This window comes from Podarcis melisellensis (genome assembly GCF_964234715.1).
Source record: "Podarcis melisellensis genome assembly, chromosome: 3".
NCBI classification, from domain to species: domain Eukaryota; kingdom Metazoa; phylum Chordata; class Lepidosauria; order Squamata; family Lacertidae; genus Podarcis; species Podarcis melisellensis.
The window spans coordinates 21,056,271-21,128,359 of NC_138530.1; the positions used below are offsets into that span (position 1 = coordinate 21,056,271).

General features: G+C 45.7%; 1 protein-coding gene and 1 long non-coding RNA gene across 2 annotated transcripts in view; one reads left to right on the top strand and one right to left on the bottom strand.

Annotated features, from left to right (window-relative positions):
• SIX3 (SIX homeobox 3) overlaps positions 1-1,531 on the bottom strand; it is a 6,777-nt gene extending 5,246 nt beyond the window's left edge. Inside the window, exon 1 of the mRNA XM_081904699.1 lies at positions 145-1,531. Coding sequence (XP_081760825.1) covers positions 145-971 — 827 coding nt within the window. The 5' untranslated portion in view covers positions 972-1,531. The remainder of the gene's footprint in view (positions 1-144) is intronic.
• A 3,961-nt stretch (positions 1,532-5,492) lies between these two features.
• On the top strand, positions 5,493-42,375 carry LOC309366061. The gene is made up of 3 exons (XR_014166454.1): positions 5,493-5,693; positions 39,210-39,277; positions 41,062-42,375. It is a non-coding gene; the product is annotated as an uncharacterized lncRNA (long non-coding RNA).
• Positions 42,376-72,089: the final 29,714 nt, after the last annotated feature.

The following is a 72,089-nucleotide window of genomic DNA, read 5'->3' on the forward strand; positions in this document are numbered from 1 at the left end:
CGTCCGATCTAGGCAAGGCAGGCCCCGCCTGGGATGGACATAGGTTTGTGTCCTGGCTGTGTGAGCCCCGCACACCCGCTGTCTACCCCCACCTTCAAGCCTCACCCCCCCCCACACGCCCAGCTTCAGCCGGCTGGTACTGACCTGTTCTTGGCGGCGGCCGCCCGGTCTCTCTGCCTGCGGTTCTTGAACCAGTTGCCCACTTGCGTGGGGGTGAGGCCGGTGGCCTGCGCCAGTTCCCTTTTCTTGCTGGGGTTGGGATAGGGGTCCTGGAGGTACCACTCCCTCAGGAGGCTCCGAGTCCTCTCCTTGAAGCAGTGCGTCTTCTGCTCGCCGTCCCAGATGGTCCTGGGCAAGGGGAACTTCTTGCGCACGCGGTACTTGTCGACGGGCCCCAAAGGTCTCCCGCGGAGCTTCTCGGCTTCCTGGTAGTGCGCTTCCAGCCACATAGCCTGCAGCTTGCCGTGCGACTCCTTGGTGAACTTGTGGTTCTCCAGGATGTGGTAAAGGTCTCGAAAGTTGCCCGTGTGGAAGGCCACCACCGCCCGGGCGCGCAGGATGGATTCGTGCTTGTTGATCGCCTCGCATGCCCCCGGCGCTACCGGCAGCGACCACAAGAAGCGGCCCAGCCTCTCGATGTCGCCCGTCTCCTCCAGCGTCTCGCAGACGCTGGCCACTTGCTCCGGGGAGAAGTTGAGTGTGGGCAGCTGGAACATGGACAGTTCTTCCGGGGCTCCTCGAGAGGCGCCTCCTCCTCCGCCGCCGCCACCGGCGGATCCTCCGCTACAACCGGTGGCGGCACTGCCGCTGCCGCCGCTGCCACCGCCGCTGCCTCCTCCTCCTCCTCCAGGTCCGGAGCTGCTGCCACCGCTGGCCAGAAGGAGCGAGCGGTGGTGGTGGTGCGGGTCGCTGGGGAAGTTTGGCAGGAAGAAGTGGGTGGGATAGAGCTCTAGAGGGGACCTGAACACCATGGGACCCAGCCTGGCGGACGGGGAAGGGGGGTCGGAAAACGAGAGAGAGAAAGAGAGAGAGAGAGAAAGGAAAAGAGAGAGAAAGAGAGAGAGAGGAGCTGGATCAAAGCGAAAAGAAAGGAAGACAGGAAGGCGCAGAGAAAGAAGAAGAGGAAGAGGGGAGGGACAGGGGGATCACGCACCCCACGCGCATCCACACCCGCACCCGCACGCGCAGCCACATAGAGACCCTCATCCAAACGCACACACGCACTCAGCCGCGCGCGCGCACTCCCCTCTCTCTCTCATACACGCACACTCACTCACTCCCACCACCTTTCACACACACTCGCACACGGGCAGGCAGGCAGGCACCGGCTCGCTCGCTCACTCACTCACACGCACACGCGTGCCCAGGCGGGCGGGCAGGCAGGCATCCGCGCGCTGCTGCGGGCTCTCTCCACGCACACACACCTCCCGACCCGGGCGCCGCTGCCGCCGCCGCCGCCGAGGCGCAAAGCGATTCAGTGATTCGGCCGCGATCGCCCTAATGACAACAGCCTCATAATATCTCTCCTAAATCCACCGTGAGTGCAGCGCCGAAGCATTTTGTTTCGCTTTTCTATTGGCCCGCCGGGTGTCGTTGTGGCGTCGCCATGGCAGCGCCCTGCCAATCACTGTCAGGCCTGCCAATCATGGGGGACTACGTAAGAAAAAGGGCTCTTACCACGGCGCCCAAAGGCGAAGGGGAGGGGAGTTGGGAAGGAAGAAGCCAGCCAGCCGGGAGGAGGGGCGGGGGGGGGAGGGCGATCGGAGGAAAGCTTGTGTATGTGTGTTAATCTTTGCAACTCCTAATCTTAGCACTTCCACTTCTCTTGCTGCGTCTCCCCCCCCCCTTTTACCACACTCCCCACCATTCCATTCCCTAAATAAAAATGGTTTTTAAATAAATTCTTTGGTGGGAGGCGGGTGCGCAAGGCAGTGCGCAGCGCCTCGTTTGAATGGGATCAGCAATTACACGCGGAATATGACCGCCGCCTTTCAGGAGAACCCCCCTTCGAGCTAAAGGAAGCGAGAGGAAAGTGGAGAAAACGAAGAGACCTGGGCCAACCAGCCCGCCCTCAGCTCGGTCTTCGAGAGAAAGGGCTCCGAACGGAGACCATTTACACATGATTTGCACGTAGTTGCGCTTCATTCTGCCTATCTGAGCACTAATAGCGCCGGGGAAGAAAAGCTAGATGAGATCATTAGGCCCATCCTCAGGCCGCTGACCCTGCCAGGAGCAGCATCTAAATGCAGGGGAGGCGCGGGGAGGGTGGGGTGGAGGGAGAAGGAGGAGAGGGTGAGCTTCCTTTCCTCTCTCCTTCTCCCTCTCTCTCCCCTGCCCTCCACCCCACCCCGCTCTGAGTTTCTGAGAGGCTGGCATCACAAGACAAAACTTTGCCAAACTCGTTTTCTCCCTTGGATCGGCGGGATCTGGTGCTGGGAGAGTCCCAAGAAGGAACCGCGGGAAACTGAGGCCGACGGGACCGAGTTCCAAATCCGGCTGCGAGCTCCCACGCGCCTTTCACCCGGGAGAAAACGCCCCACGCAGCCAGTGGAGCTCTGGCTTCCGAATGTGGCCACCACAGGGCACCCTCCGCAGTCTTGACGCGCGGGGCCACAGGAGGCTCCGATCAAGCCTCCTTTCTTTGTTTATTTGTTTGTTTGTTTGAGGATTGTGGCAGACATAATTACGCTCTGGTGAATTCTTTTTCAGGGGCCGGGTGGGTGGGCTCGGATTGCAGCCCAGAACTTCCCCCAAACTGGTCCTCATTCCCTCCCCCGCGCGCCCCTGGACGCTGCTCACGGATTTTCTTCCCGCAGACCTTTCGCCCTGCCCAAGCGAGTTTCGTAAACCCACCGGGGATATTGCCCTGATATAATATCCTAAGGATTGGTTGCATCTCTTCGGAGGGTTCTCTTTCTTTCTTTTTAAAGGTCGAAGAGTAATCAAAATATTCGGGGAGGGCGGAGTCTGGTGGAACCCCCATATTTACACCTATATCTATAGGTGAAAACAAATCGCTGCATGCTTATCTCTGGCCCTAAAGCTAAGCCGGCCTTTTCCGTCCAGCCGCCTGCCTCCATTTATCCTTTAGGTGCGTTCCTTTTAAGGCGATTTTAATCGGCATCTTGAGCTGGTAACTCCTTTTGTTTGGTAGCTGCGGCTATGGAAGTGTGATTTACAGAGATTTGTACGGGTCATGGATGTCTTTCCAGCCTTACTGTGTATATTTAGACAGGACTTTGGTTGGTGTTAAAAAGTGTATATTTTGAATGGGTTCACACACAGTAGCAAAACAATGCGGACATTGTCAAGGCATGTAGAACGCGTATTGAAACGCAGCATCCAGACTTTTCCTAATCTGCCCTCAATAAAGCTGAAATAATTATCCTAAGCCGTCTTTCTAGAAGAAGAAGGGGGGGGGGAGAATCATTGAGGAATTCAAAACTTAAAAAAAAAACCTAGGGGGGGGGAGAGAGAAACTTTGCTCTGCATTCCGATGCAGATCTAGTAGTACGAGGGGAGGGCTAGGGGGGTGAGACATGGAGCCCAAACTCCTTGCAGACATCAATGGGAGCGGAGAGGGAAGAGGTGGGGGCAGATGTACAATTAAAATGGGGAAACATCGCGTGACTTGGCTTATTCGGGGGGATAATCATCATCATAATTCGCAATGCTGCAATGAGAGAGTGAGAGAGAGAGAGAGTCTTTAACCGGACTCCCAAACTGGTCGGGATCTTTTCACTGCGCAGCCCCCATGAAATAAATGCCAAGTGGCAGATGAATAGGTCCAGTTGGAATAGCTATTGGACTGGAAGATCCTGGCTGGATTATGTATTCATCACTTCTCTAGCAAACTGTCAACGGGGGTGTGCTACGTTGGTTCATATTCCTAATGAAAACAAGTCACCCTCTTAATTTTTAGTGATGTACTTAAACACTTCTGTTAACGTATTTGCCGGGAGGGGTGGGAGCTGAGGAATCCTTCCCTCGCCATCCTCACTCCCTTGCCCCAGCTCAAATTTCAGCCCTACGCGGTCGGTTTTATGAAAGCCAGGAATTGCCCACCATCGTGTTCAGCAAAAAAAGAGGGAGGGAGTAGGGTTATACAGAGCACCTCATCATTACATGCATTCTCTTATAGGTAAAGGATTATAGAAAGGGGGAGAAATGAGGTTAATGATTCGGGAAATGGGAAAGCGGGGCAAGACTTCTTTCTTCGCTCTGTTCGTCTTACACGATTAGGAAGAAAGCAGTTGGGGAGAAAAACTACCACTAGTCTCCAAACTGTTCCTTCTTCCAACCCAGACGTTGCCTGCTCCCAAGAACCTTTCGTGCCCGTCCGTGTCTTTCAGCGGGACAGCTTCGTAACAGCTGGATCCTACACGTGTCTGCTCCGGAGTTAAGGCCCCCCGTTGAGATCCACGGGCCTTCCTTCGGAGTAAACGGGCCTGGGCCGCAGCCGCCCTTCGAATCCGGCCTCTCTCGAGCAAAAGGTCTCCATACACTTTAAACGTGGGGTTCACGGATGGGTTTGACTTCGACGTAAGGCGTTTGGGGTTGCGGGGGGACCCACACAGAAGTTGTATTTCTCTCTCCCGCTAACTTTCACCCAGCCCCTTCAGGCGCTTAATCGACAAACTATGGGTTTATTACACTTCTCAGCTGAGCTCCGATTCTCTCCTAGCGCAGAAACATCCTGAAAAGAATAAATGCCCAGATCTTTCTCTTGAGTCTTCACGAATCGGATGGAACAAGCTTCTGCCCTCCCTAGCTGATGCGTCCCATAAGCAGTGGGGGCTTCCTTTTCCCATACAAGGGACTAAGATGGATAAGGGGCAAAATAGGAAAGGACATCTCAGCAGGTGGAAACAAGCCCGGGTCGTCTTCTTCTTCTGACTAAGACGTGTTGATTCTTAGCTCGGCCGTCCCCAAGGCGACTTTCTGCAGACAGCCCCGGACTTCTGTTTCTAACGCAGCGTCAGCCATCTCCCCAATGCCGACCCCAACCTCGTTTCTGGATACCGGTGCCTTTGTGGCCCCTGCTGAGGTTATCCTCCCCAAACACCCGAGCGCGCACACAAGCGCACGGACAAACTTTGGGCATTGTTACCGGGTATCGGGTGCGGGGGGGGGGGGCGGACAGCGAGGATAGGCTTTGCCCTAAGCAGGGCGACTGGAGCTCTCCATCTCCCCTCGCCTAAGCCTGTTAGGGACACATTCTCCTGTCCTTAAACGTACAAGCAGATAATTGTTGGCGCGCTATCTTTGTACGGAGGAGGCCAGGGTGTAAATGCCTTTTAATGACTGCAGCTGCTGGCTGAAAACTGTCAATGGAATTGGCGAACACAGAGCCCCCGGAAAAGAAAGAAGAGAGAGAGAGAGAGAGAGAGAGAGAGAGAGAGAGAGAGAGAGAGAGAGAGAGAGAGAGAGAGAGAGAGAGAGAGAGGTGCTTTTTTTCCTTTTTTTTTTTTTTTTGCAAGCAAACTGCTGAGCCTGAGAGCCGCTGGAGCCGGAGAGCGAGCGAGCGAGCGAGAGAAAGAGACAGACAGAAAGGAAGGAGGAGGAGGAGGAGGTGAAAAGAGAAAGAGTGATCGGAGGAAAGATCCCAGCAGCCGAGGCGTCCGCTCTTCCGCCTCTTCACCCGGGCCAAAGACAGCAAGCCATGCTGACCTTGAAAATCCTTTCCGGATCCTGTAAGTGGCGGTTTGTTTGGGGGGGGGATGGTTGTGTTTTTGTTTTTGTTTTAATTCATACGTTCAGGTCCCACTGGAAAAGCTGCTGCTTTTTTTGCATGTTCAGGGTTATGTTTTCTTTCTTTTTAAGGATCCATTCCCACCCCCACCTCGCATCTCACTTCCGTGACCCGATGGCTCAAGAACTCGGGGATAGAGTTCGATCCCCATCTTTGCTAAGGAGCCCGGGAGGGGAGGAGAAGGGAGGGAGAGAGAGAGAGAGAGAAAGAGGAGAGGAGAGAGGTCGTAGCGGGTACAACGCCTCTGCTCGCAGCCTGCTTGTCTTTTCTTCGACACGCTTGCTCCTTCCTTGGGGCTCTGCATTTATTTACCCGCCCCCCCCAATCCCTTTCACCAAAGGGCATTTTGCACCCTCATTTTGAACAGGCTAAGAGGAACAGAAGTCAATTCCCCGGGAGAGATCAGTGGGACTTGCTTCCCAAATAACGTGCTTTGGACAGGATGGCGGGGCGCGCTGAGTGGGGGGGAGCCGTCTCTGACCGCTCTTCCACCTCATCACTCGTTTGGAAGGGGTTGCTTCAGCATTTAGATCCCGGAGACGATTTCCCCAGTGCTGGAACTACCTGGAGCACCTAATTTGAGGGAAGCGGGTTCCCAAGTAATTGTCTTCCTCGGAAGTCACTCCCTTTGAATTCAATGGGGCTTCCTTCCCGGTCCTCCAGGGTCTGGGGAGGAGGCGGCGCTCCTCTTGCGCGTGTTTGCTGTAAAATCCAGTCTCTCTTTGGGCAACTCGGTGGATGCCATCCCGCGCCACCGAGAGGCAAATCTCATTTGTGTGAATGGAGCGTGATACCATAAGTGAGGATCCTGAAAGCGTCATCTTAACACTTAGCATCTCCAACGCGCCTTGTCTTGGGACTCCAAGCTCCTTTGGTTCAAATGTAATAACTGAGGGATTGGGGGGGGGTTGTCTCTCCTTGTCTGCGGGATTGCTTTCTTTTGTGCTTCCCAGTTTATCCCTCTTTCCTGCAGCCCCCACCTTTCCTTTAATCCTGATTCTGTCCGGAACGACCTACCAGGCGGGTCAGATTCTCTCCCCTGCTTTTATGTGTGTGTTCAGATTGTGTGCTAAAGTACAATTCTAGGCTTCCTCTGGAAATTAAAAAAGTGTTGGGAAGAATTAAGAAAGGGAAACCGGAATAAAAGGAAAAGGAAAGGAAAACTCAGATCAGTCACAATTACACACACACCCCTAGACACAACAACAACAGGGTTTTCATTGAATTACTTAATAGCAAGCAGTGATTATGTCCTGGTACAATTATATCCTTAAAAAGAAGAAGGCCCCCTTCCCCATTTCAGAATAAATAAGAAACGAATACATATGTTAGACGTCCTCTTAAGTTTGACCCACTCGGCAGCTGTAATTCAATCCGGTTGATGTGAAGGGTGTGTTGTGCACGCGGGTGTAAAAACCGAAGGCAAAGGACTGGGGGGGCTGGGGGGGATAAGTTCGTATTAACTGGCTCAAAGCCACCTCCAAAGGTTCAAGGGGAAACTTTATATATATATATATTTCAGTATTTCTTTTCTGCTGGTAATATCGAGGTTAAGGCTGCAGCCTTAAACTCCTTTATCTAGTGGTTGAATCCAGGGAGGTTTTTCTTCTAAGCAGACAAACGTGTAGGACTGTGCTATTCAGAGTGACAAAGAAACCGAATTGGTTTCGGTTAGGAAGAATGCAAAACGTGTGTGTATGCCTAGTTTTGAAGCCAATAAATTCTGTGCGGAGGAAAAAGTTGTTCTTCTGTTAAAAGGAATAGTCGCGTTTCGAAAGCAGCGCTCTCCAACTCCCTTGCAATGAGTTTGTTGCAGGAATTCAGAGCTCTCGTTTTCAAAAAGGTCTCTCTGGTAGCAAATCCTGTTTCTCTGACTCGAAAACGAACCCTCTCTCCTATAGTTTGTCCGGGTAGTTCTTTTTTCCCCCAGTTCCTGACAAGGGCACTCTAATTCCAGGTGGAATGTCTTTTGCTTCAAGTCTTCCGATTTCTGCACTATTTTCAACCACCCACCCAACTTGGGTTTGCTTGTCTGAAGGTTTGCACTTTTCCCCGGTTACTCGGGATCCCAAACAATTTATGCTTCGCAATAATTCACGCACATTTCAGAGGACTGTATCTCAAGTAACAATACCCCCTGATTAAATGCAGGTACTTAGAAATTCAGTCCCAAGTGACTAACAGTCAGGCGCTCAGACTGATCTTATGCAAACGAAGCTACTCCAAAGTAAGTGTTGATCCTTATTTACTTGTAATTACGCCCAGGTAAGTGTATATAAAATTGTAGACTTATCCGCACCCTATGGCTTCAATTTAGAGTTAGGAGCGGCCCAATTATTTCAGTGGAACTTAAACTGCCTTCAGGCTACAGTCCCATTATACGTGGGGGGGGGGGCAGCAGCATTGGTCTCAGTGGCACTTACTCCCGAGTAAACAATCCTGGGATCGAGCTTCACCAGCCCACTGGGTTATGGCTCCATGTGTTTAGGATCAGAAAGTGGTGCCCAGTCCTGCGGGCAAAATCCTGATTGTGTTAATCCCACTGAGTCCGGTGGAACTGATCTCCTAAGTCACTGTGTTTCAAACTGCAGCCATAACCTGGAAATCGTTTCCCTGCACGGTCTTGAATACCGTTAAATTTTGTTATTGAACACGCGTTTTGTTATTGAACACGCGTGCGTGCATATATCAGTGCAGGCGTAAACTTTAAAGAATAGTTGCAGTTAGTTACTGAAGACAGTACCTATTGCTTACTCCAAAGAAAACGTGCTTTAAGGATGCTATTGTTATACGCATCCTCGGTAGTAAATATCGCCAGGTACAGCGGGGCTCTCTTTCTGAGTGGCTCCGGATCAGGCCGCACCAATCGGTGCAAGGGAGATCCTTAATCTAATTTAGAAGCTGTAATTTAGCTATGTTAAGTAGAAGACACGCTCGGGCTTCTTGGCAAGGGCCAGCCAGGCCGTTGGGACTGATAGCCGCCTCATGATTTAGCCATCAGGGAGGAGGACAAATGTTAAGGTTCCCATGCAAAAACCTAGGGGACGGTGTTAGCCGGATCCTACGCTGGGTTTTAAACAGAAACAAGCCCTTCCGCGCTCAGCAAGCCCAAGGAAAGACGCACAAGGTCTGGCAGCCCAGAGAAGTTTCTTCCGTCCACAGGCCTGAAAAGGAAGACGCCGAGAGAGCGCAGGCAAAGCACAGGCATGGCTGAAGTCCGATTCTCCACTTTCCTCCGGATTTCCAAACAAGAACTAAACAAGAAAAACCAGAGTACTAAGATTTCCATCCAAATTGTTCTCTCTCTTTTAATTCCCAAATTCCTGGCGCGAGGAGGAGAAGGGAGGAGTGGGGGGGGGACCCTGAATATCTTATCAATCTCTGGCAGTGACCCTCATTAGGGGGGCATCCTGCTCGAGGCCCCGCCGTTGGAAGAAGGCTGCCCAATCAGAGCGATTGCACGCCTTGTTAGTGATGGCTGTAATGAAGCTTCGCCATACACTCGAAGAAAAGCTCCCTCAATGCCGATTTACCTAATGTCAACTCGTTACTTCTAATGAATCGCATCAAAACCCGGCCCTGAATGGGAAGCGGGGAGCAGGCGCTGAACCTGCAGCCCCTCCGCCCTCGCCGCCCCGCTCTCGACTACAACCACCCTGGGCTGCCGGCTCCCACCTCATCCAACCAACGCCACCTTCTGCCCCGCCGTCGAAGAGGAACGTTTACGCAGCTCTGGGGTCTCGGGGAGGGAGGTGGGAGACGACGCTCGGTGGCCCCGATCCGTCTAAAGTAATCCGTGACTGGCAGTGCAATTTGGCCCTCACAACGACCCTGTGAGGTAGGCTCAGGCGCAGAGGGTGCCTGCCCCGAAGCGCGTCATCGCTGGGCAGAGATTTGAACCCACCATCTCCGTAGGCAGCGCTTGTCTCTAGCCCCGACGCCACCCCTGGCTTTTCTTTTCAGTGGGAATTCCGACCCAGGCTTATCCACATTAAATCAGAAGTGCGTTTGTTAAGTAGGTACACTGGAGTTTAAGGCAGGGCGGCCTCCAGGCCATATTGCGTCACGGGTGAGACGAGGCAGAAATACCCCACCCTACATTTCGAAGGGACTGATCTCCCCAGCTCCCCCCAAAAAAGATTGAACCCACCTTCCCTGGATTGGGACCAGCACCCTTAGGGGGACGGGGCCGTCGCGTGGCGCCTGCTGCGTCGGCCAAAGAAACGGGACGTGGCCCCTTTAAATCCGGGGCGCCAACATTCCGTAAGGGAACTTTGCAGCAGTTAAAGAGTCTTTGCGCTGCGTTTTCGCTTTTCTCCGAAGGGGCGGGCGCGCCGCCCTTTAAAATCAATTAGTATTTTTTCTATTCTGGAGGTAAATTATTCAAACAAATGTTTGGAAAGACCCCGAGGGGGGAATTTGGCCATGACAAAAGGTTTGATTAGCCTGATTTCCTCCCCCCCCCTCGGCTCCCCCCTTCCTCCAATACACACACCTCCCCAAAAGTAACAAAGCACAGAGGAGCTCCAAGCCACTAGAAGAGGGCAGCGCCAATTAAATGCCAGCCATTCTCTTCCTCGCCCGAAAGTACCCCCAAACTGGGGGTGGGAGCTCGCGGGTCTGGGTGTATGTTTGTTTGGGGGGGGGAGGATTTAGGGCCTTGGATTTGCCAAAGTACAACAAGAATATAAAGCAACTACCACAAATATCAGAAAAGCCGCAAGTGCTAATGGGGTGTGTGAGAGAGAGAGCGGGGAGAGCTCGATTCAAACAATAGCAAGCCCTAAATGCAGATTATTACAGCCACCGATCCTGGTCCGTTATCTGCCCTCCGTACTGTCTATATATTGATTTCCATATCCGCGTTTCATGTCTGTGAAGAGAAAGGGCGGTGGTGGTGGCGAACCAACAGAGTCCAGAGGCTGAACTGCAGTCCCCCTTTGGTCTTTGCAAGCATGCCGAGTGTGGTTTCTTTTTTTTGGGGGGGGGGGGTTGTTCCTTAACTTGTCCACCTGGCTCGCCCTTCCCATTTCACCTAGGCGCAACCAGGCTCTGCAAACAAACCCAAGAGCCCTTTGGCAGGCAAGTTGTCCGTGTTCTATATAAGCGCAGCTTGGCCTCTAAGCCGTCTCCCCAAACCTTTCCAACGCAAGAAAAGTACAATGCTGAAAGACTGGTGGAAGAACTAGACGGATTGGCAAAAAGGTAACATAAACATTTCCCGGGGGGGGGTGGTACCGACAGCGGTTCAATCAAGGCCCAGTACAAGAGTTCAGTGCTTAAACCTCCACACTTGCCCCTCCTGACACCCCGCTTAAAATCAGCTGCTTTTTTTTGTTTCCTCCACCAGAAAGCTTTACGAAAAGAGAACAGTCCCCAGGCAGAGAGAAGAGGGCAAGTGCGGATTTGAGAAGCTTTTGCAAATACGGTTTTGCCCCGACGCCATAAACCCTTACTCCGAAGTAAGTCATGTTGATTTCACTAGGAGGGACACCCCTTAAGCGCACACAGAATGGCGCTGTTATGTCGGAGCACCGGGGAGGCGCCGTACAGTATAAATGCTACTCAATCTGCTTCGGAGTAAGGAGTTTCGGGATCGTGGCAAGTCCCGTAACTGCAAGATATTTCAAAGGAAGGTTCCAAAGTGTGGCTGAAGTTAGTGCTTGTGTGTATGTGAAATTATTCAAGATAGGTCTACACAAGCCAATATAACCGCTCTAGAGTGGGGTGGATTCCGCACTGAACTCCACGCAGACACCACGCTGCAATGTGTGAATTTCTTGGAGGGCGCCGGAATAACGCGATGAGAACGCAGGTGTGTCGCCTCTCTCCGCACCATCCCTGTATTTATTTTAATCAGCAGTGCTGTGGAAGGTCGAAACTAAATGAAAATATCTTCCAAATTGCAAGTAACCCTGCCAGCCAAGATAATGCCTCCATACACCTCTCTCCGGCTACAGCACATTTAAGCTGAGACGGTCACTGTGTTACAGAATCAATTGACATCGGCTGAAGTGAGTTGTGGATGTCACTGCGATCTTTCACAAGCACTGGAGCTTCTGACTCAGCGGGTGAAAGCACGGCTTTGCTATCCCCATATATAAGCTAGTGTTCCCACGAAAATTGAAAATAAACATTTTATTATTATGTTTAAATAATAAAACAACCGCCGCCGCTACCACCACCACAGGTCAGCACTCAGCCAAAGGAAAGCACTTTTCAGTCCCATTGATTTCAAAAGAAAAGGCATGAATATTGGCTAAGTTCTTCCATTGAAGTAAATGGGGATGACTCGTGATTCACTTTGGCTCACTGTCAAGGAGCGTCCAAGGTTCTTCAAAATCTTAACACTCCTAGCACATGCAAGGATTTGGGGAGAAGGAAACTGGGTGACGCATGATCAATTGATGATGATGATTTCTTCCTACAAGTGTTCAAATTCTCGCTGACGACGGCCCAGGAGTAACAGTTCCACCCTGAACAAAATAGGCTGCCCTCTTTATCATGTAAATCGCCATTCACTTGACACCGCACACCCCCGTTTAGCGGATCAAGCTCGGTCCTGGATTACTGGGAAACTTTTGTAAGGCTCTTACTCAGGACTAAACAAATATTTGACAAAACTCCCCAAAGAGAACGCTGATCATCTTCGGCTGTGTCAGGGAAATGACCATTCATGAAACGTAGGGGAAATTTCAGGCATAAAGATACTGCCCTAGGCAGTCTTGCTGGTCAGTAAGTGAGTTCCGTTTTTATAATCAGGAGTCCCTTATGCTTCAAAGTCAATATGTTGAGGATGTGATATTAATATACATGCATTTTAAATTCAGGATCCACATGCCCACACATATTAGTTCAGTCAGGCTAGATTACTGAGAATATTAGGTTAAAATAAAATAGGGGAAAAACAAGAAAAGGCGTGTTTGTGTGCCTGATTTATATCTGTACGATAGAGATAATTGATACATGTGCATGTCTACACACTCCAAACTCCAAAAAACCTGTTCCACAAATATATATATATATAAAATAGCAGGCTCTAAACCGATCTGAGATGCCATTGCTTTTAGTGGTATAATTTTCTCCCGAGAAATCTGTTGAGAGCAAGGGAAGTCACGAGTCTGCTTGTGGATCCGGTGATAATCATAACAATATGACACTGATCGCACCCTGCATGTAGGAAAAGCATTGCTCTCGCTGTGCACACGGTATGCGTCTTTATCAAAGGTCCAAAACAATCACATACACACGCATTCCCAGTTAAAGGCGCATTTCTGTGAAATTTCAATTCTGTCTTCTGAAACCGCTAATTGCTCTGTACTCTATTCGTTTTTTAAAAAGATGTGTACACATCATCAGCAAGGGAGTGAGAGAAAGAGCGCAGGGAAATTGGATATTTTTTCCCTTAAGGAAAGAGAACGGTGGGGAGGGGAATTTCATATATGAAGAGGAAATATCTCCAGGAATTTCTCTCTCCCTCTTACGCCTTCTAAAGCAGTCCAAGGAAAGAAAGGTATTTAAAAGTTGTGAGCCGCTGAAAGGTGCTTCAGAGAATGTTGCATCAAGAGGCGCAGCCCACAATCCCTGTTTAGATTCAACAAATAGGCTTGGGCCGGAAAGTCAGGTGCAATTTTCCCGAGACACTGATCTAGATAAACAGAGGAGGAGGCTCCGATTTCATTACAAATTAGTCGCTATGAATTCAGGGGGGCGGGGGGGGACCGCAACCCTGATAATTCCTATCTGAGAAGAATACACGGGTTGACTGCGAAACAGGTCACGCTCGGAGAAGGACCCATTGAAAGCAATGGAGTTAAGAGAGGCTGGTTTGACGGGACGTTGGTTTCAGAGGGTCTTCTTCTCTGAGCGTGACTGAATCAGCTTCAGCATGTAAATAGGGAGACAAATAGATCATCCGAATGCAGTTAGGCAGCCATAAAATACAGCAATTCGAATCTAGGGAGATGGATTTAATCTATTTATTGGGTAACCCCCTCCAACTTCCTTCCTTCCTTCCCTTCCTTCCCTCCCTTCCTTCCTTCCTTCCTTCCTTCCTTCCTTCCTTCCTTCCTTCCTTCCTTCCTTCCTTCCTTCCTTCCTTCCTTCCTTCCTTCCTTCCTTCCTAAAGAACCACAAAGTACCATGCACGGACCCCTGGGAGGACTGAGTGTCTTTCGTGACGCTCCTGCTCCTCTGCTATAAACTTTTTAAGGCGGGCCTCAGCGGGCTAACAAACAGGCTGGGGGCATGAAAGGCCAGGGGCTGAGAGAATCGCTCTTGACTTCTTAGCAGTCGCCGAGAAAGGAGCCGGAGCGGCTTAATATGAGGGGCTCAGTCAGCAGAGAAGACAAAGTTTGGGGCTGGGGGGGGGGGGCGGGAGAGCCAAACAAAACGCAGAATCGAGGGATGAAGGGGAGCGGGGTGCAGGGGAGAGAGGAGGAGAAGGAGAGGACGAAAGTTGCGTTTCACACGTGCACTTTGGCTTGGCCCGTTTGACTGAGCACTGGATGCTTGGTCAGAGAAACACAATAACAGCTCCACTGCCTTCCATAGGAACCTCCTCCCCCCCCCCATTTTTTCCCTCCAGGGTATCCGGAAATCCATAGGAGCTTTCACCTCCATCTCCATCGATCCACCTTCTTCCTCACCCCAGATCCAAGCCAGGGAAGGGGCAGGTTGAATCTTTCCGAAGCGATCTGGCTGTTTCCTTTCTTTGCAAAAGGCCATTATCCCCCAGGGCGCACCAATAGTTATTTCAGTGTGCCTTTGCCTTGCACACATCGATGGTGGCAGGCAGCTTTTGAGGCAGACAAGAGGCACGGACCCGCGCGCGACAGAGAGATCGTACAGCAGGAGCGTGCGGGTCCATTCAGAAGTTAACAGCCCTAGGGGCCACCAGGGCTGTGCTTCTGAGTAACAGGTGCTGGAAACTGCAGGAGCTGGGGTCCCGCTTCCAGATTTCCCAGAGCAGGGGTACCAACTTGAATAAAATATTGGGGGGGGGAGCCAGATAAGCCCCGCCCCACATAATCAATCATATGACGGTGCACACATACCATTTGAATGGCAATACTCATCAACTTTTGGGGGGTGGCCCCCTTGGAGTTGGCTCCTAAATCCAAGAGGCACCCAGCTGGCTACTGTAGGAACAGGATGCTGAGCCTCATCTAACAAGCTCCTCTGATCTCCAGGGACTTTTAATTTCCAGGGAAGGATGCTCAAGGCTGGAGGGTGAAGCTGGGAACCTGGGGAGATTCAGTCTCATCCAACTCATTCAGAGGGCTTATCTCCTTCCTGTCTAAGTAGGTGTATGTGGGAGACTATAGACAAATTGACAAGAGCAAACAGCATTTTTTGACCACTTTCATATGTGGTCTCTTCTCCTGTCTTGGTGTTCACTGTTCGCAAAATATGCAGGGATCCTTTAAGCGATTTCCCACACACTTCTAGATGTTTCAGTCCCAATGGATTTGACTGGAGTTACTCTCACGTAAAAGTGCAACCCTATGAGTTTGCTACCCTGAGGAGAAGTTCCATTGAAGTCAGCACAGGTTACTTCTGAGTTGGCATGCATGTTAAGTATGCTTAGACTCACACCCATGTAGTCTAATATAATGTAACAATTTCCATAAACTGGCCGTGCTTATGCCCAAAATTTAATTTTACAGGTATTTGCACAGGTGTATGATGTAACATGCCCCTACATGCACACACAATTCTTCCTGCCTGTACACATATCTATAGATTGCCTGCATGACATACCCTTACACGTAGCTATTTAAGTAAATGTAAAATTGGAGTTTGGAAGTACAGCTGTGTAGATTTTGTATACAGAGGAACCCATATTATGTCTGGTATCACACAAGACTAGATATCAGAAATCGATATCCAGAGAAGACAGCTTGAAATAAGGAAGCTTTGCTAGACTAGTTTTAGCCTTTTAGTTTAAGTAATCCAGGATGCTCTAACGCATAGTAGATTCTCCTGGTATTTCCCCCTTTAAAGCAATAACCACACAAAGTCTTGCAAAAGCTAAAAACAACATTTACTCACTCAGAATACTTGTTGAAGAGCAACAGACACAGCAGCTGGGACTTCAAGAAAAGAAATAAGATGTTCCAGGTCTGAAGGCATTGTGTCTTGGAACCTTTCAGATTAGAGTTAGGTTCCTGCGACTCTATACACCCTTACTTGGGGGAAAACCCTGTTAAGGACTTGTTAATAACTTCCTTACTTCTGAGTACCTAGGATTGGGCTGTTGAACACTATTCAAGCAGGCCTATGGTGAATGACATTTAGTTCTAAGTAACATAGGATGCACTTACACAGAAAATAGTCCCATTCAGAACAAGAACCAAGACTGATTATTTCACCCATATGGTACTCCACATGTACTTGGAGGCCGGCTCCCAATAGCCCCAGCCATTACTGCAGATGGTTATGGACAATGGGAGTTGTAGTACAACAACAATACCTAGAGATTACCAGGTTAGCCATCCCTGGCCTAGCCCCTTATTAAACACATATTCAGCAGGATCTGCTCCCAGCTTTTCAGCCATTAATTTTCCAACATAATTTATTTCTGCTTACTGCATTTAGGTTCAAGAAGCACACCGATACCACATTTTTTTTACTGAAAGCAGCAGCACTAACTTCATAATGAGCAGCATCTTTTTGTCCAGCAGCTGAAATCCATGCAGACCACCTTCTTAATCTATCTCCCCTTAATGGGAAAGCCCTATTCAGGTAGGGTTGAGCTGCTTGCACAAGGAGAATCAAGGAGGGACTATCAGGGATTTTAATGAAACAGCTGGATCCAGTATCCAGTTAAATCCTACAATGGGGTTCAATGGAGCTTACTCCCAGAAAAAATGGAACAGGATTGTGGTCTTAATTTGTAAAGTGCCCCAGAGCAAGGTGTTTTTGTTGGGAAGGGTCTTTGGCCCTCATAGAATACACTATAGAAGTCAGTTTAATACTTTTGCCAGTAGATGAATGAGATACAAGATACAAGAATAAGAAATGACAACATTCCCATGAACGCAATGCCTTTATTCAGTAGTGGCTGGTGCCCACTGAGAATGCAGTGGGGCCAAATGCAGGGAGCCCAAATAGTAGGCAGAGCCAAACCAACTAATTCTAGTTCCCACCCCTTCCTCCTCCCTGTTGATGTCTACAAGGGCAACTGAGCCTAAGGAAGAGGAACCTGACAGGTAGTGCCAGCCCCCTCTGGACTGCTTTTAAGAAGGTAGATAGGTGGGAGATGGATGAGGGAAGGCAGAGGTGGTTGGGACAGTGCCTCACATGCCCTAATCGACAATAGACAATCATTGCCTCTCTTAGATCAGCCAAAATACCACAAAACATTAGTCATGTTTTTGAGTTCTCCAGACCTCTTCATCAGACTGGATGATAAGCAAAGCAGTGGGACAGGATGCACAATCTGTATCTGGTAAGGCTGGCCAGGGAAGTGTCTTAAGCCACAAAATGGTAAGAGATAACAACAACAACAACAACAACAATTCCCTGCCTTTTTCACTTATGGGTTTCAGCTGTCTTTTAGGTATTATGCAGGTATTAGGCTCATCAATGATGGAGATTGATTGAAGATTAAATCTGTAAATTTAAATTGCCTGTCCCTGTGTGTGTGAGAAATTTGAGAGTAAACAGACTGTGAACTGCTTTATAGCAGAATAAAAATACTTCTGCGCTTTGGCAATTTACTGGAAGATAGGCAATTATTGGTGGTCAGCTGATCTTTCACTTCTCTGTCCCCTTTACTAAGAATGAACCACTTTTTAGTAAAAACAAACAAACAAAAAGATTTACTTACATTTCAATGTAGGCAGCAAATATGCAGGTAAAAATACTGATTGGTTACAAAATTAGTTTCCAAAATAGAGCCTGAGCTCTAAGCAGAGCCCAGGCATGTACGTCTGCTCACATTACTGGCTTGAAAGGAAGAGAGAGACTGAGGCAAGGAGGAAGGAGAAAAGATTAAGATCCCCTGTCCTATTTCCCACCACAGGAAGTAGGGGATATGACATCACACAGACCTGTCTTCTCTAGGAATACAGGAGTTCTGTGAGTCTTAACCTTTGCACTTATCCAGCCGGGCTCTTCCTACAGGTGGCACTTCACTCTACTGTTCTCCAAATCCCAGTCCAAGAGGGTCAATTTGCAACTACCAAATATTTGGAATGTTTTACGACTTCCATTTCACTTGTTTGTTGGGATCAGATCATAAACGTGCAACACAGGAAGGCAAATTATATGGCATATGAACATAATGTTGAGCAGAACTTTTGTCCAAAACTGGCAGTGATTTTGACTGCAGATACCTGGGATTGAAACTGGGAGCTTTTGCTCTCAAAGCATGTGCTCTGCTACTGAGCTAAGGACCCCACACACTTCTGTTGGGTAGGCCGTGTTTCTCCTCCTACCAGCTTTATTCACATAGAGAGGCCCAAGTAACTTTCCCCTCTTGTTCAGCTTTTATTCTGCCAGTATCCTCCCCATCTATAATGGGATAGCTGAAGAGATCAATGCCTACTAACCAAGCTAACAATGTTCTACCTTCGCTGTTGGAGAAAGGACACTTCTGCAAGCCAATTACTGCGAGTCAAAAGTGAGGAGAGCACTGTTGCAATTAGGTCTTCCTGAAGGCATCTGGTTGGTCACTGTACTAGATGAGCCTTTGGTTTGATCCACAGGGCTCTTCTTATTTATTCTATTTAATTTATTTTTTGCACTTACATCCCAACATTCCTGCTAGGAAATCAAGGTGGCATACATAGCTCTCCTCCTGCCCATTTTTTTCATCACCACAACCCTGTGCGGTAGGTTAGACTGAGAAATAGTGACTGGCCCACGTTCACACAGAGTGAGCTTCATGGTCACCTAGGTTCTTGTCTGTCACTTTAACCACTAAAGGTAAAAAGGCAAAAGACCCCTGGACGGTTAAGTCCAGTCAAAGGCGACTATGGGCTTGTGGCGCTCATCTCGCTTTCAGGCTTAGGAAGCCGGCGTTTGTCCACAGACAGCTTTCCGGGTCATGTGGCCAGTAGGACTAAACCACTTCTGGCGCAACGGAACACCGTGACAGAAACCCGAGCGCACAGAAATGCTGTTTACCTTCCTGCCGCAGTGGTACCTATTTATCTACTTGCACTGGCATGCTTTCGAACTGCTAGGTTGGCAGGAGCTGGGACAGAGCAACGGGAGCTCACCCTGTTGCAGGAATTCTAACCGCCAACCTTCCAATCGACAAGCCCAAGTTGCTCAGTGGACTTTAACCACTACACTATACTGACTCTCAGTCATTTAGGTGCAAAACATTCAGTTTTCATAACACTTATTGAACTAGGACACTTAATAAGCACAGACAGAGTGCTAAATGTTGTGCAGGGCAGCAGCAATAATACATCATCTGTCCAGGCTTACCAATTGCAAGAGAAGAGGATTAAAGGAAAGAATCCTGGCCAGGAAGAAACAGATACAGAGAGAAATGTATTCGACTGACTCAGCACCTAGCAAAACCAATCACTCCTTGCCTGCCAGTGAAGACAGAGCAATAATCTAGAGTAAGCTATGCCCTGGAAATGCTGGCCTAATTGCACCATTGAAGAGGTACTACTCCAACATAACAGTTAGGACAGAAAGTCTCGGTGTTGTTGTTTTTAAATTTGGATAGTGGCAGAGTTAGGACATTCCCTTTCAGAGTGAGGCATGCCCTCCCCTGGCCTGTGAGCAGGTTCACCCCTCCTCTCCCCAGCTGGTTCCCAAGCCCTTTGGACATGCAATACTCTGAGGAGAGGCAGGGAATCTGTGCATGACTTTGAGGTAGTGGGTCCATTTCTTGGCAGCTTCCAGGAAAGTGGGGAGAATAATTTTCAGGATGAAGGGTAGGCAGTAGAGAACAGTTGTGGGGAAGACACTACTACTGTGATTTGATAGCTGAATGGACTTTACCCGATCTTTTCAGACTAACGGCACAATCCCTTACTGGGAAAAGGAGCAGTTTTTTTCTTACAACACCTGTCTAATCAGAAGGAAGCCCCATGGAGTTCAGTGATGCTTGCTCCCAGCTAAGAGAGTATAGGATTGTTGCTGCAATTCACTTATCTGGGAGCCAGCTTCATTGAACTCAGTGGGACTTCCTTCTGAGTAGGCACATAAAGGATTGCATTGTATTTCCACTGTCTCCATGAAACCTGACTTTCAGCACCATATTTTTCATGCTTGCTTAGAACAAAGTCTCATTACATGTCCAATGGGGGCTTAGTCCCTAGCAAGTATGCTTGGGGCAGAAGCCCTACCCTCACAATTTCTCTCCCTTTCCCCACCATTCAGTAACTCTTTCGCCTTCAAACTGTCATCTTTACCACACTGATCACTTTTCTTATGTAGTTTGGGGAACCTGTGGCCTTCCAGATGGATAGCTCAGTTGCTGAGAACATGGAGCTGATGATGCCAAAGTTTCAGGCTTGATCCCCTTCAGGGAAAGCTACATATTCCTGCATCACAGGGGGCTGGACTAGATGATCCTCAAGGTCCCTTCCAACTCTATGATTCTATGCTTCTATGTTAAAGGTAAAGGGACCCCTGACCATTAGGTCCAGTCGTGGCCGACTCTTGGGTTGTGGGGCTCATCTCGCTTTATTGGCCGAGGGAGCCGGTGTACAGCTTCCAGGTCACATGGCCAGCATGACTAAGCCGCTTCTGGTGAACCAGAGCAGCGCACGGAAATGCCGTTTACCTTTGCCGCCGGAGTGGTACCTATTTATCTACTTGCACTTTCACGTGCTTTTGAACTGCTAAGTGGGCAGGAGCAGGGACCGAGCAACGGGAGCTCACCCCGTCATGGGGATTCGACCTGCCGACCTTCTGATCGGCAAGTCCTAGGCTCTGTGGTTTAACCCACAGCGCCACCCGCGTCCCTATGCTTCTATGTTACTGGACTCCAATTCCCAGCAGCTCCATACAGCAATGTCAATATCCAAGGATAGTGGGTGTATTCATCCATCAAAATGATGGATGATAGTATCCAAATATAGACGAAAATTTCCCTTTTAATCTCAAGATTGGTAAGAGCTATTTGACATTGGTGGACTCTCTTTCATTGGAGGTTTTTTAACAGAGGTCCGATGGTCATCTGCCATGGATGCTTTAGTTGAGATTCCTGCATTTTGGGGGGGTGGATTAGATGATCCTTGGGGTCCCTTCTAACTCTACCATTCTAGGACTCTATAAGGTCACCCAATGAGCTTCATGACAAAGTTGGGCTTTGATCCCTGGCTCTCAAGATCCCCAGATCAGTTCTGTTTCAGCTGGGGATGAGGACAAGGGAGCTGAGACAAAGACTTTGATGGAAAGGGTGGGTTTTCTGGTGGGGTATAAAGGAAGAGAGACCATCAAAGCAGCCAAATAGATAACAGCATAGGACATCGGTTTCTACCTGTCTAGACAGTCAAGAGATTTCATTGTTAGTAAATAGATACTGTATGACCTAGTGATTGTCTTTAGAGATCACACCACTTGGAAGCTTAACTGAGCACTGAATCATTGTTGGAGGAGCACACTTTACCCTGGATATAATCACACTGAGACTCTGAGTTTAGGAATAGTAAGAAATCTAAGTTCATTAAAGGAAATGCATACTTGATAAGGAAGTTCCTGAGGTGGAGATACAAAGATCCATGCTTGCTCCTCTCTCTCAGCAGGAGACACACACAAAGTTGTCTCCTCCAAAGTGAAGGAAGAGAAGGAGGAAATGAAGGGTATCTGTTTAACACCTGAGATAAGGCGTTACACAGGACAGTGCAGGAAACTTGGAACTTCCTCTATTTATTATTTCCCATGCAGACTCCAATGCAAGTTGAGTTGCATCCCAACACTTTGAGCATAAAAGGTTTAACTCATTGTGAATACGCTGCCAGGGATTTTCATAACAAAATGCATCTCAGCTATTATGAGGTCTGTGATGGGCTTCAGCAGCAGGGTACCGACTGATCCATTTGCCTATACTATTTGTCTACAGATATCATCAACCACAATGTCTCAGTCGATGTTACTTTGAACAAGCCTTCCATCCTGTCCCTAACACCCACTGAACCCTTTTAGACTTCCTTCCAAAGAGATGCTTTCAGAATTTTGATGCCAAGCTGCACAAGATCCACACTAAGCTCATTGGACTCACATGTGAGTCAAAAGTGCTGGGAAATGCAGCTAATGGAATAAAAGAGTGTAGAACTGGTTTGTAATCCACTCATTAATCTCTACCCAAAAGCTCACCAACAGTACAATCCTACCCAAGTCTGCTCAGAAGGAAGTTTAATGGAGGAATGCAGCCTAGTGCTCATACCCTCCTAAACACGTTGTTTCTTGGAACTTTGAAAGTATATCAGCTGGAAATCACATTAACTTTCCAGTGAATGTTCAGAAATAGAGTTGACCAGATAGATCTTTCTTCAATGAAGAAAAATGACCATTTTAGGCAAGCAGCCTGCTCCCACCAGTATATTTCTTGTGTACAATTTAAGGGTTATTAAAATATTGACCTCCTTCCCTTACCCACCCACCCCGCCAGTTCATAGCAAGTAGCAATATTAAGCCCTGTAAATCTCCATAGCCCTGCCTTTTGCAACATACTTGGAAGTATAAAACCCATTCATTTGAATGAACCTTGCTCTCACCAAGACACATTTAGAATGGAAGGCTTTAAAGACCCTGATCCATGCACCCTCAACTTTAGCCGACACATTTGCATTTCCATCTACAAAGTCTAAAGGGGATAATCTTTTTAACCATACAATTTGGTAACTTGAAAGGTGGAAGGAAAAGTGCTAATGCTATACAATACATGTATATATAATCATTTAACAAACTGATCCCATAAACCTCAACCATAAAAGAGAGCAAATATGTTCTAGAACTGAAACACACACACTTTCACTGTCCTTCTGGACTTCCTTTGGTTGTGGGAAGTGGTAAATAAACTCAACTGAGTAAATTAAAACTCAGATCAACTTAAATCCGTGTAGCCCAGTAGCTGAAAGGGGTTGCGTCTAGGAAAACCAATTTGTGTCCACTGGCTCCCAACCCAGTTAAGCTGTGGTAGTCCTTCAGTACTCACTCATGGGATCAGCTCCTTGTGTAGTGAGTGGGCTTGCATGTTCCTATGATCCTTGTGAGCAAAGCCGTCAAGGGTCTTGTACTCCCAGTAGGGTCACCCAAGACAGTATGGTCAAAGGGGAGGATCTGGACAAAGAATGATCCAAGAAGTCCTCAGCAGCAGAACAGGTGGAAGATAACAAGTGGTGTGTTACAATGGCTGTGAAGGTGGATGAAGCCTGCAGCAGATAAGAAACTATCAATCGTAGAGATACTCATGCCATCGGAATAGAACCTTATTGAGAAGACTGTGTGTTGATCAGCATGCACTGATCTCCACACAGGTGTCTTCCAAAAAGAAAAGTCCTTCGGTCACACAGTCTTTTAAAATGTAAAAAATAACATTTACTCACTCAGAATACTTGTTGAAGAGTAGCAGATACAGCAGCTTTGTCCAGGCAGGCTTAAAATGGTAATCCAGTTACAAAAACATACTTTAGTCTAGTTTAAAATGGAGTCTGAGCAATGGAGCTCAGACATGCAGATGTTCTACATTGCTGAAATGAAGTGCAGAGGGAAAAGGGAAAAGGGCAAAGAGGAAGTGCCTAGCCAGGTGAGATTTTATGTATGTATAGTCCCTCCCCTTAACAGGGCACAGTGGGTGTGTCGCTCAGAGCCCTCTCTAGGAAACTTACAGGAAAACTCTGTGAGCTTCAGCTCCTATCATGTGCCTATCTAGCAAGCATGCATTGTTGGTTTGACTGCGCTGTAAATAACCCACAGTAAGCCCCATTGAATTCAATGTGACTTACTTCTGAGTAGACATGGTTAGGGTTGCAGCAGGTCAGTTTGAACCAAAGGAGATTTAAATAACAACAACATGCTGAGGATCGCATCATTGCAAGTGGAAATTGACTTTCAAGGAAGGAAGCGGGGCATAGGCCCCCTCCCACAGCCTCCCTGTCATTGCTGCCCTTGTATCCAGAGTGCAGTTGCTGAAGGTCAACTGGAAAGGGTCATAGCTGTGCTTCCCCCTCTCGAAAGATTTTGCTATTTAGACAGCTACTGCTACTCAATACTAACTTACAGGATAATGGCGAGAGCCAGCACAAGCACTGAACCTGTTATTCACGAGTGAACAGCGTCTGTCCAATACAATTCTCATCTCTTCTCCCTGTTTGGATAGAGCGCAATCAATAGGGAGAAGGAAGGATGGACGACTCAGCTCAGAGAGATGGTGTGTGTGTGTGTGTGTGTGTGAGAGAGAGAGAGAGAGAGAGAGAGAGAGAGAGATGCATTTAACACTCTGGAGTTAATGTGCTTGTGCTCCCCTCCCCTCTTTAGATACTAATATATATTACTGCTGAGTTGGGTCCTGGACTTCTGTCCGAAACATAGCTGTCAACCTTTCACCTTTTTAAAGGGAAATTCCCTTATTCCGAATAGGATTCCTCGCAAGAAAAGGGAAAAGTTGACAGCTATGGTCCGAAAGTCCTGCTCTGATGCCACCATCGGAGGTGGGGCGGGACCTCAATTGCTCTGCCGCAGAACAACAGATCCAGGCAAGGGCGTAGCCAGGATTGGGGGGGGGGGGCACAGAACCTCAGTTAGCTAAGTATTTTTATTGATTTACTTGATTGGGTGGGGGCAGCTGCCCCCCCCCCCCTGGCTATGCCCATGGATCTAAGGCTGCAGCTATAACGAACTTTAATTCATGCCCGGAACGGAAGACATCCCCATAGCACAAAGGGTTAAACGGGACAAGGCCCGTAGTATAGCAGGTCCCACCACTTAAGGAACATCGGAAGTTGCTTTACATCGGTTTAGACCGGTTGTCTATCGAGACCAATATCGTCTACTCTGACTGGTAGCAACCCTGTGATGGTCTCAGGCTCAGGTCCTCCTGCCCATCTCCTGATCCTGTTTAATTGGAGATGCTGAGAACTGGACCTGAGACGACCTTCAGCATGCAAGTTCTTCTGCGCTCCAGCAGTGAACCATCATCTCTTCCGAAGGCTTCAAAGATCCTGCCTATTCGTCGTCTTCAACCGAGTCAAACCAGCCCAGAACCGTCTGTCTATCAACATTTGACATTTTCTAACTGGAGCCGTGTCAAAGGTGGAACCTGGGACTATGCAAAGCACCACCGAGCTAGGACCCTACTGTAAGAAAATCGGCATATATATGTGTACGTGTTTATTCATACGATCAAATAGCCCCAGTTCGGCGGTGGTCACTTGTGGAGAAAGCGACCCAAATCCAGTTCACCGTCCAAAGTCTTGGCCACGTGGGAAGAATCTTGTGTCTTCTTAAAGACCTACAGCAGCGCGATCCTAAGCCGGGAGGAGATGTATACTAACTTGAGTTCGTTGGAGGAAAGGTGGAATAGAAATAATAATAGGCGGGATATAAATAATAATAAGCAATAGACAAACCACCCAGATAAGTGGGGGGTTGCTTTTATTTTGGACACGAGTTCCATCGAGCTCAATGGTCCTTTCTTCCGAGCGGATAGGTGTAGAATTGCACTTTAAATTCCATAGGAATGAATTATATTCACTTCCGGGTATGCAAGGATAGCACCTTCGGCGGATTTATACGGGATAAGCGCTCTGAATTCTTTGCGCCAGATAAAGGGCGCTCTCGCTCTAGGCTACACACTGCAATCAAGACACGCGTCCTAAACACACACGCGCTTACAAGGGAGTAAGCCCATTAAACACAACCAGACATACTTCCAAGGAAACATGCTTAGGATGGCAGAGCAAATCCACACCTCTGTTGAAGTCCCCGCAAGACTTTTAAATGGAGAGGGAGGGACCATCCCTTCTCGAGGGACTACGGATCCTGGAACCTTTCCTCCGCCGCTGCGCTCTCCGCTCTGAAATCGAGGATACACTTCTTTTTTGCAAGCAGGCAGGGGAGGCGCGAACAACCGGACCTTTTAAGGGTTGCGAATCTTCTAAAAGCCCCAGCGGGAGTTCTGCCGAAATCCGAGGAGATTTAAGGCTGCAATCCTACACCCAATTACATGGGAACTTGAGCAGGATTGCAGAGTGTAGGATTACAGTGCAATCCTATACACATTTGGGCAGGAGGGTGGGAGGCAGGAAACTGACTCCTGGGTGACAGGCACTCCTGTCTTCCACTGCCTCCCGCAGTTTGGTCAAACTCCAACCATCTCATCCTCTGTCGTCCCCTTCTCCTTGTGCCCTCCATCTTTCCCAACATCAGGGTCTTTTCCAGGGAGTCTTCTCTTCTCATGAGGTGGCCAAAGTATTGGAGCCTCAGCTTCAGGATCTGTCCTTCCAGTGAGCACTCAGGGCTGATTTCCTTAAGAATGGAGAGGTTTGATCTTCTTGCAGTCCATGGGACTCTCAAGAGTCTCCTCCAGCACCATAATTCAAAAGCATCAATTCTTTGGCGATCAGCCTTCTTTATGGTCCAGCTCTCACTTCCATACATCACTACTGGGAAAACCATAGTTTTTACTATACGAACCTTTGTTGGCAAGTTGATGTCTCTGCTTTTTAAGATGCTGTTATTTACTTTGGAGTAAATGCACTTTTGAGACTGCAATCATAACCCCACTGAACTGGAAGTGAGAGCCATTGAATTCAATAGGACTTACTTCTGAGTAGGCACTGAGGACCCAGGGGCACAGGGATCGCCCTGCAAACTGGCTAGCCCTCAGCTGACTTTCAAAGGCGTTCGTTGCAAAAACCACTTCAAGAACGTCAGAATTCGCCGTGTTATTTCCTTCAGGGCATTGCGACGTCGAGCTCAAAACCCACCCTCTACACTACACCTAAACTCACCATGTGGGGGTGCTTCCTTCTGCCTTAAACCGAGGGAACGCGCCTCAAAATAGCGAGCCTGCCATTTGGTTGGGGAAGCAGAAGCAACTCTTTCGACCACAGGCACAAACGGATAGCTGAATTTTGTTATTCTTTAACGTGTCCCCCAAATCTTGTTTTTGCTGCAACAAGCTAATGTATGGTGGCCACACCTCCCGTATTCTTGTGAGTATGGCTTTCCTCGCCATCTGACTGTCCCTGTCCCTACGCGAGTGATTCAGTTTATACGCCGCCATTCTGCATGTTGGGCGCAAGGCGGCCAACAACAGTTGGAATAACCAGAACATATATGGGGTGCTGACTTAGACCAAGTCAGGGCAGTCTTGTCTAGACTAGCAGAGGCTCCCCAGGGTTTCAGACGTACGTCTAGCCCAAGGTGCCAGATATATAACTAATAAATTCATACGCAGCCAATCCTACAAGTTTCTTCTGGAAAGGAAATGCGGCCGAGCTCACTAGAGCTTATTCCTAAATTTTTACACGGAAGATTGTCGTTTCATTTGAAAGTAAACTCCATTCACTAACCATAGAGGGGTTAACGTCGAAGTATGTTCTTAGACGGAGTGGGGGCTGTATTTAGGTGGGGGTCGTTTTCCTCTCCTATTTTAGAACGCAAAAGAACTTGAACAAAGAACGCTGATTTTCTAAGTTTGAGTCTAACAGAGGAGTACGGTGCAGTAGTTAGAGGGTCGGGTGTCTGTCTGAAGGGGCGCAGGTTCGAATCACCTAGAGATCTTGGGCCAGTCACCTGTCTCTCAGCCTAACCTGTCTCCCAGGTTTGTTGTGAGGATAATGAGGGTTAGGATGGAGAACTAAGAATGCCACCCTGCGCTCCTTTGAGGAGAGGTGATATATAAGTGTGATCAATCAACAGAGTGGCCATGATCCACTTCAACTTCCAGGAAGAGGATACCCTATGCAGCCCAGTCCTTGTGCCTGATTAGGCTTGAGGTCCCAGATGCCCGATTTACCAAACGGGAAGCTACGGACCATAGCAGACAATTGAGTCCGTTTGGGAGGAAATTGTAAGGGGCGGGTTACTGGTTTCAGTCAAAGTGCTTGGCCTTAGCTGGGTTAGGGGCTGGCTGCTAGCTGACTCCCAAATCCTCCAGTTTAACGTATGCGGATGGAGATGTTCACCATATCTATGCCTCCTATACAAGCTGTCACTTAATCCGCTTTAAAACAATTGAGAGCCAATCCTCCTACTTAAATGACTTGTGGATAGGGCTGCTCCCCTTGTTAATTGTCTTCTGACTTTATAGGGTGATTATTTTGACCACCCTGTGACCAAACCTGTTTAGAGAAAACGCGTGGTTTCTTGGCAATATATAACTCTTCCTGTTCACCAACCAATTGTTCCGCGAGGAGTTCACCTTTCACATCCGTTTAACCAATGCGGTGCGGTGGGCAGAGTGTAGGACCTGGGAAACCCGGACACCAATCCCACTTGGCCACGAATGAAGCTCACTGGGTGATATTGGTCACTGCCTCTCAGCCCCTCACAGAGTGGTTGTGGGGATTAGATGAGGAAGGGGAAGCAATGTGCATCATCTTGAGCCCCTTGGAGAAAAAGGTTGGAAATAAACGCATTTTTAAAATCCCTCCTGATCTTAAATGCGTAATTCCGAAGCGCTTCAAAGAAAGATTAGAAGGTGTGAGAATGTGATGACATCAAAAAGCCACCTGGGTTGGACCGAGGGTCCATCTGGAAGAGGGTTAGCCAACGGGGCGCCCTCCAGAGATCAGACAGATTCCAACCAGTCTAGCCAATGGTCTCGGATGTTGGGAGTTATCGTCCAGCAAAATCTGGAGGGCACCAGGTTGGCTACTCTTGATCTAGATTCTAGACCATTTCCAGCAGCAGCCGGCCAGAGGCCCCTAGGAAGGCAACAAGCAGGCCATGGATAATACTTTTGAAAACTCACGCTTTTCCTTGCTCCCCGTAGGCGATTAGTATTCAAAGACAGACTTGGGTAGAGTCCATCCCGCTAATAGCCGCGAGAGATTTGTATTGCATACCCGTTAAAGGCTATCTGTGCCAAAAGCTGTTACCGCCTCTTGTGGCAGGGAGTTCCGTAGAATAATTATGAGTGAGGCTAACTTTGGTTCCACTTAAATCTAACTACCCGTCCATTTCACAAATCCCCCCCCCCCAGTTCTAGTATTAGGATATATTATTAGATTCTCTCTATCTACTTTCTCCACACCCTCCTTAATTTTAATAAACTTCCACAGCGATGTCCCTTCTTCCTAAAGCAAGAAGGAAAAGAACTTCCTCGCTTATCTATTTGGGTTGACTCACTGAAAGCTAAAGACAAACGTTTGTACAGGAGGAGGGGAAGCCTTTTTTTCCATTCAGGATTTACATTTTCCAAATGAATAGAACCGTGAAACGGATCTTCCCCACTCGCATGAAAAAAACAAAACAATACCACACACACCATGTATTTAAATCCGCGCAGGCGCAATACACAGGGCACGTGAGAACGTTAGTGGGAGGCTTCGAGTGATTGACAGACAACCGGGGGTCAAGATTCAAGATGCTTTTTGCAGTTTAGGGTAATCGGGTATAGTGTTGGGCTGAAATGAATGATTGAAAGTAGGAGCGGACAAAGGAGAGGCCCGTTTAAAACAGGGAGATTCTGTTTTGCAAATTCCCGTTAGCGAATATTAATGTGGTCACAGAGATTCGCGACAACTTACAGATCAATTCTGTCTGCTCGCAAATAAACCCCATTGAACTCAATAGGGTTTGCTCTCAGATTAACGTGCATATAGAAAGACTGCTGCCGGGAATCATTATTGACAAGTTCTTTTACAGCAACTTTCTCTGTCCTCTTGAAGAAAAACGTATATTTACGCACTTTAAGCAAACCCATCTCTGCGTGGGCTTATTTTCAATATAAAACTCTGGTAGATCCGACAAAGAACATAATTTCAAAGCAAGCCAAACCACACTCGGGACCTGGAGTTGTGGAGAAAAGTCTGCTACCGTCTGCGTATTATTTATGTAGAAATACCAAGGGGCAGGATCTAGTTCAAATCAATGTCCTTTCCAGGCTGCAACCCTAAATAACACTTATTAGGGAATAAACCCTGTGAAAATCAGTGGGTAAATTGGTTTCGAACGAAGCTCTGAACCTCCGGCCGACTTTGATCCGGAAGATTTAATGCATTGAAAACCATAGAATATTGAATTATTTTTATTATTATTATGGCAAGGCCGGGCCGAGTCTTGACTGAAACTAGGAGGTCTTGCTTCCAACCAGATGTGCAGGGAACTAAGGGTTTGCCTTCCCAGATGTGCAAACAGGGATTCTAGAAGTGTAAAAACCCCCACCTCTGGATATAAACGTGAGGGTTTAGCAAGGAAATACCCCCCCTAATGTGTCGATTTTGCCGTCTTTTTTATTATTAAAAAATGTCTTCTAAAGCTTTTTTTAAAAAAAACAAAACGCAAACCCCCATTTTACTGGCAAGGTATTTCCTCTCCATCTAACTGTAATTAAATTCTTTTGAGGACGTCGGGGAAAAAAGAAAAGGAAAAGGAACCAGGAGCAAAGTATTTCTAAGAAGGAGAACAAAATGAGCTAGTAAACCTGAGCTGGGCAGGTTGGACTGAAAGACGTACTTTTCCAGCAAGTTTCTCCCGCCCTAGATAAAAATGTAGGGGACGGGTTTAGGGTGCAGGCGCTGAAAGGTTTATTTAAGAAGCAGGAAAGCTCAGGGAGAGCTTGAAAGTTATTCCCCATCCCCCCTTTTCTACCTTCATCCTGCATTTGACTTGCTCGCTTTATGGAGAATGGGCAACAGCTGTTACTTTAGGAAAAGTTTTCTTTAAAAAAAAAACAAGAAAAGGGATTAAGGACAGGAAATAGTGACACAAAAGAGTTTCGTTTTAGCGGCGAAAGGCACGGCGCCCCTTTCCTGAATGAAGGTATCGAAATACGTTGGGAAGGACCCCGGGCAAAACTACCCCGGGGTAGGCCTTAAGCTTAATCTTCAAGGAGCTTTTATTCGGCACAACAGGTTTGCGGATCGCTGCCCAAATGCCTCTCATTCCATTCTGCATTTGTATTCATGGCCTAAGAAAACAATGCTTTAACAACAAATAATAATAATAATTTTGCTCTGTTTGGCAAGAGGTTTTGAATGAGTTGTTTTGGGAGGGCAAGAGCACCTTGGTTTCACACTGCGAAAGTTCGCCTGTGGAAGCGAAGTTGCTCTTGCCTCTCGCGTTCAGGAACCGCATTATTTATCTCTCTCATTTCAGAGTTCAAGTGGGCGCATTCCGCTGCAAAAGGCTTCGTTTTTGAAGCTCGGAACTGGCAGCCTCTTTTGGCAGCGAGCCGTCCGCAAGTCCAACCCGACATTACGATGATGCCCGCTCACTCGGGAGTAAGCCCCACTGAATCAAGAGGAAAACGTGTCCAGGATCTGATTTCTAGGCCTCACTCAGTCCTATGGCGCACCTTTCATTAAGTGTGCATAGAACTGAGGCCTAGCGGTCCATTCCAGCTGAGCTGGTGGGTAGAACCGGGCTGCCTGTAGGAGGAAACTAAACTGGAATACAAAAATCAGTGGGGATTTTATTTTGAAGTAAGCCTGGAAAGGCGGTGGAACACGCGGCTTTTTTTTTGGATGGCATATCCCTGTGGATCAGAGTAGTCCATCCTGTGTTTTATTAATTCCTTTTAAAAACCTCATTGGCGTTCATTTGGTAGAAAAGGCAGGGTTTTTACTATTATTATTTTAAGCCCAAAATAAACTCCATTCTGTAAAGGAGAGCAAAACGGGGGACCCGAATGTTCCCCAGCCCTAAGCGGCCTTATGGGCAGATCCCTCCGGCACCCCTGCGCACGCCGATCGGGAATTTACTCCCGAGTAAACGTAGCTGGGATTCGGATTGACTGAAACAGCGAGAGCCGACATGCCGGGTAGATGATGAAACTGGTTTTAAGTTCTCGTCCCCGAAGCGTTGACTCGGCTCTAAGCTCCATTGACTCCCAGGGAAACGGGCTTCCCGAGTGTTACCAGGCGCAGCGGGTCACCCGGATCCGAAACATATCCATTGAAATGGATGAATGGGGTATCCTTCGACGTAATGTGTTTTGGATGAGGTGTTAGTCCTGCAGAGGTCAGCTTGGGGGAGGGAAGAGGTCTCTGTCTCCCTCTTTGTGGTTTTCCTCTTTCTTCAGCCTTCTCGGAAGCGCCGGGCTGCATCCAGCTGCCCTTTAGAAAAAGTGGAGAGAGCGATGCAGTTAGAGGATTTCAGACTCCGGACTTAATGGGCCTCATTTTATTTTATTTTTAATTATTTCAGCATTTCTCAGCCACCCGATCCACCGGGTCTCCCGGTCGCTTGGCAATTTAAAATCAATAAAATAAAAATATAATCATCGGTGCTATAAAACAACTAGCCTATAAACAGAAAAGGCAGTCTTTACGTTAAAAAAAAAAGAAAAGCCCTCTCTTTTGATGAGAGCATAGCTGTCAACGTTTCCCTTTTTTTAAGGGAAATTCCCGTATTCCGAATAGGATTCCTCGCAAGAAAAGGGAAAAGTTGACAGCTATGGATGAGAGCCCACGCTTTTTAGGTGGCAATGTGCATTATTACTTCGCGTACTTCGAAATGCGATTATATTTTTTCTGTGTCTTCGCTGTCACGCCGAAGAACGCGTTTTGCTTTATTTATTATAGCTATTAATTAGTGATTACATTTAGTGGTCTCCTCTCCTCCAAGGACCAAATGTCGGAGTGCATAGTTCTCCCCCCCACCCCCAAATTGCATCTTCACAACAACCCTGGGGTGTTGTTAACGCAGAGAAATAGACCGTCCCAGTGGGGATTTGAACCCAAGTCCTAGCCCAGCTCTCTGACCACTGCACCACACACGGTCTCCGTTTTGGTCCGAAATGACTTTAACCTGATTGTAAGCCCGGCTGAATTCAAGAGGCTTTTGCTTCTGTGCGGACATGGCTTAGGATCGCGCTGCGTTACTCCCACGGCGCGCTTAGCCCCACGCAAACTGGGCGTGGACGTGCAGGCTTCCTCCCGGATCCATTCCCTGTTTATTCGGGGTTCAACTCGTTTGGTTTAAGGCCCCCGATTCCATCTGCGTTAAACCGAGTGAACCATCCGAGAAGGGCGCATAGGATTGCAGACCGATGTGTGGTTGAAGTCTCTCCTCTCTCTCTCTCTCTCTCTCTCTCTCTCTCTCTCTCTCTCTCTCTCTCTCTCTCTCTCTCTCACTCACACACACACACACACACACACACACAGGCGCGCGCACTAACACACATACACGTTTTCCATTTATTTTCCCAACTCCCGTGATTACTAAATTAATAGCAGGCACTAAGACAGATGTCAAAACGTCTCGAAAATGTTTATCTGGGAATAATTGAGAAGGTGGTGGGACGCATTATCTGATGGTGTAATGGAATATGTATGAGGAACAGCTGTTTGAAAGAGGCACCTCCCGTGGCTGCATTAAGTTTGGAGCCTCCCTCGCTTAAACAGGCCTTCCTGGAGGAAAGGCGAGCCAGGCGCTCTCCCACCACTTTGGGGACCTCGCCGTCGGACTGGAGACAGACACCGCTTGCCTCCAGCAGGGCTAGCCGAGCAGAAGCGATTCCTCCCTTGCCAACTGGGGGTCAGCGGGTTAAGGCACGGCTTCCCACGTGCACGTCTGGAGCAAAGAACCCGGGAAGACAAGGGGGGGCATAGACCCTCCTGGGAAAACCAGCGGGGTCCCGTTGTCTCGCTAGCGGCCTCAGGTGGGGATGCGCGCTGGGCAAGACTTGGGCAGCTAGGTTCCCGTCCACTGACCCTGACGCGATTCCTTCCACTCGGTCTGCAGCCGGATCCTATCCACAGTCATTTCGGAATTAAGCTCAAGGGGACTTAACGTCCAAGTGTTTCTCCAGCTTGGGACTGGACTACAACTCCCATCAGCCTGACCACTGGTCCTGCTCGCTGGGGATGATGGGAGTTGTAGTCCAACAACAGCTGGGGACCCAAGTTTGAGGTGTTGTGAGACTGCAGCTCCCATGATCGCTGAACAATTGACCATGCTTGCTGAGGCTGATGGGAACTGGAGCCCAACAACATCCCTGGCATGTAGGATGGAATCCTGATTGCTAGGTCAACGTCTGTAAGAAAGGGTTGGGAAGAACTGCCGTCGACCTTCGGTGCGACTGCAACAGAAATGTTGCACTGCCTGGCTGAACCCCGATGATGCTGGATTATTGTTCTTATTATTTATTAAATTTATATACCACCCTATATCAGTGGCGTAGCGTGGGGGGTGCAGGGGGGACGGCCACACCGGGAGCAACATCTGGGGGTTAGGGGGTGCAAATCCACGGGTTAGGGGGTGCAAATTACTTGCCTTGCCCCGGGTGCTGACAACCCACGCTACGCCACTGCCCTATATATACCCAGCGGTTCACAAAATAAAATTAAAGTATAAAAACACAAAACACACAATCAAAATATAAACAGAAACAGCTGAATAATCCCCCCAATGCATAAAAACAATTTTACAAATTAAAAAACACAATTAAAAAACAGTTTTATTTATGAATTATTGTGATTATAAAATTTGAAAATATATTTTTTTAAAAAATAAATAAAAGAACATAAAGTGCACTCTCTTCTGGGCTGCAGCAATCCTTTTGTAGTTCATCAAGCCCTGCCCTAGGCCTGGTGGAAAGAGGCCGGAGCAGGACCCTCAAACTCTCAGCAGGAGCAGACTACAAATGTCTACACATGACACCTTTAAAGCACAGTGGAGGCATAGTTTTCCCCTCAAAGAATCCTGGGCATCGTAGTTTGCTAAGGGCTGCTGGGAATTGCAGCTCTGTAAGGAGTAAACTATAGCGTCCAGAATTCTTTGGAAGAATGTGCTTCAAACAGGCCTGCAAAAGCATTGTGTGTTTGTAACATTTTAATTGGCTACTTTGTTTTTTCCTTATTTGGTTTATCTATAAATTCTTTTTCTTTTTTTAATCAGAGTCTTCAGAATCTCTCTTTTTCCCCTCCTTCCTCAATTTCTTTTGGGATATGCATTTTGTTGTATAAAAAAACCTCTCATCACCGCCTTACTGGCGTCCCATGCTGTCTGGAGCTCTGTTCCTTGATTTACATTTAATTCAAAATAATCTTTCAATATTTTCTCTGCTTTTTGTAATATGTTTTGATTATCTAATAGATCTTCATTTAACCTCCATCTGAAAGTGGAGCTTTTTTTTGCATTTCTAAAATTAATGAATTATGATCCGATAATGTTCTTGGCAAAATAAGTGATTTTAAAAATTCCTATTTCCAATTCTTTAGAGACCCATATCACATTTATTCTTGCAGTACTTTGCAACTCTGTAAGGAGTAAACTACAGTGCCCAGAATTCTTTGAGAGGAAGAATGCATTTCCGCTGGTGTAGGTTAAAGCCCATTCAAAGCACATTCTCCATCGCCCCCAAAAAGAATTCTGGGCACTCCAAGCCACATATAAAGCACGTGCATTTCCCCCAAAGAATCCCTGGAGTCGTGGTTTGTTAAGGATGCTGGGAATTGTAGCTCTGTAATGGGGAAAATTGCAGTTCCCAGGATTTAAATGCACATTGGATGTAGTTTAAAGGTGTGGTGTGGATCTGCCCTAAGTTGTTTGCTTGTTTGTTTGTTTGTTGTTGTCGTTTAGTCATTTAGTCCTGTCGGACTCTTCATGAACCCCTGGACCAGAGCATGCCAGGCACTCCTGTCTTCCACTGCCTCCCGCAGTTTGGTCAAACTCATGCTGGTAGCTTCAAGAACACTGTCCAACCATCTCGTCCTCTGTCGTCCCCTTCTCCTTGTGCCCTCCATCTTTCCCAACATCAGGGTCTTTTTCAGGGAGTCTTCTCATCTCATGAGGTGGCCAACGTATTGGAGCCTCAGCTTCACGATCTGTCCTTCCAGTGAACACTCAGGACTGATTTCCTTAAGAATGGATAAGTTTGATCTTCTCAGGATGTTCGTTCTGGCATTAATGGGCATCAACACCCACTCCACTTGCTTCAAAATGTGACAAGCCATCCTTGCGGGGGGCAGGGAGTGGGGGTTCTGGACTCCTCCCCCAATGCCCTTCCTCAATAACAGCTTTGTTCAGAAGCTGGAATTAGGAGACATGGAGCTTCTGGGTTAGGCAGTTGTTCTTCCATGGGAGCAGATATTCTCCACTCCCACCCATTGAGAAAGGCAGATCGCATTGCTTCCTAGAGCTGAGAGTATTGCAGGGGTTGGTCTAGATGACCCTTGGGATCCCCTTTGAACTCTATGGATAACCCCTTACTGGGTGAATGACCTGTCAGAGGGCTGACAGGATACTTTGTAGGCGGAGGTTACAGAGGTGGATCACAACCACCTTGCAGTGTACTAGCCCTCCTTTCCCATAGGGATCCAGATAGGGTCCAAGGTGCAAATTACACCAGATTCACTGAAAAGGTGACCTTGGGCTGAGATGAGAGTGGCTACTCTTGTTTCTCTGAACAGTTCTATGGTACGCAGAAATCCCACAGGCCATTGCATTTCTGCACATCCGAACTGGGAAAGGATTTGTCTGTTGAACATATGCCTGTTGTCAGCTTTCGAAAGCATAGGAGATAAGGGAGACTGTAGGCCATCAATATGTGTAAAGGGACCCCTGACCATTAGGTCCAGTCGTGACCGACTCTGGGGTTGCAGCGCTCATCTCTCTTTATTGGCCGAGGGAGCCGGCATACAGCTCATGTGGCCAGCAGCTTCTGGTGAACCAGAGGAGTGCACGGAAACGCCGTTTACCTTCCCGCCGGAGTGGTACTTATTTATCTACTTGCACTTTGAAGTGCTTTCGAACTGCTAGGTGGGCAGGAGCAGGGACCGAGCAACTGGAGCTCACCCTGTTGCGGGGATTCGAACCTCTGACCTTCTGATCGGCAAGTCCTAGGCTCTGTGGTTTAACCCACAGCGCCACCCGCATCCCTATCTATACATGTACGGAAAGCGTGGGGGGTGCAGGGGGGGCCGGCCGCACCGGGCGCAACATCTGGGGGTTAGGGTTGGGGGTGCAAATCCACGGGTTAGGGGGCGCAAATCCATGGGTTAGGGGGTGCAAATTACTTGCCTTGCCCCGGGTGCTGACAACCACGCTACGCCACTGTTCAGCGTGCATCCCTGCTCCCCAAAGAATCCTGGGAACTGTAGTTCGCGCTGGGAGTCTTAGCTTGTGAAGAGTGAACTACAGGATGAGTGTGCGCTTTAAAGGTACGGTCTATAAAGCGCATCTAAGACCCCAAACGGCTTCCACCTGCTCCTTCCCTCCAGCTCAACAGAAGATGGAGGAATGAAAAAGATGGACCTCTGGGTCAAAAGGGGCCGATGGCATGAATCCCAAGCCCCCAGCTTTAGAAATTAACCCCCCCCCGTCCGCCCAATTGCGCTTTTCAGTCCAGATGATCGGGGAGTGGCGAGGACGTGCGTAACCCCATCGGGGCATCTAAGAACAAGATCTAAGAACAGGAGGAGCCCAGTCTTGGCTGGCGTCCAAGCAGAGAGCCCAACGCCCGACGGAGACAGTGGGAAGCCCTCCCAGGTCCACGGGGAGGCCGTCGGTTCACCAGGGGGTTAGGCACCTCCTCCTTCCTCCTCGACCTCCTTTGTGTGCTCCCTTTGGGGACCCTGCTTCCTTCCTCCCGGAGGACGTGCCCGGCTCTCTTCCCCTCCCTTGCGCTCCCCGCCCTTCTCACGCCAGCGCGGCCTTGTTTGTTTTTCCAGTTTCCCCCCCGACGGCCCAAAAGGAGAAAACAAGCGCGGTGGTGGCGTCACCGGCCGGCCACCTCCTCCTGCTGCCCTCGGCCCGCTCTGCGAGGGCAGCGAAAGAGAGAGAGCGCCGTCCAGGGATTGTTTGGGGAGGATGGAGGCCACGCTGCCCGCCCAAGTTCATCTAAAAGTAGACGGGCTCGACCTTTGAAGAAGGGGCAAAATAACAAGCAGAGTTCATGACCAAGCCAGGCGGTCATCTCTCACGTCTCCTCCCGGGTCTTGGGTCCTTCTCTGGCTTTCTTTAGATCGGCGGCGCTAAGATGAATTGTTTGGCTCAACCTCCAACTCACCCCCCTCCTGTTCTTAGATGCCCCCACCACCACCACCCCCGACGGAAAGGGACGCCGGCAGCGGGAAAGGACAGCTCAAGAGTTCAGCACGTCAATCTTCAGGAGATCAAACACCAGAGGCAAGACGGCCACTCCCTAGCAAATCTCCCTCCCTCTCCCTTTCCGTCTCCCTCACCCACACCAGCAGGGGTGCCAACTTGAATAAAACAGGGGGGGCTGCTAAGCCCTGCCCTGCACAATCGATCCCATGATGCTGTGCATGCACACCATTTGAATGGCAATGCCCATCAACTTTTTTGGGAGGGTGGCCCCTTCAAATATTTTATTGGGGCAAAATCTAAGCCCCCTAGGGCTGCCAGCCAGGGTGACTATGCTCTACCTCTGCTGTCCATGGCATCATTTACTCATTCATTCATTCCATTTCATTTCATTTCTATCCCCACTCTCCTTTGTTTTTAAGCAGAGGTCGAATGGCTATCTGTCATGTATGATCTAGCATTGCAGGGGGTTGGACTAGATGACCCGCAGAGTCCTCTAGTCCAGCTCTTAGGTTTCTATGATTCCATCAAGAGCTCAAGGTGCTTATCTGACTTCACTTTATGCTATCAACAACCCTGTGAAGCAGGTTAGGCAGATTGTAATTGGCCCAAAGTCACCCAGTAAGATTCATGAGTGGGGGACTGGAAACTGCCCACCTCCAGTCCACCTCCCACATCTTGGGCCAACACTCTAACCATCACAATACACTAGCTTTCAGTGGGCCCCTGAATCACAAGTGGGGACAGCACTGCTGTGCTCAGGTCCTCCTTTGGGGCATCTGGTCTGGTTGGCCAATGTGAGAACAGGATTCTGGACAAGAGGTGCCATTGGACTGATTCAGCAGGACCATTTCGTTCCTTTGTTCTTCCTTCCTTCCTTCCTTCCTGATACAAGAAAAATAATAATTATCTCCACCCCATTCAGACACAGTCCTACCATCACCTAGGAGGCAGTCCAGGCCTGAAATAGATTTGCCAGTTACAAAAATATGAACAGTTTTTATTTCGTTTCTTCTTTTTTTGAAAAAAGGGGGGGGATATATTGCCAGAAACAACAAACAGATAGTCCCTCCAGTTCCAGGGCTGCTATCATGTTCATCTTCTCTCTTTATAGCAGCTCCTCTCCACACCCAAAGGATGTTTACCCAGGAATAAATCCCACTGAGTTCAAGGGGACTCCCTTGTAAATGTGGAAGTCTATACAAACTCCCGCAGAAGCAAAGCCTTGTTGGAGACAATGTGACTTCTGAATAAAGGTGTTTAGGGTTGTCGTGCACAAGGCTATATTATATTGTTATTTTATTTCTTCATCTTTCAGGAAGGTGGAACTGGAGTTGTTGTTTTAACATTGCAGCATGGCGAACACTTTTCGTCAACAACCTTTAAGTATCTTTTTGATGTATTTTGAATTTTGCATTGTAAGCTGATTTGAGGCGTTTTATGCCATAAGTGAGGGACGCGGGTGGCACTGTGGGTTAAACCACAGAGCCTAGGGCTTGCTGATCAGAGGATCGGCAGTTCGAATCCCCACGACGGGGTGAGCTCCTGTTACCGGGCCTTCTCCTGCCAACCTAGCAGTTCGAAAGCACGTCAAAGTGCAAGTAGATAAATAGGTATCACTCCAGCGGGAAGATAAACGGTGTTTCCGTGCGCTGCTCTGGTTCGCCAGAAGGGGCTTAGTCATGCTGGCCACATGACCCGGAAGCTGTACACCGGCTTCCTCAGCCAATAAAGCGAGATGAGTGCTGCAACCCCAGAGTCAACCACAGCTGGACCTAATGGTCAGTGGTCCCCTTATCTTTACCTTATGCCATAAGTGACAAATAAATGCAGAAAATAATAAATATTATTTAGGCTTTCTTTAAATAAGAAGGATATTAATAGGATGGCTCTTTGGGGGCAGGGAAAGATAATGCTATTTCATTTTCTCCATTCATAATCCCTTCCTCTTCCTTGACTGTAGGAACTGAGATCTGTTTCCCCAGCCCTTAGTCCCCTTTACACATAGCTCTTTGAGGTTTGGTGATGGTCAAGCTTCATTCCATGTGCTTCTGGTATGTCCCTGCCCTTAATCCACGGAGATAATAATTTCTTAAAAAAAAATAATTCAAAATTAAAACAAGACATATTATCCAAAAACATATCATCCTTGTTTCCCCCCCCCCATTTTTCCTCCCTCCCCCTCTCCCACACAACCCCCCCCCGCCCCCACCCCCCACTTCCCTCAGTTCCAGTCTTTGGTTTCTCTGAGACTGCTGTTTTCTGCATGTGTTGTATAGATCCTCAAACTATTTAGCTGATTATTATCAATAAAAAGTTTGTGAATGTTTATTCAAAACCTGCCAAGGAGTCCAGTTCGCTTTGTTGCGTCTTCAGATACTTTGTAAAGGGTTCCCATTCATCCTTAAAGTCACAGTTATCCTTGTCCCTTAGTTTATATGTCAGTTTTGCCAGTTCTGCATAATCCATCAATTTTTCTTGCCATGATTCTTTAGTTGGGGTGTCTTCAGTCTTACATCCTTGTGCTACCAGAACTCTCGCGGCCGTTGTCGCATACATGAAGATGTTCTTCAGCTTTTTTTTTGCAGGTCTTTCCCTACAATCCCTAATAAAAATGCCTCGGGAGATAATAATTTCTAAATGATTCGAGTTTCATCAAGTTTGAGGGCTGAGAAGCAACTGAACCTCTCCTGCCTGGACATTTAGAGGCAGATAGGACCACTTGCCTTTCCTCCATGGAAGCTTCAGATTGCAAATGCTGGTGTTGTTGCCCTCAGGTCTTCCTTGCAAGCTTCCCCAAAGCATCTGATTTACTACGTTGAGAACAGGAAGCTGAACTAGATGGGCCTTTGGCCTGATCCAGCTTGCAGGGTAACATCTTTATTCATTTTTAGGTACCAGGCAAAAACTCGCCTCCCTCAGGCTTTTGACTCTTCATCTGAATACTGTAGTTTCAAGTCCTTGTGGCCCTTTTCAGTAGATCAGGTTCTGTAGGAGCCGCCTTTTATATGTATAGATGTGATTTTAAAGGGCTTTGTCTGTTTGTTTTAATTGGTTTTGTGAATCATGCAAAATGCTGCATAACAAAAATATCTTACTCTGTACACTTGTAATTATGTACTTTTTATCTTTCAATAAGGATAACAACAACAACAACAACAATGGCATAGAGTAGTTTTCTGGAGTTCAGATTCCTCCCCCAAATCTAATTACTGCCAGCAGAGAAGTGTCCATATTTGGACATGGAAAAACACGCACAACCTAAACAAATGAACCAGCCTCAAAGGTAACCTAATCCAATCCCCCGTTGACGCAGAATATCTAGTGCTATAGTATCTGGATAGCTCTGTTCCACCATGAATAGCTCATAATGTCAGGAATTTCTCCCTACTGCATAGGCTAAAACCCTTTCCCTTGTCATTTGAACCCATTGGTTTGGTGTCCTACCCTCGAGAGCAACAGAGAACAAATATGCACTATCATCTATGAGGGAGCATTTCAAACATTTGAAGATGACGGTCATGTCACCTCTTAGTTGTCTCTTCTCCAGGTTAAGCATTTCCAGCTCATTCAGCCTTTATTCAATGGACTTGGTTTTCAGGCACTTCACCATCTTTTGCTCTCTGCATAGCCAGGCTGGGTCAGGTAAGGTTATCTAATCAGCTTCATAATTAGGTGGGCCCTTGAAGCTCAGATGTCCAGATCCAACCCTAGCCATTATACCACACAGGGCATGTCCTTAGTATCAGATGCTGCTGTAACAAGTGGATGGAGATGTTCCTGAAGGCCACGCTGGATCTGCAAGCACTGATATATTCTGTTTTTCCCCACTAAGTGTTGGAATTGTTGGGATTCAACTCAGCTTGCACTGCAAATGAGAAGGGTATCTAGACCTTCAACCTTCCTAGACTGCCATTTTTGTGCTGATGTGTTAGAATGATACTCTAAGGTTGCTGACCTCATTTCCTACTTCCGGCTACTTCATCCTCATCTTGGAAGAGGAGACATCTTTTTCGGGAATCTCGTGCTTCTGACAAAATGCAAGCATGGCTCTTTGTATCTCCACCTCAGGAACTTTCCTATCAAGTATGTATTTCCTTTAATAAACTTAGCTCTCTTATTTTTACTGCGCTCCGAGTCTCAGTGTGATTATCTGAAGGATAAAGTGTGCTCCTCCAGCACAGATTTTCTGTTCCATTAATTTTCCAAGTTAACTCCAAACACTACCACCAAGTCCTGCACAGAGCAGACCCATTGAAATTAATGGGCCTAAGTTCATCATGTCCACTGATTCCAATGGGTCCCTTATGAGCAACACTAACATTGGATACAACCCAGTGTGAGCTGTGAATCAGAAAACTTAGGTTTGAAACCCTTTGTGCATTTATCTGGCGGTAAGCCCCATTGAACAGGGACGTGGGTGGCACTGTGGGTTAAACCACAGAGCCTAGGATTGCTGATCAGATGGTCGGCGGTTCGAATCCCTGCGACGGGGTGAGCTCCCATTGCTCTGTCCCAGCTCCTGTGAACCTGGCAGTTCAAAAGCACATCAAAGTGCAAGACTCACTTTTTCCCTCCTAAAAAGTAAGGGGAAATGTGTGTGCGTCTTATGGAGTGAATGCAGGCTGCGCAGCTATCCCAGAAGCCAGAACAGCAAGAGGGATTGCTGCTTTCACTGCACAGCGATCCCTCTTGCTGTTCTGGCTTCTGAGATTCAGAATATTTTTTTTCTTGTTTTCCTCCTCCAAAAACTAGGTGCGTCTTGTGGTCTGGTGCGTTTTATACAGCAAAAAATACGGTAGATAAATAGGTACCACTCCAGTGGGAAGGTAAATGGCGTTTCTGTGCGCTGCTCTGGTTTGCCAGAAGCGGCTTCGTCATGCTGGCCACATGACCCGGAAGCTGTACGCCGGCTCCCTCGGCCAATAAAGCGAGATGAGCGCCGCAACCCCAGAGTCAGCCACGACTGGATCTAATGGTCAGGGGTTCCTTTACCTTTACCTTTAAGCCCCATTGAACACAGTGGGACTTCAACATCATCCCACCCAACCAACTGCAATAAGGGAATGAGGATTTTGCCCTCTAATTACAAGGAGGATGTTAGAATGTCTGAGATACATGCAACACCTCAAATACCTTGATGTGCCAGATAAACAGCAAGTGCTATAGTTTTCAGTGGAGGTAGTGATGATGATATCCCACATTGCCTTTTTGGAGAGGTACAAATACACGCATTATCCACAGCCCAATTAAGCAAAAGTACTTGGATTAAAGAAGATTAGTATACCCTGATCCCAGGCAGCTTGTTAACTTAGTTTATCCCTTAGGGTTTTCCCAACTTACCTTACGCAATTTTATACAGGTTTTTGGCTGGGGAAAACTCCTGCCACAGTAAAATAGGAGTCTGTATGGCATTTCCCCCTCCTTCTTGCTCCAGATGTCATGCGGCTACACACACCGGAGGAAGTGGAGAGGTGCAAAGGAATGACTTGATGGCCCTACCATTTGACAGAGTAAGGCAACTGCCTATGTACCCCCTAAACTTGTCTGCTGGCCTCAGGTAGGGTGAAAGACATGGCCAGTGGAGGCTGGTTGGCTCTACCTCTCGTTGAAAGTGGCTTCATCTATCGTTGGTCTCCCTGCTTTCCACCCCACCAGTCCCAATAGGCCCCAGCCACCACCAACGCTACCTCATTACCTACCGCCAAGTCAGCCACCTTCTGTGCATGGAACTGGGAAAAGGGGAGCCATCTTGTCCTTTGCCTCAGGTGGCAAAATGCCTTGGCCACCCTCCACAAACCTCCCTTATCGTTGTGCATTATCTGATTGCAGCCGCATCTTAATTTCTATTTTCTTCCCACATTGTTGGAACATATTTTCCTGTCAGCCAGATAACTCCCAAATAGCACACATCACCTGAGGAAAACACTTTAACAACCTCCATTAAGGCCAGCCTTGTTTTAGCTCTTGAAGTTCGCAACAGTTTTTACATGTTACAAGACAGCCCTTTGGAAATGCCCAAGCTTACACACACACACACACACACACACACACACACACACACACACCATGAGCACTAGAAATGTGCCTTTAGCCAATGCCTGCACAATATGTACTGGTTGTATCTGAGTTATTATTAACATTTCCCTCCCTTTGCACCTAATCCCTTATGCCTTTTATTATAATCCCACACATTACAGTTAATCTGTAATGATACTGCTTCAGAGGGACCTGTTGCTCACAGTGATGGTAATTTGTAACCTTGGTAACAATTTAAATAATGAATCTAACAATGATGTCTACCGTATTTCTACAGTAGGAGGAGCCTAAGAATTATTGCTTCTGTAAGAGAATGAATTTAAAGAAAACATCAAAGGCGGATTCGACATTCTGAGTAGCTAGAATTTCATCATTTTTATTGGTTTTTTCCCCAGGATTGACATTGGATTAATGTGTGTTTAGGTGATTGGCTGGCTTCCTTTGAGTAGATTAATATATCCAAGAATATACATATAACCAACTATATATATATACATATATCTATAAATTACAAATTTAATATATTACAAAAGTATTACTGTATATCTATAAAAGTTAGTGAACTACTATATTTCTCTCTATAAGTGTGTGTTATCTATCTATCCAAACATTTACTATTTATCTATTTCATAAACTCTATATACCACTTGATTGCAGAAAAAACTTCAAAGCAATTTTTAAGAAATGATAAAATAATAAATTCACCGCTAAAAAATTACAGCTATAATTTGAAACATACATGAAGAGAAAACCACAACAGACTAAAACAAGTTAAAACCAGTATACCTGAAGGAGCGTCTCCACTCCTATCGTTCTGCCCAGACACTGAGGTCCAGTGCCGAGGGCCTTCTGGCGGTTCCCTCGCTGCGCGAAGCCAGATTACAGGAAACCAGGCAGAGAGGGCCTTCTCAGTAGTGGCACCCGCCCTGTGGAACGCCCTCCCACCAGATGTTAAAGAGAAAAACAACTACCAGACTTTTAGAAGATATCTGAAGGCAGCCCTGTTTAGGGAAGCTTTTACTGTTTAATAGACTCTTGTATTTTAATATTCTGTTGGAAGCCGCCCAGAGTGGCTGGGGAAACCCAGCCAGATGGGCAGGGTATAAATAAATTATTATTATTATTATTATTATTATTATTATTATTATTATTATGAACATCTGGGTAGGCTGGATAGGTATGCAAGTGGCTGGTGCCCCTGCTCACTTCACTCAATAACCCCCCTACCCCCACCTCACAATCCAACTCCTTGCCAAAGCCTCCTCCCCTTACTTTGAGCTGAAGTCCCTTCCCTTTACTCCTTGCCCAAGCCCCCCTCCCATTAACCCCCATCTCCATTCTCCTCGCCACAGTTTGGCAGCTTGCCCATACCATTGTATCACCCTCTCGCTCAACCTGCCCTGTTGCCACAAGCCCAGCTCACTTCCCCGCACTGCCAGCCTCCCTCTCGTTCAACTCAACTGCTGCCATAAGAACAGCTTCACCCCACTTTTGAAGCCTGGCCCACCTTGGAAGGTCACAAGCTAACAGGAAGTCAGACAGGCACCACTGAACTCCATGAGATGTTCACCCATGTGTCCTTTTCCAGTTCTACCGCATTTCAGTATGTGTTGTTCAGGATGACTTCCCAGTGGATGGGACCCAGAGCTGAAAGCACTGATAATTTTTACCAGGAAATATCCCATGGGAAAACCTATCCCAGACTAGTCTTTAAGGTGCTGGTTTTGACCTTTAAAGCCCTATGCGGCCTAGGACCCACGTACCTACGGGACCGCCTCTCCTGGTATGCCCTACGGAGGACCTTAAGGAGCACAAATAATAATACTTTGGAGGTCCCAAGCCGTAAGATGGTTAGATTGGTCTCAACTAGGGCCAGGACCTTTTCAGTACTCGCCCCGACTTGGTGGAACACTCTGTCACAAGAGACTAGGGCCCTGCGGGACTTGACATCTTTCCACAGGGCCTGCAAGACAGAGCTGTTCCGCCTGGCCTTTTAGTTTGGACTCAGTCTGACCCTTATGTTTTCCCTCCCCTTATGGTTTTGATCCATGGGTTACTTTTAAAATGAGGCTGCATTTTAAATTGCATTTTAACCTGTATTATAAATTGTTTCCCCCCCCATTATGTTTTTATTGTAATTTTACTGGTGTTAGCCGCCCTGAGTCCAGCTCTGGCCGGGGAAGGCGGGGTATAAATAAAATTTATTATTATATTTTGCTAGGAAATTACTACTTCTGGGGTTACATACAGGGGCAGCCCATCTCATTTCGCCACCTGAGGCAAACCAGGGTGTTGCTGTCTCCATCGCTCCTTGCTCCCTCGAAGCCTTGTTCACGGGGTTGGCATGGCTATCTCATGCGATTTCATGAGAGTTCTGTGAGATATTGCTGGAAGTTACACTCCCCCAACCCTAGTTGGGTGGGTGGGGTACCTGTGGGGACTTTGTCCCACAGTACTCTGCCGCCTGAGGCAGGCTGCTTTACTCCACCTCATACATGGGCCAGCCCTGGAGAGAGAGATATGTAATACCTTCACACGGCTTCAATGAAAATATGTCTCTGCTTGTGGAGATAACTTTGGGAATCTACACCTGAGCATAAAAGGCACAGGAACAGTACAAAAACAGGCACATACTCCTGAACAACTCCCACAGAAGTACCTAATGCTGCTTACTCTTGTTCCTGTGAATGGAGTCTTTGTTTATCTTTACAAAGCCTGTGCATTATTTTAATCAACGGTAATATTTGCAAACTCCCGAGAAGAATGCCATCAAGTTGCATGTTAGGGGAAATACTGGTAAATGCATTATTGTCCCAGGTTCCCTCCCAGAGAATATTTTACCTTTACTTGGGAAATATCCCAGGCTAAGTACTACTTAGAAACCCTGATGAATGGTGCTAACACCAAATCTACCATTAGCCCTTCTGCATGAGCTTTCTCCATTATTAAAGCTAACAAAAAATTGCTCACAAGCTGAAAGCCAAATTAAATGTAATTGCTTTTATTTATCTATTGCTTTTATATCATTAAAATATTTTTAGTTACATTTTATAAAATAGCATCCACTCTGATTATTACCTGCCATATCTGTTGAGCCACTTCCTGTGTATTCAGAACCACAACATTAGCGATTATGTGGGCTGTTAGAGGGGGAGAGGTGTATTTTCTATATTGTATCTGTCAAGATATGTTACATTCCCCATTAACAAAAACATTATTCCTGTTGAAGCAGCTATGAAGCGTATCTTTCATGAGCACTTTATTAATAATCAATAGTTGTCAAAAAATTAGATATACACAGATTTAAGATGCAAAGGAGTACGAGGGAAAAAAATCCCAAGGAAACAGAACAGTTGAATTGAGGCAGAACTCTTGTCTTCCCCTCTTTTTTAAAAAATAAAACAAATTTATGGAATGAAAAACTGAGCTATTAAGTGTCTTTAAAGATGGCTTTGTTGATTTAATTATACCGTAGTTATTTTATAAATATGTTTCAAAGGAAGTGTGCCATATTGAATGCCAATGAGGCCTAAAAAATGAAAACACAAAAAGGCAATGCATACAAAATTTTAGTCATTAGTATTCCCGTTTTTATTATTATTATTATTATTACAAACCAATGGATGCTATTAACAGACAAGAATGGCTGGTTAGCTAGCATTACAGTGTTTGGCCATTTAAATTAAAAATACACAGTATGGTTTTTGTTCTGCACCCCGTTCATATGACACTTTATTCCTCTATTTGGAAAGTGAAACATACACAATCACCATCCAACAAAGAACACAGCTACCACTGGCCAAGGATCTGGGCACAATCTGCATACAGAGAGTTTTGATGTACAGGAGGAGCTGCCTCGCTAATGTCAGTGGAGGGAGACTCATTCATGCAAAGGCTGTATGCACCCTGCCATTGAAACAAATGACTTTACATTGGTACCTCTGGTTGCGAACAGGATCCATTCCGGAGGCCCGTTCGAAACATGAAAAGAGTGCAACCCGCAGCGGCATGTCTGCGCACACACAGGTTGTTGTTCACCGCTTCTGCGCATGCACATGACATCATTTTGCGCTACTGCACATGAATAAGCAGTGAAACCCGGAAGTAACCCTTTCCGGTACTTCTGGGTCGCCGCGGGACGTAACCTGAAAGAACATAACATGAAGCGGACGTAATATGAGGTATGACTGTATAGCTAGGGAAGCATGTTTTGTGTATGGCAGATCCCATAAAGGTGGCAAATTGATGAATAATGGTGCATGCTCGCCTTGTTAGACAATATAACAACAAGCCAACAAATGTTTTATTTATATAATTTGTATACCTTCGGTATGTATACTCATGCCTTCGGATGAGTCATGCATATTAAAAAACAGCAACCCAGCAAGCATAAAAATAAATGTTAACAAAGTACTTGGATAGCTCAGTTGGTTAGAGCGCTAGTGCTGATAATACCAAGGTTGTAGGTTCAATCCCAATATGGGGCAGCTGCATATTCCTGCATTGCAGGGGGTTGGACTAGATGATCCTCAGGGTCCCTTCCAACTCTACAGTTCTATGATTACAGTGGTACCTCGCAAGACGAAATTAATTCGTTCTGCGAGTTTCTTCGTCTTGCAGATTTTTCGTCTTGCGAAGCACGGACGCACCCTGGTATTAACGGTTTTAAGAAAAAGGAAACAAACTCGCAAGACGTTTCATCTTGCGAAGCAAGCCCATAGGGAAAATCGTCTTGTGAAGCAACTCAAAAAACGAAAAACTCTTTCGTCTTGCGAGTTTTTCGTCTTCCGAGGCATTCATCTTGCGAGGTACCACTGTATAACTCTTGGCCAAATGGTGTGTTGGCACTTTGGCCGCTCCTCTCCCAGTGTCTACTTAGCCTCACGGCCAACTGAAGTCCGCAATTTGCTGCCTTAGAATAATTAAATTCCACTCAGGTTTTGCAACATCAAATGACTGAGACCTGATTAGGATACTTTTTTCATTAGTTTTGTGGAATCTTGTGCTCCACACTAGTTGATCTGGACTAAATGCAATCCCCAGATCCCCAGGTCCTATGCTAGAAAGGAGGAAATTGCTAATCTTTCTTTTTTTTTTTAAATGTAAGTTGTCCCTAAGGTCAGCCATGTCTGAGGAATGGGAAGTGGCCAATGCAAAACACTTTTTATAAGAGAATCCAGACAGATTTTGAAAATTGCAAGGGTGGTTAGCCTAATGTCTGTTCCTGAAAAATTGATGGAAGGAAATATTAAACATAAAATAAGGAAGCATATGGACCACCACTGAACTCATCAATCAATAGCCATGCAGACAAAAATTTGCTCTTACGGAAGAGATGAAAGTGTGGAGGGTGTGGTCGGATAAAAATAAAAGCATAATGATTGGTTTGTTGCACCTCCAACCAGTAGATGGTGCTATACTATTTCCTTCCTGTTCATTTTTTCTGTACGCTGTCGACTTGTTCTGTTCCGAGATAATGTGTGTGCTGCTAGGGTGGCTTAACACAGTGATTTAATAAAGCTATTTCTTTGAGCAAGTAGGAATGAAATGTAATGTTTTAACCCCACAATGCATTGCAAAGAGGTCTCCTATATTCTCTGACGCCTCTTAAGGCTATGGGGCAGGAGAGAGGTTCGAATGAAAAGCTTCATCTATCAAGTTTAACAACTTCTCTGGTGTAACTTCTGAGCACGCTCATTGCTTATTCATGTAGAAACGCGTCCGCCCAGCTTGCTCTGCTTGGTTTCCCTACTCCTCTTTGTTGGTTCATGAGGCTCTTATGGTAGCAGCAAATGGCTTCTCAAGTGACATTTGCTGACATTCAGGGGAGTGTATTTATCAGCTTTCTTCAGCTCACCTCTATACATGCAATCCATTTTATTTGTGTTCTTCATAGCAACCTCCTTTTTTCTATCCATGCCCTGAAAATGATAAATGGCGAGATGGCAAATTTCCCTAGCTACACTAAAATGTCACTGTGAAGGGGGGAAGGAAGACGGGGGGAAAAAACCCTTTAATGGACTAAGTGTAGCGTTTCAGGTTGTAACTTGTCAAGACGCTGAGAAATTCTAGAGTTTCTCCTTAATCCACAGTTCTTTGGAACCACACTAGTGTAGGCAGAGAAGCTAATTACAAGTTACACCAGTCAGAGCTGGACAAGCAATAAACCAAGTGGAAAACATTTCACGGCAGCTAATTTTATATCTCAATCTCTGCATTCTCAACACTCTGCTACTCCATTCCCCAACAGAGCAAATGCCCAGTGTGTTTACCTGTGTTCTAATTATATGTGTTCATATAATTTATTGGATTCTTAATTACTTTGTTTCTAATTATCACCAAACCTTTCCTTTCTTGCTTTCTTTAATTACTGTTATTCTTTCGTCTCACTGTTACGCCTAGAGGCCTCTGCGCAAAATTGGGCCCTTTCGTGAAATGCGTCGAAAAGGCACAGTTGCCCTCAACAATGATCCTGTATTATGAATGGATTAAAGGAGGAAAGAAGACTATTATCTCTATCATACAAACCCTACAAGCACTTTGTTTGCGGAAGAACAGTTCATTTCACTGCTGGGATGAACATTTTGAAAGTTATTGCTATTGATAATTCTGCATGCAGATCCACAGCTGGGTCAACCCAAATGTCACAAAAGAGCGTGCAAGTTTTCACATTCTCCAGAACTCTTTATCTAACTGTGTGCCAAGTTGTTTTCAGCCTGTGACTCTCTTACCTCCCAGCATGCCTGCAAAATAAGTGATCAACACTCCCCATTTTACAGTTGGAGAAACAGAGTGTGAGATTTATTCAATGCCACCCAGTGATTCTTGAGTTGAGACGTGACCTTTTGTCTTCTACCTGCAAGTTAAACATGTCAGCTATCAATCTACACTTTTAAGCTATTATTATTATTATTATTATTTATTATTATTATTATACCACCCTATACCTGGAGGTCTCAGGGCGGTTCACAGAATAAAATCCATTAGCTTTTCTCGATGTAAACATTGCATTTTCACCCACCTCGTACAATTGAAATCAAAGGTAGAGTCACAAAGGTAAAGGTATCCCAGACAGTTAAGTCCAGTCGCGACCGACTTTAGCCAGATTGTTCTCTTCCTACAATTGCAATCACAGATTAAAAATTATAACTTCATCATTGGGTGAATGATCATTATTCCTATAGTAAGTGTTGATTAACACCAAGCATGCTTAAACATGATTCCTAATTCCAACAAGTTGTGCTGACTTTTCTGAATCTGCTTCTGTTGCTTTTTGATATGGCATAGTTAAAGTTACTTATAAAGACCTTTGTTTATTTTAAATTTGTTCACTGTTGCTGGATCCATTTTTATGAGGGAAAGGCATGATATGAAAACTCTAATAAATAAACTTTCTCCAATCTCAGCAGTAGAAATCGTTCTTTCAATCCTAGAACAGCAGACAATATCTCAGATTTACATTTTTTTAAAAACCAGCCTTGGGAACAAGTTCGCAAAAACTACTAGCTCCCAGTTCTTTTGACCAGCCTGTCGTTCTCCCAAACACCTCTGGAACCAATTTGTGACATGTCAAGAAACTGGAAGGCGGGGGGGGGGGGGCAGAGAGAGACAACCAAGTCTCCTCCAGGGTACATTTTGTCTGACTAATTGACTGGAGACAATTCTTACTTGCCACGGGTGAATATGCAAGTGGCTAGTTACAAACCTGCTTTAACCCAAAAGGATTAACAGGAGAGTTGAATGGAAAGATGGTTAATAATAAGAATACAAATACAAATACAAATACGAATAATACGAATACGAATAATATGAATAATACAAATAATACGAATACAAATAATTTATTATTTATGGTATACCCCGCCTATCTGGCTGGGTTTCCCCAGCCACTCTGGGTGGTTTCCAACAAAACACTAAAATACAATAACCTATTAAACATTAAAAGCTTCCCTAAACAGGGCTGCCTTCAGATGTCTTCTAAAAGTTTGGTAGTTATTTTTCTCTTTGACATCTGGTGGGATGGCGTTCCACAGGGCGGGTGCCACTACTGAGAAGGCCCTCTGCCTGGTTCCATGTAACTTGGCTTCTCGCAGCGAGGGAACTGACAGAAGGCCCTCTGCGCTGGACCTCAGTGTCCGGGCAGAACGATGGAGGTGGAGACGCTCCTTCAGGTATACTGGACAGAGGCCGTTTAGGGCTTTAAAGGCCAGCACCAACACTTTGAATTATGCTTGGAAACATACTGGGAGCCAGTGTAGGTCTTTCAAGACCAGTGTTATAGGGTCTCAGCGGCCGCTCCCAGTCACCAGTCTAGCTGCCGCATTCTGGATTAGTTGCAGTTTCCAGGTCACCTTCAAAGATAGCCCCACATAGAGCACATTGCAGTAGTCCAAGTGGGAGATAACCAGAGCATGCACCACTCTGGCGAGACAGTCCGCGGGCAAGTAGGGTCTCAGCCTGCGTACCAGATGGAGCTGGTAGACAGGGCCCTGGACACAGAATTGACCTGTGCCTCCATGGACAGCTGTGAGTCCAGAATGACTCCCAGGCTGCACAATAAGAGGAAGCTGATCTGGTCCAACCTGATGATATCAAAGGATTCCAAGAATGTGTGTCTTAAGGCATTTACCAAAAAAGTAATCTCACTAAAGCAGGGACAGGGAACTTAATGTGTCTCTATGTATTGCTGCTGGACTACATATTCCCTGAGATCTTCACTATGCTTGGGTGACTTGAGGGCGATGGGAGCTGCAGCCCAGGAAAAGCTGGAGGGACAAAAGATCCCCACTTTGGTCAAAGAGACAAGAGAAAAGAGCAGAATAACTGGTTTGAGGATTGCGGCTCCTAGTCTTGCCTGGGGATGTATAAAACTCATAGAATAAATTGCACATTAAAAGAAAATTGTTTAAAGCAATGGATTTCAGCTAGTTTCATTTTCATTTAGAGGCTACCAAGTCATTGGAGGCTACAGTGTCAAGATTCACGTTTCTATCACTGACAGTCACACTGCATCATGGGTCAAATATTTACTTGTTCTCACAATATGTGTTTTACCGATTGGTTGCCCTGCAACACAGTCTTCATAAAATTCCAAAGAGGGTGTTTCTGTGTGTGTGTGAAAGTTCATACGATTGGATCTGACCTTTCTTGAGAAAGCTGGAGAGTCTGGAAGAAAGGCATGTGGTATGAAAAATACTGTAATATGTGGCAAGCTTGTGAGGAAGGCTAAATAGCATAAGAATGAACTTGTCACAAAATGAAGTAATGCTCAATTATGCAACTATTACATTTCTCCCCCCCTTTTAAAAATGCCATTTTTCAAATTCACTGCAATAATTTGTATAGGGATTTCAATACTAGTAGATTCCTCCTCAAAATGCTCTGAAATCTGGTTTTCAAATTTTAGTAGCAAGTCTAGGCTCGCTTAAGGGCAAAATAAAACATAACACTTTACGGTAAGATTGTGCAGAATATTAGCCCATTTTAATTTTCAGTTCACAAGAAGCAAATTCAGGGGGGGGACAGAAATATTTTCCAAAAAATTATCTGTGAGAATATCCATGTTGTGGCCACTTCTTTTTCACCATCATCAGCATTCTGAAAGACAGGTGATCACAAACTATTGGGGATTATATACTGAACAGGAAGACATTGGAACTTTGTGTAAGATATGGCTACATGGTGACATCACTAAGGGGAACTGAAGGCAGTTGAGAGCAAGGGCAATGCTTCCTGGGCTGGACAATAAGTGATCATGTTGTGAATGGGATGACATTCAGCACAAAGCCAGGTAGCTAATCAAATTGGCTTACATGGCAGCATCATGTATAGTGAGTGAACTGAGTTATGAGCAAGAAAGGGGAATTTTAATGAATAACGAAATATTTCAATATTTTAATAAGAAGTGCCATAGCACTGTTGAAGAAAGGAGGCTTGTTCTGACAATGTGAAAAACTTATCAGGGATGGGAAACCTCAGCCTCACAGGTCGAACATGGCCCTCCAGGCCTTTCTATCTGGCCTCCAGAACTCCCCTCAAGCCACACCATTTTACCAACCCTAATCCATCTGCTCCTTCAATGTTTTTGCCTGGCTGCAATGTGTCTTTGAACTCTGGTAATGCTTCTTGGTTGCCTAAATGGAGATTTGAGTGGCTGAGTGTATGTCAAAGCCAGTCTGCTGTAAAGATAAAATTCACATTTGTTGCTTCCTCCACAGTGACCTCCAGTGCTTCTGACATCTGGCATGTGGACCCTGGAAGGTTGACCAGAAGGAGTCTGAACCAGAAAAGGTTCCACACCATGGTTTCAGTTCAGTTCTAATTTACACCAGCAATCAGTTCTACCCAGTGCTTTTTTTCTGGGGCTACGCACACCCCTAAACATTTTGTGAATCTAAGTTTGGCCTCATTGAGGGGCAGTATCTCAATATGGGTAGGAAAATGAGAGTAGCCCTAAACATTTTTAAAGAAAACATCACTGGCTCTCCCACATCTTCAAGTTCATCCTCCCCCCCACCCCCCACCCCACTTATGCATGCTGTTTCACCTCAGAGAACTATTCCATACATTGCCAACAACATAGAAGAAAACAGATTTTGAAACATTTATGTTCATCTGAATTAGGGACGCGGGTGGCGCTGTGGGTAAAACCTCAGCGCCTAGGACTTGCTGATCGCATGGTTGGTGGTTCGAATCCCCATGGCGGGGTGAGCTCCCGTCGTTCGGTCCCAGCTCCTGCCCACCTAGCAGTTCGAAAGCACCCCTAAGTGCAAGTAGATAAATAGCTACCGCTTATAGCGGGAAGGTAAACAGCGTTTCCGTGTGCTGCTCTGGTGCCGGTTCGCCAGAGCAGCTTCGTCACGCTGGCCACGTGACCCGGAGGTGTCTGCAGACAGCGCTGGCTCCCGGCCTTTAGAGTGAGATGAGCGCACAACCCTAGAGTCTGTCAAGACTGGCCCGTACGGGCAGGGGTACCTTTACCTTTATGTTCATCTGAAGAAAAAGAGAGAGAAGACACTAGGTACCATTTTGTACACAGACCACAATAAACACCCTAGAGACATACAAGGCATGGTTTTAAAGAGGCAGTTCTGCCTTTTCCTAATGCGTCTCTCTCCCCCCCCCCTTTTTTTACAAAAGCAAATCCTGGAGCCGTCCATCTCACTCCTCTCACATGCTAAAATGTGCAAAAAGACTCCAGCTCTGAAGACAAGAAAAACAACTGTTTGGGATAAGATGATGGGTCTGTTCCCCCCTGAGCCACTGCTTTTGCTGATGCTCTTGGAATGTGGAAATGAAAAGCATGTAACATATGTACTGTTTTCCCTGCGGACTTTTAAAAAGCCGCTAGAGTCACTTTATTTGATTTCCCCATTAAGTGTCTGCCTATCGGATGATTTGGCTGACTGGAAAGGTCAAAGAACCTCCATCCATCTTGGGTTGTCCCCTTTCTTCCTAGTACCTGTACTGGGCTATTTACCAACTTGTTCATAACTGAAATAGGATTAAAAACTCAAGGTTAAAAATTCATCAAGCTGGAAAGGAGCTTGGAGAAAATCTTAGAGCTGGAAACTCAAGCCCTGTGCAGAACTTTCAACCTTTGAACCCTCCCCTTTCAGAAGCTGGTGTTAGCCTAGCTACAGGGGGCAATATTTGGGCACTTTTCATAACTTCAGGCATGATCAGCCAGAATGAAGAACTGATTTTCCACAGCTGTCCTCTGTTGGTTTCCCTCTGAAATAGAAGGCAGAGAGGAGGAGCAATTTCAGGGTACCTCCACACTGCATGTATCTATGTATTTACTTACTTATTTTTTTAAAAAATCACTTATCTACTACAGTATCGTTAAAATATATCACAGTGGTCCACAACAATATAAAAACATAAAGTCAGAAAATAAAATAAAATCAAGTTTAAAACAAGTTAAGAGCAAACAGAAATCAGAAACAAACATCAACACACCATTGTGGGGGTGTGTGTGCTATTAATTGACTGCTTGGGTCTGGAAGAATAGAAAAATTTTCAGCAGGCATTTAAAAGTTGGCACAGAAGGTGCTGTCTGAATGGTGCTCTGCAGGACTGGGCCAATGACAATACAGGGTCAGTTTCTGCCCACCATAATTCTGCGATCAGGATTCAAGCACTTACCCAGGGCTGGATTTAGGTTTGATGAGGCCCTAGGCTACTAAAGGTAATGGGGCCCTTTATATGTCCAGCTGTCCTTTGTCAACAACTACCGGTAATTGTTTTTTTTTTGTGTGTGTGGAATATATTATAATTTATGGACCTAATAGGTATCTAAAGCCATTTGCACATATTGTCATGCAACCAGTCCATGCAGAATGTAAGCACCCTCTGTATATAGGTAAAGGGACCCCTGACCATTAGGTCCAGTCGTGGCCGACTGTGGGGTTGCGGCGCTCATCTCGCTTTATTGGCCGAGGGAGCCGGCGTACAGCTTCCAGGTCATCCGGCCAGCATGACTAAGCCGCTTCTGGCAAACCAGAGTAGTGGACGTAAATGCCTTTTACCTTCCCACTGGGGTGGTACCTATTTATCTACTTGCACTTTGACGTGCTTTCGAACTGCTAGGTTGGCAGGAGCAGGGACCGAGCAACGGGAACTCACGCTGTCATGGGGATTTGAACCACCGACCTTCTGATCGGCAAGCCCTAGGGTCTGTGGTTTAACCCACAGCGCCACCCGCGTCCCATTTATGGACTTAATAGGTATCTATTTGCATATGTTGCCATGCAACCAGTCCATGCAGAATGTAGGCACCCTATATATAGAAAGGAGCAAACCAGAGATATTTTAGGGAGCAGGCTAGCAGGCGGGACCTATTACTTACATCATAGGAGCCTACACAACACAAAACACTGTTGCTGTATGTAGGTTTTATTTTATTTGTTTTTTGTCTTATATTTTGGAAATGTACATCTTGGTTTTTTCCCTTTAAATTGTTTGGGGGCCCCCAAGAGAGTGGGGCCCTACGCTATAGCTTGTTTAATTTATACATAAATCCAGCACGGCACTTACCAGAAATTTAAGAGCCCTTCAAGACTGGTAGGGTTTTTTGTTTTTTGTTTGGAAGTGGCTTCTGCAAAATGTCAATGAAACAATAATAGTCCACTACTGGGCCATCCACATATTGTGTTATGCTGACCCAGGTTCATCACTGATAGAGGGCTGCTCATACATAAATAAATAATGCAGGCTGGATGGTGTTTGTTATGTACTGAGTTGAATAGGATCCAAACTGCAGCAGTCTGATTGGTCCTAGAACAATAGGATTCAGAATGCAGCAGTCTGATTGGTCTTAGAACAATGCAGCAGTATGATTGGTTGGCAGGAACCACCCAATCATGCTCCAGATAGAAGTGAATCCACAACCTGATTGGCTTACAGTAGAATTCCAGAATTAGCCAATCATGTGCAGCCCATCGTGTAAATAATGTATATAAAGCAGATACTTTGAGGGGACTTTCATTCATTCCTCCTCACCACTATGAGATGAATAAAGAGCATGAAATCACTTTGCGACTCTGAGTATATTTCAGTGTTACTGTTGCATGGATGCACAGCTGATAGAACAACCATACCCATTAATGGCTCTGTGTCAACCTTGGATGGTTGGAGGTCTCAATTGGAGTTCCAACAGGCTTCGTCATGAGCCCCTGAGTGTTGAACATCTTTATCCATGAGTGGGGTAGAGAAATAGAGGGGATGCTTGTCAAATCTACAGATGACACAAAACTGGGAGGGGTAGCTAACACCATAAAAGACAGAAGAAATATTAAAAATGAATCTGACCGGCCGGAAAGCTCAGCCAAAACCAACAGGATGAAATCCAACAGAGACAAAAGCAAAGACCTGTATTTTGGCACCAAGAATGAGAAGCGCAAATTAGGGTTAGGGGAGATCTGGCTTGGCTACCAACCTTGCAGAAGCTAAGCAGGTCTGGGTCTGGTCAGTGCCTGGATGGGAGACCTCTTGGGAACCACATGTGCCACCATCTTGGATTCTATGATGTAAGAAATAATAAATACGAACAAAATAGTAACAGCAAACTATTAGGCTGCATTAACTGAAAGGTGGTGTCTGGATCAAAATAAATTAACAGTTCCACTGTACAGTGGTACCTCAGGTTACATATGCTTCAGGTTACATATGCTTCAGGTTACAGACTCCGCTAACCCAGAAATAGTGCTTCAGGTTAAGAACTTTGCTTCAAGATGAGAACAGAAATCGGGCTGCGGTGGTGCGGCGGCAGCAGGAGGCCCCATTAGCTAAAGTTAAGAACAGTTAAGAACAGTTTCAGGTTAAGTATGGACCTCCAGAACGAATTAAGTACTTAACCTGAGGTACCACTGTATTCTGCACTGGTCAGACTGTTTCTGGAAAACTGCGTCCATGTACTTCGCATATGGCACTCTAGCAAGGTAAATATCAGCCTGGTAATGCAACACTAATTGATTTATTTTCCCCAGGCCTTTAAAAAAAGAAAAAAAGGTATGGTTTTTGCAAACTTGCTCCCAGCACTTTAAACAGTAGTTGGTCCAAATAAAAGTATCATCATATTTCCTCTTTGTTTCAGGGGGAGCGATCTCTCGCCGATTTCATTTCTGCCTCTCTCCATGTTTTGGGCAGGGAAAAGTGAACCTGCAGCTTTTAAAGCACATTCCTGGGTTGCCTACAAAAATAAAAAAGTGTTAACTGATGCATGTTGCAAACATTTCCCTTTCCCTACATGCTCCAGTCCCTTTGAAGTCAATATGAAACCTCCATTCATAAAAGGCCTTTAGGCAAAATACTACTTTTCAATCAATGCCACAGATCTCACTAGCCACTTGCATTAAGCACAGTATATACATTTGCTCTTTTTCCCCGTGAAAGCTTATGTGTACACCTAATTCAGACTGAGTGTTTGAGGCGCTGGATAACCACAGGGACCCATCATGCCTCCAGGCCATACTGCAGTTTCTCATTACAAATAACATAGGAAGAAGTCTGTGTATGTCTCCCTGAGTTTGGGTTTTGATGCTCTGGAATTTCTCGCAAACCAGATATTTGTTATGATTTATCTCACGTTTATTGTGGCAGATCCCTAATAGAAAAGGATGTTGGTAGGGTAAACTTTTTTTGGCTAAGTGTTTTCAGGACAGTAGCTGGTATTAGAAAGGGATTAAAAGAGCTACTTAACAAATAACCAACTGCAAAGGTGCCCAGAAAAATGAATCCAGATTTCAGTTGCAGTGTGCAGTTTTGAAAAGTCCGTTTTGTAAAAGTCATAATTTCAGGGGTGTAAGTACTGCATTAGTATTATTATTACTAAACTTAATTTACTTGCCAATATATTATTATTATTTATTTCACTTGTTTCAAGACAAACCAAATTTTGCCCCTAGAAAATGTGCCATCTGAAGAGATTGTGTATACTTAGCAAATCTGCATATATGTCCTTATTCTGTACTGGGTAAAGACAGGGGTGCAGTTTTTTGAAATGTTGTTGTTGATCTCTCACCAGACGCTAAAGCTACAGGTACAGTAAGAATCATGAGAAGTACTACACATAAATTAGGGTAAGTACCTTGAATGCTGCACTGACAAATACACTGAAGGACTTAACAAGCTGTACGCTTTTCTTGAGGGTGAGATAACCTAAAAGAATTGATCTCACTCAGCAACTTTGTTGAATCAATGCCTTGCTCAAGGTGCACAGATACATTGTGGGGTCAGTGTTAGGTGGGTGGAGATCCTGCCTTTTACCTGCCTCAGGCAGATATTCTGCTCAACAACTGAGTTACTCTCAAGTGCCACCTTCCCATTCTTTAGCTCCTAGTCAGAGCCAGTACAAGAGATCGGAAGACAATATTCTTTCACTCTGTCAAGGATCCAGAGATCACGCTAAGGGTAGCCAAATTCTGTGCGACTGCCATAAAACTTAGGGAACAAGCCGTGCTACCATAATGACTAAGACATTAAATGACAAGTTTAGGTTATATTTTAGAGATTAAGATTTAACTTATATATTTTTAACTGCTGCTATATCTGTATTGCCCGTGATACCCAATTGCAAATTCAAATGTACAGTAGTACCTCGGGTTACATACACTTCAGGTTACATATGCTTCAGGTTACAGACTCCGCTAACCCAGAAATATTACCTCGAGTTAAGAACTTTGCTTCAGGATAAGAACAGAAATCATGCTCTGGCGGCGTGGTAGCAGCAGGAGGCCCCCTTAGCTAAAGTGGTGCTTCAGGTTAAGAACAGACCTCCAGAATGAATTAAGTTCTTAACCCGAGGTGCCACTGTATCCGTATTTATTTTATGATTTCCCTGATATTGTATGTGAGCTGGAATTGGTCTGTGACCGAAATTAATGAATTCTATTCTATTCTCCACTCTTGTTTAGGTTTCCTTGTGAAACAAAACCTGTGAAATGGTGAATCTGTTCTCCTTTCCCCTCTGACAAATACAAAATGGTGGCTGCCTTCTCCTGACATCCTGAACGAAGTGGGCAAGTGGGCATGGGCAGAAGAAAAGGCATAGGGATAGCTCCTAGTCAAGGAAGTAGTGTAGTACTGATGTGAATGGGTCTGACTCTAGAAAGTCTTGTGTTTTGTGTTTTGTAGGAAGGCTTGTCTGCAATGTTGCTGAGCCAAAGACAGGGCAGGCTGAGAGTGGCTAACTATAAAGGATACAGGTAAGGTTTTGTACAAGGTTTTGGGGCCCCCTGAAGTGTGGGGGCCCCAGCCAATTACCCAATTTGTCCCCCCAAAAGTCACCACTGCATTCATCCAGGCTGGGAACCATAAGCAAGGTTTCAGCGAGGAGATTGAGTGCTTGCTAACCATCACTAGATCTGAACGACTCTTTGTCCAACTGAAGGAGATTGTAATGCTTCAACTGAATCCTGGATAGTTCGTCCCCTTAAATCACGCCCTTAAGAGTCATCTGTAGGTCATGTGGAACACAGTATCACTTTTGATGCAGGAATGTAACTTCTAAAAATTACACATTAGGAAGGTATACAGGTTACCGGTGCCTCAGGACATTCTAAGTCACACGTCAACAAGTTATAAAGTTATCTTTGGATAGCCATCAGACCAAGATGTCTTATACAACTGAGTGAGTTTTATGCCCTTCCAAATGCGTCAGTTATCTCCCAACAGCAATGAAGTGCCAAAGCAGAATTGAACAAAAAAACCCCACCAAATGTGGCTATTTCTATTCACAGAAATTTCACCTGTAAATTCTTCTGTGAGATCCAAGGGATATTTTGACAGAACATTGCTCAATCTTTGAAGTAAGTTTATCTCTTTCTTCAGGGATCAGTGGCAATTGTTTCCACTGATCAGATTTGATGCTTTCTAATATTTTCTTTTCTTTTTTAAAACTACAAGATATAACTGGAAAATCTACTCCACATAACTGTTAATTTGAGGGTGGCCACAAGGCTTTAAAAATGAAGTTTTATTGCAAGGCTATGGAACAGTTGCAATCTGCCATATGATTTCAATTTATCTGTAGTCAATATTCTGTCCTTAAAAGGAGGACCAAATATACAGATCCGCATATTAAATACAAACATAAGAAGAGCTCTGCAGGATGATGCCAAAGGTCTATCTACTTCTGCATCTTCATTCCCCCTGTGGCCAACCTATAGGAAGTTCACATGAAGGAAATAGCCATCTCTGACTTCTGTTCCTCAGTGACTGGTATACAGAGGTATGCTGTCTCTGATGCTGGAGGTAATATCCAGCCACCATGACTAGTATTACTGGTCTTGTCCTCCATAAATTTGCAAGGGGTTGCATAATACCCTTTCAAAGTAGTCTAAGGCTATGTAAACACTATACAGTGGTACCTCGGGTTACAGACGCTTCAGGTTACAGACACTTCAGGTTACTCCACTAACCCAGAAATATTACCTCGGGTTAAGAACTTTGCTTCAGGATGAGAACAGAAATTGTGCAGCAGCAGCGGGAGGCCCCATTAGTTAAAGTGGTACCTCAGGTTAAGAACAGTTTCAAGTTAAGAACGGACCTCCAGAACGAATTAAGTTCTTAACCTGAGGAACCATTGTACCTTTAAAGCTCCTTCAAACCACATTTTGCCCTCAAAGAATTCCAGATCCTGTAGTTCTGCACTTTTGGAACTCACACCCCAGGGAGATGTGGCTGGCCTTATTACTCCTGCACTTTGTTTTTTTTAAAAAAATCATTTAAAGACACTTTTTTCCAAGTCTGCATTTGTGTACAGGTGTGGTAGGGATGTGATATCATACAAGGGTTTTGGGGGGAAATATATTTTTGAAATTTAGTAAGATCATTAGCCACCATGTATATCCTCCCTGAACACTGGCATTGCTCACTATATTTGATGACCAGAATTCATATGCACCATATGAAGAGATGTTCTCAATGGTGCTAGCCACAGCTGGACAGGTAATAGCAAGAAACTGGAAAACAGAAGACAGAGGAAAATTTCAGGAATGGAAAATGGGAATACATTTTAATTGAAAAGAGTGAGACACCTAGTAGAAACAATGAGATGAACAAGCATGGAGTATGATTTCTTAGGATAGTAGTATGAGAGTCATTCTGTGGTCAAAACTAATGAACAGCAACTTTGCAAGAACTTTCCTGGGGAGACTTGAAAGGTTGAGATGAAACGATGCTTTGCTCTTCACGTTCTTATGTACTGTATTATGAAAATAAAAATAGTAACACAACAGGTTTTATTGTATACCAGACTTTTGTGTATTGTAATTTTTTTTTTGCATATTATTGTTATATGTGGAAAATAAAAAGCTTTTTTATAGAAAATCTGCATTTGGTTGGATTTTACTTTACTGCACTTGAAATTGTGCTGGGTATGTGTATGCATATGGAGCTCAGACGAAGAAGATGTTCTCACAGAGCAGAAAGAGGAAGAGAAAGAGAAGTAATGGGGTGTAAGAGAAGAATACATAGCTATGCCCCCCACCCTGTCAGGGCACAGTGGAAGTGTCTCTCACAGAGTTCTCTCTAGCAAACTTACAGGAAACTCTTTGACAGAGGTCAGCAACCTTTTTCAGCCGTGGGCTGTCCCTCAGACCATGTGGTGAGCCGGACTATATTTTGTGGGAGGGAAACGAACGAATTCCTATGCCCCACAAATAGCCCAGAGATGCATTTTCAATAAAAGGACACATTCTACTCATGTGAAAACACCAGGCAGGCCCCACAAATAACCCAAAGATGCATTTTAAATAAAAGGACTCTTATCATGCACATAGCTATCAACTTTTTTAAAGGGAAATTCCCTTATTCCGAATAGGATTCCTCGCAAGAAAAGGGAAAAGTTGACTGCTATGATCATTCACCTATCTACCAAAACACGAATTGTTGGTTTGACTGCATTTTAAATAGCCCACATTCCTCTGATTTTTTCTGTGCTTTGTATCACAACACCTGAATTCCAGTTTAATGTTAAGAGTATCCCTAAACTCAAGCATGCCCAGTTTCCTGCAGATTTTCATTTCTTTATTTGATTTGCACCTCCTCTCTGCCCTCTGCATGGCCACCAGGCACATGTGCATTGGGAGAAATACTGTCAAAGGGCAATCTAGAGGTGACCTTATGCATGAGCACCTGCATCACAGTTGTTGTTTTTTTGCCATGCTTTAAAGTTGCACATCCACTCCTGCATGCTGGCAAAGCAGCACACCAAAATAATATTGAGACAACTAGATTGTCAGACTTGCCTCGGTTATTTTAGTGGTGAGAGCTCCAGGGCTGGCTTATAATAACAATAAACACATTAAAACACAAAATAAAGCATGTAATTTTGCAATTATAAACAGGATTTTCTCAGTCTGACTCAAGTCTAACTCCCCAAAAATATAGGCTTCATATGCACCCCCTCCCCTGGTAAGGCTGAAGACAAAAGCATGAGCCATCTTTTTGCCTTTCTTAGCCATTCACAAAGGTAGCAGTGAGTTGATAGATCTTGCAAAACCAGTTTCCATGCTGTTGCTAATCCTGGATCTTTTATACAGGCAGAGCCTCTGGTTCAGAAGAGATCCTGCAAGGCCATTCAGACCCACCTCAAACTCTTTAACAGTATGCACACTCCCTTCAAATTTTGACTTTGCACAGCTACACTATCAATCATATGATTCATGACAATACATAGGTACCAACTCCCCAGGGCCCTGGGTGCATGAGCACCCACAAAATTCACCATGAAAGGGCCGGGCACCCACAAATATCAGTGCCAGGGCCATGCACGCTGCATGGCACCCACAGCCCTGGGCACCTAGGGTTGCGAGGCCAAGCTGGCACTCCCGTGACAATATCATGTGATGACTTGCAACGCCAGTGAGTGTTGTGGAATAGGGTCAGAGAAACTTTAAGGACTACCAGACTGTCACTGTTTTCAGGTGGTACTCAGTCACATACCAGCTAATTCAGGTTGTGTAATTCTAGTTGATTGGGAAGTCTTGCCTAACCAAACCCACTTCACCAAAAGATCAGACTTTTTGCAAGGAAGAAAGTGATGGGAAAATGCATTGGAAATGGTTGGATAACAACAACAACAATTATACATACACACACACACACACACACACACACACACACACCCCTCCCATCTGGCTGGGTTGCTGAAATATACTCGGAGTCCTGTAGTGATTTCATGCTCTTTATTGCAGCTTGTAAAACAGTGAATGAATTGCCCCCCAAACCTCAGGCTTTTATATACATTATTTACACAATGAGTCCTGTCTGATTGGCTGATTCTGCTTCCCTCCTGGAGCCTGATTGGTCTTTTCCTGCAGGCCAATCAGTTGTTGCATTCTACGATCCTACCAGCCTAATAGGCTGATTAACTTCCTCCTGGAGCCTGATTGGTCTTCTCCTGCAAGCCAATCACTTGTTGCATTCTAGGATCCTACTTGCCTATTGTTCTAGGATCCAAGCTTAGTACATAACAGTTGCATTGACACAACATCTAACCTCCCTGCAAACATATCAGCACAAATGCTTATTAAATAGCCAACATCATCTAATCTCCCTGCAAAAATCATATTGATGCTCGATAAACAGGAAAGCACACTCAGTGTGTAAACTCTTTTTAAAAAGAATGCAATTCCATGACAAAAAAGAAGAGTTTATTATACAAACAAATAAATTCTGGCAGTAGTTAAATTCATCCTGCTGCCATACAAAGCCATAATTGGGCCCAAAATTGCTCCTTCCTGTTGTGCACCTCTTGACTATATAGTTCTCACCTTGGCCTCCATTCTCTTATGTAGTTCCCAGACAGGATGTTGTTTCCTTTCACCTTCTCCTCTTCTCCATGACACAGCTAGTAACAGAAGCCCTTAGCACTTGGGTTAGAACAGGGATGTGCAGAGTAGCCTGGGTCCCTGGGCCTTTGCTTGAATAGCATGACTACCTGTCATGATGACAGGTGGTGGTGGAGATGGAGGGAGTCACCTCAGTCTGCAATTAGAAGGTAAAGGGACCCCTGACCATTAGGTCCAGTCGTGGCCGACTCTGGGGTTGCGGCGCTCATCTCATTTTATTGGCCGAGGGAGCCGGCGTACAGCTTCCGGGTCATGTGGCCAGCATGACTAAGCCACTTCTGGCGAACCAGAGCAGCGCACGGAAACGCCGTTTACCTTCCCGCCAGAGTGGTACCTATTTATCTACTTGCACTTTGACGTGCTTTCAAACTGCTAGGTTGGCAGGAGCAGGGACTGAGCAATGGGAGCTCACCCCGTTGCAGGGATTCGAACTGCTGACCTTCTGATTGGCAAGTCCTAGGCTCTGTGGTTTAACCCACAGTGACACCTACCTAATTTGCCCTTTCTGAAACAATATGCAGACTGAAACCCGGCTATCCTTCAAAATTCACACTTCTATGAATTTTGCGGTGTAGTTCTCTAGTCAAGTAAAGTAATGGGTACAAAAAGATAAATGCTAGGGTAAAGTGTGTGCAAAAATGCACGAGTGAAAATGACATCAAAAAGGCATCGTGTTAGGGGAAATTGCTTTACGAAACTGTGTGCATTAATCAAAACCGCCTACAAACAGAGGCATGTTTGTCTCTAAAGTTCACTAAAATGCTGGTGAACTTTCATGAGGGCTTTAACAAATACATATCATGAACTGATGTGGAAATGTGGAGAACGCATCTTAAGGGGAAAATGAAAAACTGAAATCGACAGATTCAACCATCACTAGTTGTGATGGAATCTCTGTGTGGAACCTGCAGAAGTTCCAGGTCATACAGAAGCCTTTGCATGTCCATTTTTAAGCTAATCTTGTTGTTTCTGGTTCCTTAAACTCAGGTGCTGTAGAGGGTGGTCTCCCATCCTTGGTGCCAAGAGCAAGATCTAACTGCCAGTTCAGTCAGCTTCTATATTGTGTGGATGCACCATTTTGGTTTTTTTACCTCAAGCACCAAAATGCCTTGCCCCAGCCCTGTCCATTTGCTGCATTTCAAATAGTTGTATTTATTTTACCTCAACTCTATTATTGCTTTGTATATTGATGCATTGTAAATCTCCTTGGGACGGTATCTACCCTGAAAGGTAGTCCAAAATACTTCAGTTGACACAAACAACCCCACCCATGCTTAAGGGACCACTTCGCTTAGCCCACGGTACGTGCAGGAGGCAAAAGAAAAATGTGCTAGATGCGCTGGATTGGATAGTAGCTAATAACAAGGAGAAATGCAAACTCGAACAATACAAAATCAATGTGCAGTTAGAGTTTCAGGAAAGTGTAATTTTGAGGAGTTTGCTTGAGATTGACCTGAGGGGTAAACGAAATCAAAATCTGGAAAGGGGGTGGGGAAATGATAAAGACAGTACTTTCTACAAATTGTTTGCCTCGGGTTAATGACATTACTGGCACTGTCTATTTTCCTTTATTTAAAAATACCTCCACAGACAAGCTTACATCTCACAGAGTCAAAGTATGCATTGAACATGTCACATGTGTAATCCAATCTCTGTCTGTGGTGAGGTAACCATCTGCTCTGAACATGACCTGTCTGCCATCGGAGCTCAAGGAAAGGATGGGTGGATTAAAGCTGCAATTAATAAGGACAAGGGAACTTGGGTGCGACTCAGAGGTGGAGGTGGAGAGCTGTCGACCATTTCCAATGAATCATCACAGTCTAACGTTGCTTGCTCCCCGCCCCCCACCGCTGCTCCACTGGCTGCCTCTCCCTCCTTATTTTGTGGGTGCTGGGTATTGATTCTATAATGGAAATCTTCTTCTTTTACTATTTCTAGAGAGATTTCAACTTTTCCCAGCTTCTCTGAGAATAAAATGAACATTTCCCATCTTCTAAAGCAATCGTCCTCCAACACCATGTTCTCTGTATGTGCCCCCTGTGTGGCTTGGGAGCTGTTGTAGCCGAAAACATCTGCAACAGGTGGAGAAGCCCGCTCTACAGGACTGTCTTTGAGCACATCCTTTCCTTTTGCTTTATTTATTAATTTCATTAAAAATTATATGAAGCTTATATAAAACCACCACCTCAAAGTGGTTTACAAAAAGAATAAAACAAGGGCATTATGAGTAAGAAGCCACTATTAAGGACATTATTTTTTTTAAAAAAACCAACAATAAGCTAGAAATCATATTAAAACACATGTCAACGTTCTAAATACGTGGAAAGGTGTGGCTAAACAGAAATGTTTTCAGTAGGTATCAAAAATAATACAGCAAAGGCACCTGCCTGATTCCAACAGGCAGGGAGTCCAAAGTTCTGCCACACAAATAGATTAATTTCTTACACGTGAAGGGCGAGTTATTATGTAGTACCTGTGGCAACGACAATTTTATCCATATCATTCTCATCTTCTTCCTCACCTTTATTGGGGCCAATGATGAGCAAGTGTCTGTGTTTACTCTGAAATGTTTAGAGTACCTCACAGAACCATTACCGCGTGATTTCCCCATGCCTCTTTCTTTGCTCATCATCGTTGTCATTTACTACTTAGACCACACCCATCACTATATTTGGCGCTGTACAACGATGACATGAGACTTGGCTTTGCCCATCGGCTTATAGTGTAATAAAGCACGACACATGAGGGAGAGGGAATTAGGAGTGAAGAGGGATAAATGTCAAATGTCAGTCAAGCAAAGACAAAGGAGATCCTGAATGAAAAGCAAAACTAAAAAGGTGAGTTTTCAGTAATGTCTTAAAACGGGGGTGGAGCACTTCAGGCGAGAAGACCAAATGTGGCCCTCTGAGCCTCCGGACTCTCCCCACCCCACACCCCTCCCCAGACGCACCCCCTCTCCCTAGGTCATAACCCTCATTATTCCTTCATGTCCACTCCTTGGGTGTTATTGCTAGGTTAAATGTAAATCAGGTATATTAAAAGGAGGATTCTCTGGATAACAAGATCCAGGTTTGGGGCAAGTACTCTTTGATGAGAGAATCCCAGGAGAGATTTAAAATCACAAAACATGCAGCAAAGTAAAGCATGGGAACATAGGCTGTTAGACCTTTAAAATGCCTCATTCTAAGTTGCTTCCAAAGTTCCCCTTTTCCCTTAGCATAGAAAGAGACCCCAAGTTAAAAACGGTTTACTTACAAACTTTTCAAAGGTCAGCTTCATGTGCTTTTCCATACAGCGTTCAGAAAACATGGACAACAAAACTTGGTTTTGTTGCAGTGGTGAAAGTTCCTGAAATGATGGTACAGGAAGTCAAGAATGGCTTAAAACATCATGGAGGTAAGGGTGGGAAGTCAATACGTTAAGGGAAATATGTGTTGCAGCTGAAGTTAATTTGCTAAAATTTCTGAAATTTTATTAAAGTTAACGCACACACACACAAAAAAATGAATAGTTTGTGGAAAAGCCATGCAGTCAGAGCTTGGAGCAACTAGCTCAGACCTATTTCCATGTGAGAGTTCACAATAGGCTTGATTTCCCAATCAAGGGGGAGTAACCTAGCTAAGCCTGGCAGGACAGCTTACTCTATGATATTAACCCCTCCATGCATTAATCGGATATAAGCATTTTGGTTATGTGAGGCTGGTGATCCTACAGTTTTTGCTTGGCTAGAATATATCCTGGGACTCTGATCATACTGGTTGGTTATGTGAATTGTTAATAAATGTATGTGGGTGGGTGTAGAAAGCAGCCTTTTGTGCAAAAGCTGAAATTTGTTTTAATTCGTTACTCTGCCCTCTTTTGCCTCTAGCCCCACCCACTACTGGAATGTGGCCCTTAGAAATTTGTTCTGATGGGAATGTGGCTCTTGGGGTGAAAAAATAGTTCCCTATCCCTGTCTTAGACAAAGGAAGAATAAAGGCCAGAGGGACCAATGGGAGAAGATGTTTCTGGGCCTTATAGGTAAAAAAGAAGCTGGAAACTAGTTCATGAGAGAAGAGAGTTTAAAAAAATAGATTAGTATTTGAAGAGTGAAGAGACTAAGGAGGAGGATGAAGAGAAAGCAGAGATGAGAGATGGCAAGGACTAAGACCATGAAGACACTTAACAATGAATACCAGGAGCTTACAACTAATCCAGTAAGGAAGAGGGAAGCAATGCAAGTACGTTTATAAAGGAGAAGAGCAATCAGAATGAGAGGAAACAAAAATTAACTCAAGTGAGCAGAAGAATTCAAAACAGACATTAACGCCTAAAGAGAAGACATAAGGAAACCAAGCAAAAGGATACATTACTGCAATAATCCACCCTAGAAATAAAAACAAACTGAAGAAGTATTTCAGCCAGACAGATGATTAAAAATTGTTGGATCTTTGAAATACTGTGAAGGGAAATCTCATGCACATTAGAGCAACCAGTAGGTGTCTGTATTGAATCTGAAATTGTTTTAATTGTTTTTATAGGTGAAATTGTTTTGTAATAAGTTTTATTGTGGATGTTTTTACTGTCACCATCCTTTATTGTGAAATTGCTTTGAGATGCTCCGTAGGAAGCAATTAATCAATGACATGAAATTAACTGTCAAATGTAACTCCGAGACTTCAGGCCTGCTGCGCTGAATGAATCCCAGAATTATTGTGAGCTGGTGGAGCCTGGTGACGAAGAAGCTGAGCCATGAATCTGAAAGACCCTGATTCAAATCTCGGCTCTGGCATGAACTCACTTAGGTGGCCTTAAGGTGGTGGACTTTTCTTCCCCACCCCCTGCAATGCAAGAATCTCAACTAAAGCATCCATGACAGATGGCCATCCAACCTCTGCTTTAAAATCTCCAAGGAAGGAGAGTCCACCATCTCCCGAGGCAGACCGTTCCACTTTCGGACAGCTCTTTCTGTCAGAAAGTTCTTTCTGATGTTTATTCAAAATCTCCTTTCTTGTAACTTGAAGCGATTGGTTCTTGTCCTACCCTCCAGAGCAGGAGAAAACAAGTTAGCTCCATCATCCATGTGGCAGCCCTTTAGATATTTGAAGATGGCTATCATAGCTCGACAAACCTAGACAGCATCTTAAAAAGCAGAGACATCACCTTGCCAACAAAGGTCAGTATAGTTAAAGCTATGGTTTTCCCAGTAGTGATGTATGGAAGTGAGAGCTGGACCATCAAGAAGGCTGATCACCGAAGAATTGATGCTTTTGAATTATGGTGCTGGAGGAGACTCTTGAGAGTCCCATGGACTGCAAGAAGATCAAACCTATCCACTCTGAAGGAAATCAGCCCTGAGTGCTCACTAGAAGGACAGATCCTGAAGCTGAGGCTTCAATACTTTGGCCACCTCATGAGAAGAGAAGACTCCCTGGAAAAGACCCTGAAGTTGGAAAAGATGGAGGGCACAAGGAGAAGGGATGACAGAAGACAAGATGGTTGGACAGTGCTCTCAAAGCTACCAGCATGACTTTGACCAAACTGCGGGAGGCAGTGAAAGACAGAAGTGCCTGGCGTGCTCTGGTCCATGGGGTCACGAAGAGTCAGACACGACTAAACAACTAAACAACAACATCATAGCTCCTCTCTGTCTCCTCTTTTCCAGGCTATACTCACCCCAATTTTGATTCTTCTTCAAAGCTTGCTGCCCTGCTTCTTCACAGGGAAAACCTTCTCTGATATTAAGAGTCACTCTGTTTAGAGGTGTCAAGAGCTGCCATACTCTGGAGGTCGGCTCCTGCACCCGTCATGAAGAGTCAAGTGCCAGAGGCCAAAGCCTACAAACCCAACCATTTGTAGCGTTGTCCTTATAAGCAAGTGAAAGGAGAGGGTTGTATCTGCAAGGAGTACAAACACATCATGTTCCATTAGTTGTGGGAGTGATGGAGGCAATTGTGGTTGGTGGTAGGCATGGTTAGCGGCTGAACTCCACCTCCCTGACAACATGCACTGCTGCTGACATAGACCACTGTTGTCACTTCACAGTGATTACGGGAAAGCATCCTATTAGCTAATAATTGCATATGAGTTAATGATATCTGAAGTCTTATCCCATCAGAGGAGGAAATTAATCCTGGCATGTCAGACACTAAAGTGAAGAGGTGTTGATGATCTATGGAAGTTCAGCGCGGCGTCTCACTGTTGATACTTTATAATTTCAGCCTCATCGGACAAATCTGTAATGAAGCTAAAAACGGGGATTGATGTCTTGCTTCAGAAGAGAACTTTTGAAAGAGATAGGAAGGGAAAATGGGGTATTTAAAAACCAAGGATACATATAAGTCTGCATACACACAGAGACATTTCCCCCTGCTGTGTGCGGACCCATGCACAATTGCTTGAAAGGTTAAAACTGCAGATCTTCTCCTTGTGCCCTCCATCTTTCCCAACATCAGTGTCTTTTCCAGGGAGTATTCTCTTCTCCTGAGGTGGCCAAAGTATTGAAGCCTCAGCTTCAGGATCTGTCCTTCTAGTGAGCACTCAGGTCCAGCTCTCACTTCCATACATCACTACTGGGAAAACCATAGCTTTTACTATATGGACCTTTGTTGGCAGGGTGATGTCTCTACTTTTTAAGATGCTGTCTAGGTTTGTCATTGCTTTTTTTCCAAGAAGCAGGCATCTTTTAATTTTGTGGCTGCTGTCAGCATCTCTAGGATCAGGATGTATGAATGTAGCTCACCCAATATCCTCCCGCACATAAAATAATTTAGAGCTGCATTCAATTTCTCTGGCAAGAACTAGCGCTCCTCCTTGGTTGTAGC